Source organism: Magnolia sinica, chromosome 9 (genome assembly GCF_029962835.1).
Source record: "Magnolia sinica isolate HGM2019 chromosome 9, MsV1, whole genome shotgun sequence".
In the NCBI taxonomy this organism is placed as follows: domain Eukaryota; kingdom Viridiplantae; phylum Streptophyta; class Magnoliopsida; order Magnoliales; family Magnoliaceae; genus Magnolia; species Magnolia sinica.
Genome location: NC_080581.1, coordinates 86,704,388 through 86,776,476, shown reverse-complemented (window position 1 = coordinate 86,776,476; position 72,089 = coordinate 86,704,388). Strand labels below are relative to the sequence as shown.

The window sequence follows — 72,089 nt, the reverse complement described above, 5'->3', positions numbered from 1 at the left end:
TGAGATATAAGACTTGGGAGGACGTGGGATAGCCTTGAAGCTATGAGCTTGGAAAAGATTTTCATGATGCAATTGCATAAGTTGATCGGTCGAAAATCTGTGATATGTTCTGGATTCTTCTTCTTAGGAATGAGACAAATCTGGGTGCATTGAAAGGCTCTAGGGACTGAGCCTCCATTGAAGAAGTCTTTGGCTGCTTCAAACAGGTCCGTGCTTATCACATCTCAACATGAGGAGTAGAAGGCTCCATCAAAACCATCGGGGCCTGGGGCACTATCAATCGGAATTAAAGATACAGCTTGCTTTACCTCCTCCAGCGTTAGAGGTCTCATGAGGGCCGTGTTCATCTGATTGGTGACCAACCTTGGAATTGGGTTGAAGATCTGCTGATCAGATGATTTTCGCTCAGAAGAGAAAAGCTGCCTGAAATAATTTACTGCTTCCTCTCCTATGTCGCCCATATCCTCAATGATATCTCCTGAGGAATTCTTTAGTTTGGAGATAGCCAATTTTCTGTGCTTGGCTAGGACAGGAGTATGAAAAAATTTGGTGTTTCTATCCCCCTCCTTCAGCCATTGGATTCTTGATTTTTGTTTCCAAAATATCTCCTCTTTTAAGTGGGCTTTTTTCAGATTTGCATGGGTGATGTTGAGCTTGATCTGATTTGGTTCGGATTGTAAGGATTGGAAAGCATTCTCAGCTTTGACCACTTCATTCTCAGCCTCCTGGATTATTTCGTTAATATCTTCGAATTTCTCTTTATTCCATGTTTTCTGCTTAGACTTAAGAATCTTGAGCTTGATGAAGAAGCGGTACATTGGGGTTGCAGAAACTTCAGTTTGCCAACAATCTGAAACTACCTGATGAAAATCTTCATGGACAATCCACATACGCTAGAATTTGAAAGGTTGGGGAAACTTAGTTGTGTCTTCTTGGTAGGTTAGAAGCAAAGAGGAATGATCAGAGTACAATCTTGTGAGGTGGTCGACCTTTTAAGCAAGGAATGATCGCATCCAGTTGGCATTGAAGAAGATTCTATCTAGTCTTGCCCATCGACGGCTGTTTCCGGATCTGTTGTTGCACCAGGTGTATTGGGAACCTGAATGACCTGCATCTATCAGGCCTGTATCATTTACCATATCTAGGAAGTCGGACATAGCACCAGTCATCTGCGATGTTCCTCCTAATCTGTCGTCCGGTGATAGCATGGTGTTGAAGTCCCCACAAACGAGCCAAGGGCCCTGAGTAGATGCATGGATGTCTCTGAGATCTGCCCATAGATTCTTCCTCTGATCTCTAGAACAACTAGCGTAAACTGTGGTTATGATGATTGGCTGAGTCAAGTTGTTCGAGGAGAGCTTTAGAGAAACACTTTGAGAGGTTGCTCGCACAGTTTGAAATTGGATATTATCCTTGGCCAGAATCTAGATTTTGTTCCCCGCTGATTCGTCCATAATATGATTGGGGAATCCCAGTTTAGCAGCCACCCTTGCTTGTTTAGACTCCCTGATCATTGGTTCCTGTAACAAAAGAATTTCGACTTTGTGTTTTTTGATAAGCTTCTTCAGATAACAAGTAGTTGGGGTATTACTAACCCCTCTCACATTCCAGGAAAGGATGCTAAACATTCTTAAACTTTCCTTTGCTCCTGCCCTTGTTTTGCTTGCGCTTCAGTCTCAAGCTGTTCCTTTTTATCATACTTAATGTCAGGTTGTTTTTCCTACTGCTTCTATCAGTTGCCTTTGCTGGGACATCCTCCTCTGAGTCACTGCTGGACCCCGATTGAGCAGGATTTATAGGATTGGAGTCGCCTTGGATGTCCACCCAAAGAGTTAGCGCTTTCGAGGTTTTCTTCTTTGGCTAGTTGCTTTACTTCTGATTTTGCTAGGCAGCATCTGGTTTGGGTCCTGTGCCTTGAGAATCTTCCCCTGGTGTGGAATACCTGATCTGAACTTCTGCGGGGTCTTCTGTAGTTGTTCCCTGGGCAAGGCTTGTGGGAAGGATTTGGACATCCTCATAAAATTCTGACTGATTTTCCCTCCTTACTGGGGAAATCTTAGTAAGACGACTTGTTGAATTTTCATTGAATAGATCTTTTACCCCTGAGAGCCATTTTTCCCAAGCCATCATAATTTCAGGAGTTGGGTGAGACCATGCGGCAGGCATGACTGGCTGGATTGGCTCGACCATATATGATGCTGGGTCTAGAGGAATGGCAGATCCAGTCTCAAAATGATTGCATTGGGCAGGGCTAATTGCCAAGGGCTAGAGGGAGGGGGGGCTTTCTGATTGTTGATGCTGCATTGGACGATTGGTAGTTAGCTGGACTGGATGCTGCCAAGGAGGGTGAGCTTCTGTCTGACGTGCTGAGATGGATTGATGCGGGAGATGTTGCCCTGATGGCTGACACGCTTGTAGGGTTTGTATATGTGATGATTGGCCTGTTTCCTGAACATGTGGACGTACATAAGGCTGGATGTCCAAGGTTTGATAGTCGGGAAAAGGGGCAAAACAGAGGATGGACAGAGGAGGATGTTCAGGGAGTATGATTGTCGATGAGATGGTGGTGTCTGCTGCGAGCTGCTGATTTTGAAGAGCTGAGTTGCTCTTAGCTAGCTGACTTCTCTGTTTGCTATTGTCTTCCCTATTTGCATTAGGACCTTGAACTTCTCCTTCATTCAGATTTTGAAGAGCTGAATTGCTCATAGCTGGCGGACTTCTCTATTTGCTATTGTCTTCCCTGTTTGCATTAGGACCTTGAATTTCTCCTTCATTCAGATTTTGGTGTTGTTGGTTGGGGAAGGCCCTGACTACCCATTGTTTTGTTGTTTCATTAATTGAGGCAATCGTGTTCAGCTTGTCTGCCACTGAGTGATTACACGTTTCGACTGTGATGGAGATGGGATGAGGTTTTCCTTCTACCAATAGTTTTAATTGCATGAAAGGCGGAGTTCTAGGATGTGGGATAATCCTAGTCCTTGCGTACCAGCAGTTTGGGCTTTCCATCAAACATCTGTCCAGCTCGAGAACTGACCCCATTTTTTCAGCAATTTGGCCTATGGTGTGATCGCTCCAGGCATGGATGGGAATACCTTCTATTCGTATCCAAGTTCCCCGTCCTGAGATTGTCATCGCCAGACCCCAGGTCCTTGTGTTTTTCTGTGACATCTTGTTGTGGAGAATCTTATCCCTGGAAAAAGCAATAACGTGTTCCCTAGTTTCGAATTTGAAAAGATAACCTGTAGCTGAGATTCTGAAGATGTCCACATGAGTGCTGCCGAGAGGAGATGATCGAATACCTTCATATAGATTTTTGGTGACATCGTTTGGACCCGAAACTTCTCCAACGAGAGCATAGGAAAATAGAGCCTTCCCTTGATCTGTTATCCATTTTGGAACTATGATTGTATCAGTCAATGATGGAGGCTTGGGGGGTAGAAGAGTATCCGCATACGACCTTATGTTGGGATCTGGCAGCTCAACATACATTGCTTCATTTCGAATGTGCTGATGGGGTTGGTTTTTTTTTTTTCCTTCTTGAGTGCGGGGAGCCGCTTCTGGTCGTGGTTTCTGAGTGGAAGAGGATGAGTTGTGGTTTGCTGTTCTCTAATTGGCGTCCCTCACAATCATTCTCCTTCTAGCCAGAAAGCGGTCGTGCAACATTTCCTTTGCCGAAGATGCCTCCTCTTTCCTCTTGTAATGGACGAATCTATATCCTTTCTTCCTTCCTGATACTGTAAATGTAGGGATGTATACATCCGAGATTTCCCAAAACTGGCTAAATCATTTCCGAATGTCGTCCTCTGTAATATTGAATGCAAGGTTGCCAACGAACAAGTTCCATCCCGCATCCTTTAATCCCCTGTGCCGAACAGGTTGCCAGTCCTCATCCTAAATGCCCCTTTCGGCTCTATTGATGGGTGCGCCACTCATGGATTCTCAATCCTCATATCACCTAGACTTAATAGACAGTTTAGATCACCGATGTAATTAACTAGGAGAGAGCACTACCTAAATTTATATGCCATTCATCTCGTAACAATGCCCAAATTAAAAGTTATGGCCAATTTATGGTTCACACTTCGAACTGTAGTTCCTTACCATCCGGAATGAATTTCTTCAATCCGAAGGTGCTTGGGCTATAGTTTTGTTATGCCCTACGTTGGACTTGGTCTGTATTTGACAAACTAGGTCCACTTCCATTTAGTCTTCTTTTGATACATATGTGCCGATAATAGGTCCGTGGCTTGCGCTACATCATAACTCTAGGTAACCTTGGGTAATTTTACTCTTAGTACTAATCCTGAACATGTGAGAAGACATGAAGTGATATACTCATGAAGAGCGCAAAGTCACATTTAGAAAATGAAGCCGGTTGATAATGGATGAATTAGATTTATTTATTTATTTTATTTTTTTATTTTTTTTCTCCCTCATATGGCAGCTAGCCACTTCCCTCTTTTCTACATGGACTTTCTCTCTTCACGTCTGGCCCACAAAAGTATAGCACCTAAGAGACTATGCAATAAAGGCTTTGGGCTTAATACAATGGTTGTGTGATATTCATGCTATACATCATTTGTACTAGCTCACATTGAAATATCAACCCAAAATCAAGTTACATGTGAAATTCAAGTAGGCCAAAGCCTCTGGAAAAGTAGGAAAGGGTACCTACTGTTGAGAACTTTCATGAGCTCTGTCTCTCTCTTCCTTATTCGTGTGCACGTGTCATAACCTTAATTGAAAATAAAGAGTTGGGGGCAGACAAAATCTCCAAACCTTTTAAGATGAAGAGCTAAGATCATATTGGATTTCAAAATTCAGAAGAATATTTCATAAGATAATTTTGAAAAATGTGTGAATTTTTCTGAGTGAGAGCTCCATCCTTTTGACCAATCGAATTGAAAAAGGAATTTAAATAATAATAGAGATGAGGTGTTTTAGTGTAGCAATGGAACGAGTGTTAGAAATTAGGTGGACAACACACTTATAAACGGCAAACATGCCATGAACAAAAAATTTATGCTGGTAGACTGATCAAGTAAATCAAACTTAACATAAGAAAAATGAGCTATTAGAACATAACTGTAAACTTGGGGTCGGTTTTGCAAACTACGCGATCGAGTATCCTACAACCCTTGTTTCAGGACCCGGCATCACGAAGCTCTGGGGCCTAACATGAAACAGTGGGAATGGAAATACCCTTCATATTTATTTATTTATAAATTATTATTATTATTTTGGTCAAGGACATAAACACCCAGAATTTGTAGGCCCGCCAAAATAAGCTGTACAGTCAACTAAAGGAGGTCCCCATGCATGATGAGTTTACCACCTTTGGTTTTGGTCCGTCCATGTACATGGTGCGCGCGACCACATATGCACAGTTTGTATGTTTTCCGTACACCTAATTAAGCGAATCTAGGCCTGGCTCATGAGCGTAGGACCCGAGTGCAAGCCTAGCCTGCCACAGGCTATTAGCTTGATAGTAGGGCGACATGTCTGGGTTGCTCCACGGGCTTTTCGGCCTAGCCTATCTTACCATGCATGGGCTGAAATAAAAAGCCTAAGTACTATTTCTTTGTATATACGAACAGAGGGTGTAAGCCAAAGATTTCCAGTGGGCTCCACAAAAGCATAACGGGCCTCACCTATCATATAACAGAAAAGCAAACACAAGAGACCCCTCCAACTAACAAATGCAATGCGACCACGCAAACAAATCAGACTGACTCCTCATCGTGATATCCAACAGACTCAGTCTACAAAACCAAAAGACCCGAGGCCAAAATTTCCAATCCAGCAACCACACTATTAGATCAAATTACCCACCCGCAACAGCCATATCTCAGCCAATGCAATCACCAAGCAACGTAGACTTCTGTAGCCGCCTCTACGTAGGGCCAGCTGTAAAAATACGGCAGAGCAGGGACCATCTGAGACAGAACCAGCAACAGCATCCCCCAAACAATCCTAACTCTTTTGATTGGTGGCTAATAAATAGACAATTAATAGAAGAAATATATCAACGCAATCCATATTAAACTAAAAGAAAGCCAAAGAATGGTGGTCAGGATATCAACAGTTTGGATAACTGAACCACCGCCCTCACCAGAAATTTACATGAATCCCCATACAAAGTAGTAAGAAGAATGAAAAAAATGAGAAGAGTCATCATCATCATTCGAAGGCTAATGTTAGGATGTGAGCTGAGAAATGAGATAGTCCGAAACTCGATTGGCCACACCGCAAGAAACAGTCAAGATGAAAATGCTTACCCTGGGCCCACGGGGGTGTATGCATGGCATCTAGCCCCTTCAAAAAATGATTCCCACTAAGATGAAGGTAAACAACAAAATAAGCGTTATCCAAAACTTCGGTGGCCCAGAAATGTTCCAGTGGTAGGGCATTTAACGCCCACCGTTTCTTGTGGTGTGGCTTACTTGAGTATTGGATTTGCCTTTTTTTTTTTTTTTCGTTCACATCCCCAAAAGTCTTCGGGTTGCCGGAAACTCGTGTCCAAGTTTGATTATGCATGAAGACCTACATAAATTCATAGATGGTCTAGATCTGGGCCTGAATATTTAATTCATGGGCTGGTCATGAACTATGTCCCTATTTCCGGGCACCTGCACCCCTAATTCAGTGATCCAGAACATTAATCACTTGGCCCACACAATGGATGGGCCATACCTAAAAAATATCCTAGATGGGAGGAACCTATCCTCCAAAAAAAAAAAAGGCCTTTTACACAGATAAGACCACATCCACAATCACAAATAGACGTGGCAACTTTCGGGGGTTGGTGGTACATCTGATCCATGCATCAGCTGGGCCCAGCGTTGTATATGACCAACACAACAATGAGGACGGTCCATCTATGTGGTGAGCAATGAGTGTACTCTACCAATCATAGTTCACAAAATGTTGCAAATGGTCCACATTCAACAAGTAGAGGGGACAAATTATGGACGGATTTGATGTCATGAAAACATAATGGTGGGCCCTACTAAGGATGGATCATGCACTAAATCTCCACAATGCATCGATTTAAGAAATAAATTTGCAAATTTGCACATTCAACGAACCAATGATTACCTGATGCTTGGTTGTGGATGGATGGATGATTAGTAGAGTCGTTCCACAACCCAACCTTCTTCTGTCCATAGCTTTATGAAGGGGATGTGCCCCACCTTTCTGCGGTCCTCCTCACTTTCATCTTTTATTTGCAACCTCAATTCCATTGGCATGTCCTGTAAGTGGAGCTCTTGAAGTCCGGTGAGGTATTCAATCCCTTGTGGAAGCATCTTTAACTCTCCATAACTGAACAAATTTGTTTCTTGGATGCTTGGCAATGCTCCCTTCTCTATTACTACCTGATTTAGCTGTGGCAAACCCACTAAATATAGTATCCTGAGCTTAGGGAACCGTCCATTGAGAAAGCACAGCTGCTGCCATTCATAGGCCTTGTCAAGTGAAAGGAACACCAGATTGGGCAATGCATGGAGTGATGAAAGCAAATCTTATTCTCTCAGCTTAGACCAATTCAACTCCAAATAGGTGAGATTCATAAGAGAAATAATCCATTGAGGAACCTTCTTCAAATGCCCATTTAGGCAAAGCTTCTGAAGAAGCAGCGGAGGATTAGGAGAGAGAGCTTCCAATTGAAGGTGTTTCTTCCTCTCCAGGTGCCGTCACAAACAACTTGAGAAGGTGTTTCATCTTTCCAATTGAGGCGCACAACTCAGCTCCGTTGATTGCTCTAACCTCAGAAATGCTAAGCCTTCTTGTGGCAAGCAGAGGATCCGAATTCAGGCAATCTAGACTGACCAAACTACTTACCCTCGTATGGATGAAGCATAAATCAGAAAACTGCTGTACAAGACGATAGTGGTAACTGTTTAATATTTCCCTTCTTGTTTTGACCACTCATTGTTTGATTTTTAATATTAATTTGATATCCATCAATTGAGTGGTTAGGATTGCGTCATTAGCATGATTTTTGACACTTCCAATCAAGTGTGCATCCCATCCATCCCTAAAAATGAGACTTCCGAACCCACTTTGATAACCATTGGAACGAGATCATGTGAAATATTAATAACTTACTAATGATTGTAACATACTATTAATAATTCACTACAAGAAAGTGGGCCATTGCCGACACTTATTTTGCCGATGACCAGTACAAACTGCCAGCAAATGTAAGAATCATTAATTGCCGATGACGATCCGACGGTGTTACGGGAACTCTTTGCAGCGTTAATTAAAAGTAGCTGCTAGCAAAGGGTGCGGAAAAAGCTTTAAAAAAAACAGAACCCTAATTCTTATATTCTCTCTCCTCCTCCTCTCTCTCTCCCAGCGCCCTCCACCCCCATTCTCTCTGTTGAGGGTCAAATATTGCATATCAGACCCCGATTACTGCCTGATTTTACGTACACGATAATGCCTAATATTATAATTTAATCGTGTTTTTGTTGCAGGATGTAATAAGGAGCTTTGATTGAAAAAGAGTATTAAAAGCATGGATTTAATGCTCCGAAGTCACCAGAGCAAGGGACGGATTCCAGGGGACCAAGATCAACGGAATTACACGCCAGAGATTCGCGAAAATTGAGAAACTGAAGTAATGCCCCTGCCACCTTTCAGCGATGTATGCTTAGTATCTTTTCTGATATGGTAGGGCAATATCTAGAGGTCTTCATGGCTCGAGGACCAAAAACTAACCGTACACGTCAAATTTCAGCCATTGGATCCTCGTGAAAGTGGCTGAACTAATAGATCAGCTCATAAAACCCTGATTTGGGGCCCACCCGCTGTCCAGATACGCTTTAACTTCGGCCCCCACGGCTCAAATGAAATGGGGAACAAGATGGATGGTGTGGATTTCTCATAATCATCATACAGTGTACATAGTACACTTTTTGCACTAAACTTGCATGGCAAACCGTCCTCTGGACGGCTCCTCTTCAAAAACAGAAGTTATGTTTCTTTTATGAAACAGAGATTGCGGTCCGGTCTTGTGGGCCACCACGGTCGATGATCCAGATAATCGGGACCATCCATCAGGCCTAAAAGGGCCCCGTAAACATAGTCTAGGTGGCGAAATGGCGAGATACATCGGAGGTCAGTTTTTGATCGTCAAAACTGAAGGCAGACGGTGGAATGAGTTGATTTGATGGACCGCACTGAACCCGAGTAAAAGCACCCCTTCCTTGCTGAAATTCCGAGAGGAATTCAATGGGCGGGTCGGATTTATCAAGCGACAAGGTAAGTGGGCCCCACCAAGAGTCCAGCGCCGACAAGATCGGGCGCTGTTTACGCAGCCCGCGCACATCCGGAAAAGACGGCACTTGTGGGACGTAACGTGATCAAGATCACATTCTGATGCGTGATCCAGACCATCCACATGCTTCAACAGATGGCCATAGCCCTAGCCAAGGTGTCAGAATCAACAAATGTGTTGATTTCATGCTGCAAAATCAAATCAAATAGAGGGTGTTTTGCTGTGAAAAACAGATTGCGCGTCCGGTTTCTGCTGCGAAAAATTTTCGCATGGAGTGTGGAAACTCCAGCCACCGCCTCTAACACTCCAGCAGGGTCTTTGCTACCTATAAAGAGAGAGAAAAGCATTCGTTTAAAAGGGGAAAAGAAAAACGGAAGAAAGGAGAAGACAGGGAGCCTTGGCTTTCTGCTATCCACGGCTGGAGAGAGAGAGAGTACGGGAGCTCGTCTTCGGTTGCCGCTGCAGTTAAAGGAAGAGAAACGGAGAGGAAAAGGTGGGTTTCTGCTGGGAAAAGGAGGAGTTTTCTTGGGTAGGAAAACGTGGAGAAGAGAGGCTGTGCGGCTGCTTGGCTTTGAAGGAAGGAAGAAACGTGAAGCAGGGAGGGATTCGGCTGGACGTTCCAGGTTTTTCTTTGTTTCTTGTTTTCTTTTTCTTTTAATCCTTTGATTGTTTTTTCTGTGGTGCTAGCATGATCATGCTAGGCTAAACCTCTCAGCTAGGGCTAAGAGGTGAAGCCTGTAGCAAGATGGGAGATTCTACTTTGTGCCTTTAAATTTCATAAACTGAATTTGATTTAGTGATTATTATAAAGAATATTTTTCTTAGTCTTTAATGGTCTGTTGTGACTGAAATTACAATGGGTTTGCAATGGCTTTGAATATTTTCTTCCCCTTTTTATGTTTATGAAGTCAGGAAGCCCTGTTGTTCATCATTGCTCCATGGGCATGATAGGATGACAGTACCCTTCCTGATCCTCATGCATTGTTGATTGGTTGGTAATTAGTTTAATCCTGTTATTTGCTTTGTCTGCTGGGCATGGTTAGATGATGGAATCCATTCTAATTCATATACCCCTCACCTCTTGAAAACTATATCAAAGGAAGTCTAGTTAAATTCCATGATTTCTGAAGCAGGTATAATTTCTCCCTGATCTCTACAAGTGGATCCTCTGAATCCCTAGTTTCCTTCCTCTGAATTACTTAAAGTTTTAGATAATCATTCCACAATTATTCCTTAAACTCTATTTGGTTTAGATCACATCTTAGTCTAGTTCTAGTTCTACTTGGTTTCAGATAACGTACAGGTATCAGTCCCTGTGGATTCGACCTCGGTCTTACCGAGTTTATTACTACATCACAACCCTATACTTGGGGAGTGAACACCCTCTCTCTCTCACTCCCAGCGCCCTCGGCCCCCCTTCCCTCTCTCTCTCTCTCAGCGCCCTGTTCCCCTAATCCCTTTCCCTCTCCCTCTCTCTCTACAACTTGGAGCAGATCTAGTTTAGATTTCCTGCCTTTCCCACTTCACTAGTTTTTAGGGAGCTCTCTTCTTTTGCAATTTTCCTGTGCGTAAAAGAGGATTTCAAATCCCTAATCTCTCTTCTTCTGTGATTTTCCAGTGCATAAACGAGGATTTCAAATCCCTTTTATTGTCTTTTCCAAACCCTATATAGGAGTTTGACAATACTTGTTTGCAATCAAGGGCGGTTCGGGCTCTCGTTACCATCCATTTTTTCGCCGATTGGAATGACAGATCAGTATCGTCATTTGGCGAAAGGGGGGTTTTTGAAACCCTAGCATGGTAGGAAGCGTGGAAGCAGCGTATGCTCGATGGAGCAGGGGTGGAAGTTGAGACTGGGAGCAACCATAGAAGATGGTGGCCGAAGGTCTGGATCGAGGATTTGAGTGAGCCACGTCACAGGATGACGGATTTAGTGGCTGCCTGAGGCGCGTGGGTCGCTGATTTCTGAGGGTTGCCAAATTTAATGGAGGATCGAAGACGAAAGCTAACGAAGAAGAAGGCCCTGTGATTTTGCGATCTGCGACGGTGGTGGATTGACAGTCGGAGCAGAGCGCTGCTCTTTATTATTGTAGGTGCGAGTGAAGGCCCTGTTCTTGCACCAACTCAGGAAGACTTGTTGAGTTGACTTGATGCAGTCCATTTGCTACCTGTGACAACAGTAAGTCCTTTGATTGTGAAGCTTTCCTTTCCTATTATCTAAACATGCTTGTTCTTTTTATCTCGTTGCTGAAAATAAATCAATTCCTCCATTTGCACTGATCCATTCTTATGTGTGGGGAGGGTCTGCTGCCAGATTTTTCTCTATTCAGTTAGATGTTTCATTTCATTTATCAATGGTTTTACTAAGTTTATATGGAAATATCTGATGAGCAGCATAAATGAAGTCCCATAAAGAATGGAGATATGTAATTCTCAAAATTCTTGTTACTGATGGATGCAAAACTGAATATGTACTGCAACAGTGCCATTGGCACTCTCCTGAACTGAATATGTACTGCAACAGTGCCACTGGCACTCTCCTCAGAGGACACCATCAATGGGAAGAGGTATGGTGCTACTTATCTCTAGAAGGAAACATATAATATCTTCATTTCTGGATGTCCTGATTTCGTAGCATAGTTGGGACTTATTTTTTGAGATATGATCCATCCACATGATTGGCTATCAAGTCAACTGTCCTGGTGAGCTTAAACAAGTGTTGTGTATTGCTAGCTTATGTTCCTATAGAATATGAACTGAACCACGCTTGAGCTTTAGATGTTTATGCCCATCACAGGCTTGATTCTTGCTAGGGTAGCTAGGTATGGGCTGACCTAGAGGCCTGGCTTAGTTGCCTTCTCATTGACTCTTCCATCTTTCCCCCAACAGTTCTTTTACTGAACAATTTAGAAATATGATGGTCACCTTTTGGTAATTTACTATTTCTGATGCAGCAAGAATTGATCAGGACAGTCGATCTTGTCCTTTTAAGCACACTGTAGACGATGGCCTTGAGCTTTGGAAAGTTGCTTTTGAATGTGTTGACACGTTGCTGGATAGCGCTGCCTTGATCAAGTGAACTCCTCATCTTTCATTGTTCCGTACCTTAAATCCGGTTTGGGTGGTGAGTACTCAACTATGCTGCTGTAATTGTTCAAGGCGTTGAATTTTTTCTCTCTTTCAATGGTCATCATCATTGAAGCTCAGTCTCTTCCAATAGTTAATATAGAAAATTATGATGTAAAAAGCTCAGTCTCAGCCTTTGTAGTCTTCCTTTTTTCTTTTTTCTTTTTTTTTTTCCTAAAATGGACTTCATAGAAAAAGATTAGAAACTTAGGTGGTTACTAACTTCGCTGCGAGGTTTTGTCCATTAGGAATTTCAACTGTCTGTAACTCAGTGACACTGCCATTTCATATTTTCTTAGAAAGCATTGACCTTTTACATGGCATCCAAACACACCCTAAACCCACTTGTCAATTTGTAAGTGTTAAAATGGAGAAGCGAGTCACTGGAAATGGAGCAGTACGAAGTACTTGAATCATTCACTTATGCATGTTGGGAACATTGACAATTTCTGTAGGGTAGAAAAACTAGACAGCTAAATGTTTGGGTTTGGGTGTGGGTCTTTGAATCACTGAAGTACAAAATGACTTGAAACTCATTGCCTTTTGTGGTAAATGGTGATTGGTCTACAACTTGAATGGTTTTCCTTCAGAGAATATTTGAATTTTGCTTGCTTCGATTGTATGTTGGAAATATGAGGGCCGAATTTGATCTTACATGCCACATGCAGTGCTTTAAGATGCTAATGGTTCTTCTGACCGTGTAGATGGAGCTTATTTCCAAAGTGCGCAATCCATATATTGTGGAGTACAAAGATTCTTGGGTAGAGAAGGTCAGTAACTTATACCAACATAAAACCATTTTCATCAGGGATTCTCAATTACTTTGTTTGATAATTTTTGTACATTTTCATCCAATTGATTCTGTTATTTTCTTGTTTCTCTGAACCATGCTTTTTTTTTTTTTTTACTTTTACTTTTTTTTTTAAAAAAATGCTTGCCATTGTGTAAGTTTTGCAATTTCTTCTCGTTTGTTGCAGAAGTGTAAATCCTGTAATTATTGTTGTGTAAGTTAAAACTTACCCCATTGAGAGTGTTTCAATCCTCTAGTTTATTGTTTCTCATCCTGTCTTATATTCCTGAGGATACTGTTGTCACTTTGTTCTTCCTTTTTTTTTTTTTTTTTTTCTGTATACTGTTGAGGATTTCCCCTCTGGTTAATGGTAGTTGGCAAAAATTGAAAATTTCTGTTCCCACTTCTTCTTGTACTATTTTTCAATGTTTAAAGTGCTGGGTAATTCATGTGAGGAGAGATTGAAGAGGTGATTCATGGCATTTATTTGAGATATCTGGGTGATTCATTATTGCTGGAAATTTCCATTGTTACAAGGGTTATAAACTGCAAGACAGTCAATCCTTAGCGATAGTGTGACTTGGGGTGGATAGGAAGGACTTCTCGTCCATCCTATCACAGGATCGTGCAACAAGTCCACCATTGAATATTATAAAAAAAATTTCTGTTTAGGTGGACCCCTTACGGAACCACCAAGTGTATCATTTGCAAACAACAAGTCCACCAAGATGGTTGATATTGACATACGTGTGCTTACACAAAAGGCATGGAACTCTTCCTCTCCCCCCGCCCCTCTTTTTTTCCTTCTTTCTTTGCCTAGAGACGTTTTTAAAAGTGTTTCTTTTTGTACAGGAGTTTGTGCGATGTGCAGCAAACAAGTGATCGACACGAAGTTATACAAGCAAAGCAATGTATGATTGTCATGGGTACTTTATTATTCTAATTGCAAAGGTCTTCCTCATTGGGCTTGCATCTGTAAATTAGTACAATCTATGTTTTTCTTAATGGTCTTGAATGGTTGTATGAGCCGTAATTCTTTTATGGCCATTGCCCTGTGAGCATCAGTTGCAGTTTCTGCTAAGAGGTTTGGATGGGCATTGTTTTATCGGATATAAGAAGGTCATTGATACTGTGCTTGGATGCACAAGTGAATTGAATCAGGAAAGATCAGCTTAATCAAAATAGGAAATTACTAATGATGTTTCTCATTTGAGGAAGTAGCTCTCAAATGGTGGTTATGTTTCTTTCAGTTCTAACTTATGCAATTTGAAGCTCAGTCTCTGTATATGAAGTGGCTGAGGAACATAGTGATGGATAAAAGTTGGATTCGTATGTCAAGGTACCTCAATAACTTTTAGTTGTTATGGCCCATTGGTTAAGATGCATTTTTTTGACATGTCCTCCAATTTCATTGGATGGTTTATATCTGTAGGCTTTCTAGACTATAAAAACATGGTGAAGGTTGCTTGCATGTGTGGTTAATAGGTTGCAATCACTTGAGTGGTTTTGTTAACATCAGTTCAACTTTAGGTTGCTTGCATTTATGATGAGTAGGTTTTTCTTGATGTTTCATGTGTTGACTATTACAAAATGATTTAATCATGTTTTAAATTTCTTTGATTCCTCCAGGTACGTTTAAATTGGCACTTCGTTCACCTCTAACACCAACCATATTAACTATCCTTGCTGAACACAATCATTGGATGCTTACTCTGCAACATGACCCAGCAAGAAAAGCCAACTTCTTTGAAATAAGCCACTTTTGAAACACTTGGTTATGTCTGTGAGGAGATCTCTTCACAAGACCTCAAACAAGATCAGGTGAATTCTGTCCTCATCACCCTTTGATTTTTGTTGGTGAAAAGGAAATGGCCCTAGCCTTACGTCTTACTAATACTCTCAGATTCATACACGTACTGATATGCCTAGGATTTGATCTTGCTGCTTAATTTTGATCATTGCTTGTTGATCTCCCTCACCCACCCACTCACATCTTTATCTCTGTGCTTAAACACTGACTTTGTTTTGTTTCATAGATTGCAAGGTTAGTTGGTAATCGAATCAAGAACTTGGTGCTATTTGAGTCTAGAGGTTCTTTTATATTATTTTTTAATTGCATACATCTTTCTCTCTGGTAATAGAATCAAGAACTTGTTGATCTCTTCTGAGTTTGAATCCGAGAAAAACATGCATGTGTATGTTGTTTCAACAGAATCCCCATCATCTACTTTTCCCCCATCTTTCTTTCATGCTAGAAATGCCCATCAGCCCAGGATCCTTGTTTTGCAAAAAAGAGAAGAAAACAATGTCCCTTTCTTGATCAAAATCACATTTTTGCAGAAAATGGACTGAAAATTTACAGTCCCTTTTAGAGTCTTTCCTTGGTGCAATCCTTGTATACCATTGTGAATAAAGACCCTCATCTGCACCTTATCTTTAAGTGGACCTCAGTTTGTAATGATCCATAACTCTTATAGCAAACCCAGCATAGATTTCAGATAGACTCATTAATGAAATACACATTTTTTTTTCAGTATTTTTACATATAACTAATTGTAAATTAATCACAATTATTTATTTTGAAAATTTCTCATTATAAGATGTTTTCAGGTTATATAACATCCGTATCAAACTGGTTTGTGGGTATATTTGACTTCTTTGTGGATTTTATTACTAAAGAGAAGGTCTGAAGTCCAACTGGTTGGACCACAAGTAATCTGTACTTTAAATTATTGTTGGGTTGTTGCACTTGGTAAACTATCTGTTCCATCAGGGTGAGGTTCATGATGTGAGCAAGAAAATGGAGCTAGACCTTCTCAAGCAGTATAATCAGATTTTGTTACTTCTGCTTGTATCTTCCTTGAATTAGTAATTTCTGGTTAAAAGACAACCAGCTTGGCTTTTAAGACTCTGAAACTGATTTTCTGAACCCCACTCAGCAGGTTATGCATTTACTGTGGCTATGGTACCAATGGCTACGGTCGTATTGTGGGGCTACTGATATTTAGCTATGGATTTTATCCATAGCTTTTGACCATTTTTGCAACAAAAACTGACGATTTAGTGGCGTCCATCACAACTGTCAGTAAAGGTCATGGCTGCCGGTAAAGCCTTTACCGACTGAGGCTTTACTGGCTGTTAGCTAACTGCAGGCAAAGACTTTGCCGGCGGTTTTCTTCACCTTTGCCGGCGGTTTTGACCGCCGGTAAAGACCAGTTTTCTTCTAGTGATTTAATAGTGTAATCCAGCTGTGGCACTGCATCTGCCTGGATCCAAACATAGCCTTATTAATATTCAGGATAGAAAATCAAGCCTATGTTCAATGGGGAAGATAAACCCCCGGGGCCCTAAAACCAGTCCTATGCTATTTGGACCAGTCATCATAGTTTTATGTGAAACACAGTGCTGTAGTTTCTCATCAATGGACTGAACGGGTATTAAGTACTTGTCCTGCAATTCAAACATGTGGCTAGCTTTGGCATGAAGGTGAAATTGCTTTCGGAAAGATGTTGAAAGCCAAGCATTTTAGCAATTGCCTTGATAGAAAATATATTGCACTCCACTTAGGACATGTATATCATTTAGCCAATGTCCCTAAAATACTATTAGTATTTTCTCTCCACCATGAAAATTTATATATATATATATTTTTTTAATGCGCAAAATTTCATTGATTCTCAAGATTTACAGCCAATTCGGGTGGGACCCTACAAAAAGGCCAGGGACCCCACCTATTGTGTAACCACAAGCAAAACATTGAACATACCAAAAAACCTCATAAGGACTCTGCACAAAAGAACAAAAGGAAAGCCCTCTACGCGGAGGCAGGGGAGGGTGATCGATCAGGAGGGCCTAACCGTGCCCAAGCCTGTCATGTCGAGCACGAGCTCCCCTCTCACCCGCCGTGGGAGAGAGGCTCGTGATGAAAAGATACTGTCCGGGCACCCGTCACTAGCTAGCCTGGCTAGTGCATTTGCCATTGCGTTCCCCTCCCGGAAGATGTGGGAAAAAGACAGATTGAGGCTCAATTTTCTGGCACAAATTTCACCAATGGTATTCCAAAGTTTCTAAGGAATGGATGAAAGAAGGTCATCCACTACTTTCACAATAAGCTTTGAGTTGGACTCTACAATAATGTTGGCCAGGCCCAGATCTGAGCAAATGTTCAATCCATCAAGCATGGCTTGGGCTTCAGCGATCGTGTTGGAGGTGGTGTCGTAGTATCTATCAAATGCAAAAATGAGGTTGCCTGAGTGATCCCTGCAAACTCCTCCACCTCCACTCTCCCCTAGGTTACCTCTAAATGAGCCGTCAATGTTAAGCTTCGACCAACCCATTGGCAGTTTGGACCATCGAAAATTTATATTCATGTACAAAGGGCATAACCAAAAGAAACACATTTGACATACCCACAAACACCGCTTCTTGTCCCAAAACAATTTTCACATATAATCCATACAGTAAATATGTGTGAAAAGGAAAACCACATATAATTTAAAAGCAACCATGTCCAAATACACATGCATATGCAACATAGTACCTGTCTAAAGCCAACTTTTCAACTATGCTGGTTAAAATTATAAAAAATAAAAAATAAAAAAATAAAAACCATGTTTATCAATACCCGTAGCCATGCTGAATAACAACCATATTAAGCAATGCCCATAGCCATATATCAAACCCATTTCTGGCTACGTTTATGTATGGACAAACACACTTATCATAGAAACACTCTTGTCGAAGAAATTCCATGCTAAAAATACACCCAGTAGGCATCAATAGCCTCTGAAGCCTCTCACCCAAGACAATGGCTACCCTTTAGCTCCACATCCTTGGCGAGGTCACTACACACCCTTCAGCTCTACATCCTTGATAAAGTCATGACATTTGGTCACGCATTTTACTCTTTCCATGTTCAACACTTTGCTAATCTCCTCAAAACTCAGACTAGAGCCACACTGCAATAGATCTATAGCATGAACACATAAACAATAGATTTTTAGTAGATACAACAATAGATCCATAACACATAAAACAATAGATCGATAATTGATACATGACAGATGCACTAGCGGATTTATATGAGAACCTACACATCCACCTTTGATTTTAATTTGGCCCGTCCATCTAGATGGTGAGAGCACATAATGCACAGTTTGTACGTTTCCTGTTTGGTATGTAATTGCTTGTGTGCGGTGCCAGGCCCAAGCATCCCTGGGCCTGGTTCATGAGTGTAAGACCCAAGTGCAAGCCCAACCTGCCCACCTTATGAGCTTGATAGTAGGGCCAAAGGGGCCAGGCCGGCCAACGGGCCGTCCTTGACTATTTTGTCTACGGTTGCACTGAAATATTGTGCCTAAAAGCCCACGTCTTTGAAATATTCTTCCAAACAGAAAAGTTAAATTTTCTACATTTGTGATTTTTCGTACATAGTCCATCCATGATGAGGTCCACAACATGGACGGGCCCAATTGATGCATCACCCATCCAAGGTTGCAGTACAGAAATGGCTCTGCTAACTTGCGGTTCCACCAGCTCTGAGGTAACCTCTTCCATCCAACTAGTTCTTAAGATGACTGGCGGGGTGTGGTTTTTAAGGTAAAGCACCATCAACTGCAGACAAGGGTCCAAATCTAATATATGTGTCTCACGTCCGTCCGTCCGACGGTGTGGTGGCAAGGGATAGGGATTTAGGCCTCATTCAAATGATTCCTGCAAATGATCCAAGCTATTTATTTATACAAGATACATATTCAAAGGTTGCTGCCTCGATTCAAACGGGGCCCACTAAGGATGGATCAGGCACTACATCTCGAAATTGGATTGCGTACTGAGCAACTCAACAGACTTTTATCCCACTGAGTAAATTCTGTTGGGCCACCATGAGTGTATGTACTTCATCCACACCGTCTACTCGTTTTTCAGCTCATTATGGGGCATTGAGCCCAAAATTGAAGCATATCCAAAGCTCAAGTGACCATGTGTAAAAATGATTTCTACCGTTAAAACATTCATGAGGCCCACAGTGATGTTTATCTGTCATCCAACCTGTTCATAAGATCACACGGACATAGATGAAGGGAAAATACAAATATCAGTTTCATCTAAAACTAATGTCGCCCATGGGTAGACGTTCAAATCATATTATTTCCAGTGGTGTGGTTCACTTAAGCTTTGGATATATTTAATTTTTGGTCTCAAGCTTTATAATTATCTGTTTAAATGTCTGTACGGAATGGATAAAATATATAAATTACAATGGACCACACAGAGCTTAATCCGTACACGTAGCCTACCATGTTACTTATGACACGATATATTTTAGAAATAACTTTGTAAATTTGCACATTCATTGAAAACAGATACTTTGCACTGCTAGACTTACCTCATCAATGAATGAAGGATGGATGACTAGTTGAGTCGCTCCCTGACCCATCCCTCCGCTTCTGTCCACTGTCCACGCTGGATGATGCGGATGTGCCCCACCTTTCTACGGTCCTCCTCGCTTCCATCTATTAGTTTCAACTTATCTGTCAATTCCATTGGCATGCCCCATAAGCGGAGTTCTTGGAGTCCGGTGAGATGTTCAATTCCTTCAGGAAGAGTCTTCAACCCTCCACAGTTCATCAGAATTATCTCTTGGATGCTTGCCAATGTTCCATTTTCTATTACTATACGATTTAGTTGTTTCATATTCCGTAAATAAAGGTTCCTGAGTTTAGGAAACCGTCCATTGCGGAAACACAACTGTTGCCCTTCATAGGCCTTGTAAAGGTAAAGGTACATCAGATTGGGCAATGCTTGGATTGATGAAAGAGGATCTTCTTCTCCCAACTTTGACCAAGGCAACGACAAATTGGTGAGGTTCAAAAGGGAGTTAAGCCATCGAGGCACCTTCTCCAAACGCCCCTTCAGGTAAAGCTTTTGTAGAAGCGGTGGAGTGTTAGGAGAGAGTGCTTCCAATTGAAGTGTTTCTTCCTCTGTAGTTGCATTCACACTCAAATTCAGAAGGTGTTTCATCTTTCCGATTGAATTGCACAACTCAGCTCCATCGATTTCTCTGACCTTAGAAATGCCAAGACTTCTAAGTTGGGTTAAGTTCCCAACTTGTCTAACAATCTCCCCTTCTTTGTCTTCAATATCCTCTAGACTTTGTAAAGTTGTTAAATTACATATTCTTATAGGAACTTGGATGCTACCGAAGAAATCAAAACTATTTCGTGGCTTACCAGTAATTCGATAAGTAAACAGGTGTCGTAGTTTCCGTAGCTTCACAATCCCACTGGGTAGCCTCTCTAGATCCGTATTCCTGACGTCCAGTGTTTGAAGGTTCTGTAGCTTCCATAAAGATTCGGGAATCTCCCTAACTTTAGTTTTTCTTACGTTTAGATACCGTAAATTGAACATGTTAGTTACTTCATCTGGTATGCTTTCGATAGGAACTCCTTCTAGATTTAGGACCCTCAGCAATCTAAAGCTTGATGCCATCGTATTTAAAGAAGATGAAATCGACATGTTTCCATCAAACACCATGAGGGAACGAAGATGTGTCATACCTGCGCTCGAATGATTAATTTCGCCACTACTGTAGATTGACATGCGCCGGAATTTGCCATTTTGCCTTGCTTGCAGGTCATCGTATGTCATGTAGAACTTTTCTTCGTGACTTAGTAATAATGCCACTTCACGCACAATATCATGCATTCGACAAGATTTCGACCTTCCAAACTCGTTCGTCTCAACAACCTGAAGTATGTTTCGACGGACAAGTTCCTTCAGATAGTCTTCTGCCACCTCCTCCATTGTAATTTTACCTGTCTCCTCCACAAAACCCTCTGCCACCCATAACCTAATCAGCCACATGTGTTCAATTAAATAATCCTCCGGAAACATGCAACAGTACAAGAAACAGTGCTTAAGGCGGTACGGTAGATCATAGAAGCTAAGCAACAGGATGCGCTTTACTGGTTCCAGCATTTGATTATTTCTCAACTGCCAGCTCAGGTTTTTGTAGATTGGATTCCATTCCAATGCATTCTTGTCTCTCAATGATAGGAGGCCGCCCATGGCAACAATTGCGAGTGGCAAGCCTTCACATTTTTCTACTATAGATTGAGCCAATGGCTCAAGCTCTAAAGGACAGGGTTCACTCCGTAATGCCTTCTTACAGAAAAGCACCCAGGCCTCTTCATGATCTAGAAGCCGAACCTTGCAGACACGGCTTCCCTCTCCTGCTGCAGTAGCCACATCAGAGTCTCTCGTCGTAACTACTAACCTACTTCCACATCCACAATTTGAAAATATGACATTTAATTTATTCCAATCATTCATAGTCCAGACATCATCCAAGATAATGAGGTACTTTTTTGATTCGAGAAGCCCTCTAACCATCCGCCTCAACTCGCCAGCATCTTTGGTGGCTAAGTCATTTGGAACAACATCTTTCTTAGCCTCAAGTAATTGTTTTATGATGCTTCGTAGTAGCTCATCAATTCTAAGAGACTGTGAGACGGAAACACATGCGTAGCAGTCGAAGAGCTTCTTTACTTGTTGATTCTTATAGGCTTCAGCAACAAGAGTGGTCTTTCCCACCCCACCCATTCCTGTCACTGAAATTACCGTGGCCCGTTGTTCTTCTTCCACTAACCATCCCACTATCAAATCTATTTCTTTCTTCATCCCCACAATGTCATTGTCCGCTTTGAAAACAGAAGTTTCTACATCACGTCGCCACAGTTCGCTAACATCAGAGGATCTGGTGACTTCTTCTATTTGGCTGGGTCTTCGCTGAAAAATATTCTGAACATTAACCTTGGTTTCTTGAAGTCGCCTAGCGAGCTGATGCCTGTTGCAGATATTCTTGGGGATATGGATAGTGTCAATGAGAAAACCGTTGAATCCACCTCGTCGTGGCCTGTACATGCGATGCAAGAACTCGTCGATGATATCCTCCACATCATGCGCAGCGTCTCTTACTTCTCCCACCCATGTTTTCATTTCTTCATTGCTATCCTTTCTTCTATCAGCATCCCTCAACAAGGCTCGCATTCTATTAAGTTCCGTCTCGATTTCTTTAACTTCCTTGCGTACTCCTTTTAGTAGAGATGCTTCTTCTTTTAGAAGGGCACTTAAGTTTTCTAACAAGAATTTAACAACACTCTCTGCCATCGCAATTTCTGTAAAATAGAAAACGAAGATAATCAATGTCAGAAAGAAATATTAGGTTATTCTTTCGGCTATATATAACTGTGTGTTTGCATATATGTATGCATGTACGGGTATCTCTCCATTTGTAGAGATACGTGGAAGAAAACCGAGACAAACATGGTTGCCCCACCGTCATATGTATGTGAAATCTACTAGGACCATTATATACATTGGATCATGTTGGTTCAGGGCGAAACAAACCAGGGGAATCCGTAATTTAGGTGGGCTACACCAAGGGAACCAGTTGGGAGCGAATGACCACTCTTGATAACACCTGGGTCCACCTGAATTGCATAATAGCCTGGGATTTGGGCCCTGGCCATAAAATTGGGTAATACACATAATAGAAAGATTGGATTTCAAATACACAACATGGTGGACCCTATAAAAATCAAGCGTGGGTATCCCTCTCCAAACAGTTTCCACTGGTGTAGCTCACCTGAGTCACGGATCTGCCTGAATGTTTGGCATATACTAACATGGGGTGATGAACTTGATGGTCCGAATGGATTTCACATACACATGACTGTGGAGCCTGCCCTAGCCGGAGCTGCCAGGGATGCTCTCTCTCTACATACACAAACGTTTTTCATCAAAATGAGGTGCAAAGGTTGTTGTTGGGCCCATCTGTTCTGCTGATGACATCCACTTCGAATATCATGTATGTGTTATCTCATTTGAACTCTAAAAGTCTGGCCAATCCTTGTGGGCCAACAACGTGCCTGTAGGAAGAGTTGAAGTGGACGCCCCATCTAGTCTCAAAATAGCCTGATTTCTTAGAAATCGGATTGGGTACTGAGTTACTCCGTACCTCTTATCCTACTGAGTAAACTCAGTTGGGCCATCTTTTTTTTTTTTTTTTTTTTTTTTGTTTAATGAAAAAGAGAATGCATTAACTGGGAAGAGGCAAAATTACAGCCTAAAAACTTCGGGCAGGAGACAGAGAAAAAGGATCGGTCCCACCTATCCTTTGCTATACAAAACAAAAAACCCAACAAAATAAGCAAACAGAGAGCCAAAAAACCAACAAAGATCAACAGGGACCCGAAACCAGAAGGGAGGGAAAGCCTAGCGCTGAGGCCTAGGAGCTTGAGCTCTGATCGAGCCAAGGCCCGCCTTGTCAAGAAGAGAAAGGCCTCTAGTAATACGGGGCAAGGAAGACATGGAATCAAAGATGCTGTTGGATTGCGTGTTGCTGCCGAGCTTTGCCAAACTATCAACCGGACCATTTGCTTCCCGGAGAATGTGGGATAGATGAAAAGAACCTCTGGCGAAGAGGGAAAAAATTCTGGATAGCCAATATGTCCACTTCCAGGAGGGGGTGCTTTGCATTTGGAGACAGCGCACAACCCAGGCAGAGTCTGACTCAACGATGATATTAAGAAGGCCCCTGCTTAAATAAAGGAGGATGCCATCGTGGACAGCCCTCACTTCAGCCAAAAGGCAAACCATAAATATAAGCTTGATCCAAAACTTCTGTGGTCCCCAAGAATTTTTCAACGGTAGACTTTCAATTCAACACTTTCCTATGGTGTGGTCCATTTGAACATTATATATGCTTCATTTTTTGGCTTAGGCCTTGAAATTATCTAGTAAAATGGATAGACGGAACGGATCAGATACATAAATCACGGTGGACCTCACCTAGTTTACTCAGTACGCTAAGTGTAGTGAGTTACTACTAAAGGTGGGCAAGATGGACCCGATCCGGCAGATCCGACTTGATCCGCCCCGATTCGAACAGAACCGATGGCTTGGATCAGTCAAGTTCGGGTAGGACCGGGAAGATCCGAATGATAATCAAATCGGATTCGGGTAAACAACAAATCCGACCAAACCAAACTGAAATCCGATCCATTTGGATCCGATTCGATTCGATCGGGGCCGGACCGGGTGTAAATTACAAGTTTCCCCTCCTCTATATATACATAGTATAAGCCTAGGACACGGATTGCATACTACCCCCACCGGTCCTTAGCTCCGAACGGGCAGTTTTGTGGGTGGGCCCACCGTGATGTATCTGTACATCCAAACCGTCAATCCCTTTTCTCAGATTGAGCACAAAAATGAGGCATATCCAACGCTCAAGTGGACCACACCAAATAATAATCTTAATCTTGGTTGCATTAAAATGCACAAAGCATTAAATGTCAGTTGCATTAAATGCAAGAGTCATCTGTGGTGTGGTCCATTTGATCTTCGGATCTGCCTCATTTTTTATTTTGATGCCTTAAAATAATACGAGAAAAAGGATAGACGGTTTGGATGTACAGATTCATCATGGTGGGCCCGCCCACAGGATTGCCCGTTTGGAGCTAGGGACGGGTGGGGATAGTACGCAATCTACGTCCCTAAGCCTATAGTTGTAGGCACGTGTCGTGCGAAGACGAACACTAACGCTCCTCGAGCTCCGAGTTGTGCGAACGGTTCGAAGGAGATCAAAGTTATATGGGCGCCACAATGATGTATTTATTATATCTACACCGTTCATATAGTTTTAGAGATCATTATAGAGTATTATCTAAAAAATAAATCATATCCAAAGATCATCTAGACCACACCACAAATAGTAGCTGAGAATAATTTGTCAAGTGTGGTCCACTTGGTAGTCAGATCTATCTTATTTTTCGTCTCAAGCCTTAAAACGAGCTCGCCAAATGGATGGACAGTTTGGATATAACAAATATCCCACTAAACCTACAGAACTTGCTAACGTGAAAGCTTGCACAACATGTTACAACTGCTGTGATGTTCACAGCTGTAACGCCTCGAGCTCCGAGTTATACGAATGGCTCAAATGATATCAACATTACATGGGCCCCACAATGATGTATTTTTTATATCCATACCATTTATCCATTTTTCGAGATCATTTTAGATCATTTGGAAAAAAAAAATGAATCATATCTTAAGCTCAAATGGACCACACCGAAAATAATAACGAGGTTAATAATTTTCACCGTAAAAAACAGTTGATCTGAATTGCACCCAACCCGATCCGACTCGGTTTCCCTGGCCAAGTTGGACTCGGTTCGGGTCAGGCCAACCATGTGTCGGATCGAATCAAGTCATATGTCCCAGACTCGGTCTTGGATCGGATCGAGTTCGGGTCAGTCCAGCTAGATTTCGGATCGGATCGGGTTAGACCTAATCCGATCCAACTCGGTCTGATGCACACCTCTAGTTACTACGCAATCAGCTTCCGATTTTTTAAGTCTACCATCACCTGGGGTAAGTATTTCATATTGATAGATTGGATGGCATATAGGCAACATGGTTAGTCTTGTATGAGAATCCAGGACGCAGATTAGCTACTGATGCCTTTAGTAGCTATCATGCTGCTCAAGTGATGTCACCAAGTTATGTGGGCCCAACATGATCTATGTGTTGTATCCACACCGTCCATCAATTTTGGCAAGATTATTTTAAAGCATGAGCTTAAAAATGAAGCAGATGTAGTCCTTGTTACAAAAACTAAGCGGACAGTGATGCCCACCATTGAAACCTTCTCAAGGCCTACCATAATGTTTATTTTAGATCCAGTCAGTTCATAAATTTACAGGGATATGGATTAAGGTAAAACAACAATATCAGCTTGATCAAAAACTATCCAGTCAGTTCATAAATTTACATGGATATGGATTAAGGTAAAACAACAATATCAGCTTGATCAAAAACTTCTGTAGGCTCCAGGAAACTTTTAATGGTAGGCGTTCAATCCTGACTGTTTTCTGCGATGGGTCTACTTGAGCTTTAGATCTGCCTCATTCTTTAGCTCATGCCTTAAAAGGATCTTTCCAAATGGATGAACGGTTTGGATACAACACATATATTATGGTGGTTCCTACAGAACTTGGTGACGTCACTTCCGCAAGGAGATTCCAGTGATGCCCGTCAGTAGGGAATCCACGTCCGAGAATCTAGGTCGCCCTCTGTGAGAATCCAGGGTGTGGACGACATGCATGATGATTAGGGTGCATGTCAACGAACTTGGATCGTGTAGTGAGTTACTCTGTACGCTATTATCGTACTGAGTAAACTCAGTTGGGCCCACCGTGAATGTATGTGGTTTATCCACGCCGTCCATCCGTTTTTTCAGATCATTTAAGCGGTTGACCCAAGAATATATTTATATCCAAAGCTCAAGTGTATCATACCACAGGAAACAGTGGGAATACTAATTTTCACCGTTGAAGCATTTCTGGGCCCCATAATGATGTTTTCTTGCCATCCAACCTGTTCAAAAGATATTATAGACATGGATGAAGGGAAAACACAAATATAAGCTTGATACAAAACTTTGGTGGCCCACAAGATTTTTTCAACAGTAGACGCTCAATTCACACTGTTTCCTGTGGTGTGGTCAATTTAATCTTTAGATATGCTTCATTTTTTGACCAAGGAAATAAAATTATCATATAAAATAGATGGACGGAGGGGATAAAATACATAAATCATGGTGAACCTCACAAAGCGAGAGCTGGAAAGAAGGTGAACGATAGAGAGAGAAAGCGATTAGGTCTCCATGAGGGGCCGCGAGTAGAAGGAGAAGGGCTGACAATGAGATCCGGAAATCCCTTTTCGTTGGCAATCTACCGTTCAAATGTTCTACTGAAGATCTTTTCAAGATTTTCCAGAGGTATGGGTGAATCTCTGAAGTTTTTCTCCCCATTTCCCTGGCACTAGCAAATTCAGAGGTAATGCGTTCATCTGCTTCATGTACGAAGACGATGCACGAGCCGCCAAAGGAGTTTTAGACGGCCAAAAGATAGACAGAAGGAGAGTTGTGGTTCAAGACACCAAGCCCAAACCACAAATCCGTTCACCGCCTACTCTTCTCCATCTCAAGAAATCGATTGCACATGATACAGAGGCGCATCTGGGAAGGGTTCCCTCCCGAGATCCCAAAGTTCCACACCGTCGTTGGGAAAAAGCCCCGATTCCAGAAGCTCCTCATCAATCCGAACCAGGATGTATTACGGCTGACCAGGGAACGGTCAGGCAGAAACTCTGGGAGCTAGAGCTGGGGTTGGTGGGAGATTCAAGTAACAATCAGATCTCTATTCATCAACTGGTTGATGGGCTAAGGGATTCCAGATTCCAGGCATTGGCCATTGATGTAGTCAGAATCTCGGACTTCCGATTCCTCATATCCTTCAAATCCAAATCAGAGCTCACTGATTTTGTGGGCGATTCCCCCTTCTGGAGGAGTCTTGGCCTAGCTGATGTGTTCCCGTGGTCTCCGGAGATCTACCATAACAAAGAAGCGGCCTGGATCCGTTTGTTCGGTATTCCAGCTCACGCCTGGTCTGAAACCGTGATAAGGAATCTGTGTAAAGCCTATGGTGAAATGGTCCACATTGACACTATTTCGAAGTTCGGCATTTTCCAGAAATTCGCAAGGGTGAAGGTGAAGCTGCTGGCGGGTTCTTCCTTCCTGGCGCCTCAAACTCTAATGGTGGGAGGAGTTCCTTTCAGGATTCTAGCTCAGCAAGTGGATTCCTCCGTAGATGGAATTTCCAATCCAGGAAATCTCTCTTGTCAGACCTAATCTGGGAGTACTAGGGACTGGGTGGAAGATACTTTTGCAGGGGAAATCGATGCTAAGGAGGTCTGTAGCTCAGGTGCTTGTGAAAAGGCCAACCCCAGCGGATCAGCGGTAGCCCTTCTCTCCTCAGTCCAGGCAACAAGGGGCCCGCCTTTACTCCTCCCCAGGGGCGATCCCACACAACGACTCCCCTTTTCACCTCATCTCTCCCCTGGAGACCTGGTCCAGGAGGCATCTTTGGTCATTCGGAAGCCTTCCCAAATAGCAGATTGTCAGGATATGTTACATCGGGAGCTCGCCTCTTTGGAGAATCCTCAGTTTTCAGAAGGCCCGAGAGAGGGACGCCACACTCCTCATTCTCCTATTCAAGTGCGCACCCTTCCCGTTGAGCAATCTCATGCTGCTCCTGGCCCTGTATCAAATGCTATAGTCCCCTACTCTGTTGAGAAGCAGAGGACTGCCCCTGGAATTTCTAGATCAGCTGGTCATTCCCCTCTGTCCACTTCATCGAGTGGGGGAACCGTGGAGGAAGGGGATGAGGGATTTTCCCCTCGTCCCACCCCCTCATTTCCCACAGTTGGAGGTAGATCGTCTCCAACCTACGAAGGGCTCACTGATGGTTGTATAACAGTATATAGGCAACTAGACCTATTAGTCGACTTATCTCCCTATCATCTCCATCGAAGAGAATCAGGGATTCCCAATCCCGGAAGGCAGGAAGGTTATCCAACATCGACTTTTGGGGTTTGTCCCTCTCAGGGTTTGGTCCCTCCAGGAGCATATATCTCCCCTGTGCTCCGTCGGGTTCCCCTTGATCGGTGCAATGTTAAGACTGACCCCTCTGTAACTATACCGGGTGTGGTCTCTCCTCCTTCTCGTTCTAAGGGAGGAATCCATCATCAGGACAACAACGTTGACCTCTGTTTCGAGTTAGAGGAGTGGAAAAGCAAGCTAAGGAAGTTACGAAAGAGGGCCATCTTCTCAGGGAATTTATCTGATGAATAACCTTCTCACATGGAACGCTCGGGGTGTGGCCAATGCGGCCACGATTCGGACTGCCCTCAGGATTATTTATAGGCATGATCCATTAATTGTTGCTATTCTGGAGCCCATGGCTTCAGACAGGAAGCGGGTGGGGATCGGCCTAAAACTCGGTTTCCATTCGTCCATCTCCAATGCAGAATTTAGGGGTAAATTTTGGTTATTTCACCAAGGATCCTTTCTGTTTCAGTGATAGGGATGACTAACCAAATTATAATAATTCATGTTTCTTTGCCAAACTCCTCCACTCCCTGCCGTCTTTCCTTTGTGTATGCAAAATGTTCCAGGTACAGCAGAAGATTTCTTTAGGAATCTTTGGAGTCCCTCACTTCTTCTTCTAGTGGGCCGTGGGTAGTCAACGGGGATTTTAATGTTGTTCTTTAGTCTAACGAGAAGCTTGGGAACAGAAGTCCAGATCAGGTCAACTCGGTGGAATTCAAAGAGGTTGTCGATAAGGCGGGCCTGCTGGACGCAGGTTTTCACGAGAACAGGTTTACTTGGTGTAATAACCACGCTGTGGGGACAAGGGTTTGGGCCAGGCTAGACAAGGTCCTTTGTAATGCAGAATGGGCCAACATCGTCAGCAGTTTCCAAGTCAACCATCTCCCAAGGCTGAACTTCGACCATGCACCTATTCTTCTGTCCTTTCCTCTTCCAGCTACCCCCGTGCCCAGGCCCTTCCATTTTCAACGTATGTGGCTACTGGATGGTTCTTTGCTCAACTTGTGGAAGAGGTCTGGAGCCCCCGCCAGTCAGATCAGCCCTACTTAAACTTGATTTTGAAGTCGAAGAAGCTGAAGATGCGGTTGAAAGCTTGGAACAGAGATGTTTTCGGCAACATTTTCCAGGAGCTCAAAAAAGCAGAACAAGAACTGGCCCAAGCTGAATCCCAAGCTCATTTTGGCCAGATGGAGCTTTTGAAAATCAGGCTGAAGCTAGCCAATCTGGAGTTAGCTGAGGAAATGTTTTGGAAGCAAAAAGCCCGTAACCATTGGCTTTCGGAGGGCGATCGGAACACAAAGTATTTTCATCTTGCTGCGTCCGAGAGAGTTAGAAGGACCTCCATCCAAGAGATTCAGCTCGCTTCCAGTAATACCATGACCAATCAAGAAACAATAAAGGCCGAAGGTGTCCAATACATGCAGGGCCTTCTTTCCTCGATCCCCTCTTCTCCTTCCTTGACGGCTGCCACTACCTTACTGGACTGCATCCCCTTCCTGGTTTTTGAAGATGACAACACTTATCTCATGGGACCCCCATCCTTTGAGGAAGTGAGGAAATCGGTGTTCGCTCTCCTAAGCGATGGGGCCCCTGGGCCTGATGGATTCTCTGCTGCGTTCTACAAAGGTTGCTGGGAAACCGTCGGGATGGATATCTTCTCAGTTGTTAAAGAGTTTTTTCTAGGGTCTCGTCTCCCCAAAGCCTTCACCACAACCCTTATTTGCTTCATCCCGAAATCTCCAGGGCCGAAAACCTTTGCAGATTTCAGACCATTCAGCCTCTGCAATGTCATCTACAAGATCTTCGCCAAAATCATTTTGTCTAGGCTGAGCACTATTCTTCCCAAGCTGATCTCGCTTGAACAAGTAACCTTTGTGCAAGGGCGCTTCATAGCTGAAAACATTGCTATTTGCCAAGAGATTTTTAGGGACATTGGTAGGAAGGCTAGGGGAGGGAATATTGTTTTGAAGCTTGACATGGAGAGGGCTTACAACCGGGTAGATTAGAGTTTCCTGAAGCAGGTCCTCATTAAGTTTGGCTTCAGCCCCGCCTAGGTGAAGCTGGTTGAATCTTGCTGGGATAGCAATTGGTTCTCTATCCTTATCAATGGGGAAAGCTGTGGTTTCTTCCAAGCTTCTCGTGGGCTTTGACAAGGTGACCCAATCTCTCCCAGTTTATTCATTCTTGCAACAGATGTTCTTAGCCGTGGCTTTGCCAGGCTGGTGGAAAGAGGCCATTGTCTTCCTTATAAGCTAAAGCAGGGCTGCACACAGGTTACGCACCTACTCTATGCAGATGACACTCTTCTATTCCTTAATGGCTCCCGTAGATCCCTAGGAGCTGTTTGCTCTTTTCTCTCTCGTTTTCAAGAGGTGTCAGGGCAGAAAATTAATCTGAGGGAAAGCGCTTTCTATTGTTCCCCAAAGTTGTCTATCTCAAGGGTCCGCTGCATTGAGAGATCCCTTGGCCTAGCAAAGTCCCCCTCAACCCTCATCTACCTGGGTGTGCCTATCGCTCAAGGGAGGATCAGATGCAACCTCTTCGAGCCGCTCTTAGATAAGGTGACCTCCAGAATTCAGGGGTGGAACGCCAAAATCCTCTCGCAAGGTAGCAAATTAATGCTGATCTCTTTCGTCCTGAGTAGTATCCTTACTCACTCCTTGGCGGCAACAATTATTCTGAAGAAATTGCTTTCCAGTTTGGCTTCTAGTTTTGCTAATTTCTTTTGGGGATGGAGGGATGGTAGGAAGAAGCTTCACTGGAGGAGATAGGACGCCCTCTCTCTCCCCAAGGAGGAGGGTGGCCTAGGGATCAGAAGCTGAAGGAGGTTATGACTGCGTTCCAATTGAAGATGGCCTGGGCCATTAGGTTTGGCAATGGTGGAAATGTCTAGGCAAATTTTATGATTTCGAAATACAAGCACCACAGGTCCTCTGTGGCCCCTATCCTAGTTCCTGTTGGTGCCTTGCCCATCTGGAAACATATGGTGCGGGTCTTCCCGGTGCTGGATAATATCACTCAGTGGGTAGTGGGCCGCGGCAATATCAACATGTGAAGTTTTAATTGGACAGGATTAGGGTGCTTAGAATCGTTTCCTCCTATCTACATTCCTCCGGTGCATACTACATTGAAAGTTTCAGACTTCATTGGCCCTGACGGGCTGCTGTCGTCTATCCCAATGGCCCTGCTAGTTGGGGTTTTGGATCACATTAGACGAGGGGGCTTCCGCACCTCCGACTTGGGCGATGTCCCAATTTGGCCACTCGACGCTGCTGGTATTTTCACGGTCAAATCAGCCTGGGAGGTTAACAGACATCATGGCTTGAAGAAAGACTGGGCGAGAAGGGTCTGGCACCCCAAAATTCCCTCCAGGGTCTCCATTTTTGTGTGGAAAGTCCTGCAAGGGGCTCTTCCTGAGGATGAAAGTATTTAGAAGAAAGGGATTCCCCTCGCTTCAAAGTGTGCCTGTTGTGTTGGTGATCTTTGTTCCCCCCCTCTTCGGAATCGCTGGCCCATCTCTTCCTGCTCGGCAACTTGGTGTTAATAGTTTGGTCCTGGCTCTCTGGATTCTTTCGGATTTCCATTCCGCAACACCTCTCCATCTTGGGCAGGCTCCACTGTGGTGGTTCGGGGCCCTCCCTATCAGGAAAATCCCGATTCATCTCCGCTTTCCCTGCTCTGGCCCTTTGGGAAATCTGGAAAACCACGAACAATGCTCGTTTTGAAGGCATCCCCATATCCGTGGCTCGAGTGAAGGAAAAGACTTTATGGTGGTTGGCATCGTTATTCCCTCAAGCCTCCAACTCTTGGGTTCTCCCTTCTAGTATCCCAACTGCCTCCCGCCCCCTCAGCCCCTCCCATTACTCCACCCCTCCTTTGCCTGCAGTTGTCGTTAAATGGCTCCGTCCCCCCGGGGGTTGGTCCAAGCTTAACGTCGATGGCTCCACCTTATCTAATCCCGGGTTAGCTGGCGGAGGGGGCATTTGCAGAGACTCCCAAGCCAATGTGCAGTTTGCCTTTTGTAGGGGTTATGGGACTGGTTCTAACAACTTGGCAGAACTGCGAGCTATATATGACTCCCTCAATCTGTGTATTGCATCAGGGATTGTTAGGGTCATTATCGAGTTTGATTCTAAATGGGTTGTCGACTGCATGACTGGAACATCTGTAGTCTCTTGGAAGTGGACCTATTGGTTGGCTAGAATTAGAAGGCTTTGCAGCAGGGGCACCTTCAGTTTCTCCCTCATCATAAGAGAAGCAAATGGGCCAACAGATGGTCTCACTAAAGAGGGTAGCTCGTCCCAATCTTTTATGTGTTTTCGGGATGTTCCCCGCCTCCCTCGGAAGATCAAAGGCCGATTTTTGTTGGACAAAGCAGGCCTTGGCTCAATTAGAAAGAAAAAACATTCTTCCTTTATATAGGATATGATAGGCAGGTAGCTAAACTGTGGCTATTGGCCTAAATTACCTTAGGCTATAATCTTTCTCCATATATGAAGTTGGTGGGCCCTTGGCCCAACCATTTCCTTTTTAAAAAAAAAAAAAACCTCACAAAGTGTACTCAGTACGCAAATGGCTTCCCATGTCAACACATCACGGTGGGCCCACAGCTAACCGATTGCACCACAATTAGTTGCAAGGGTCATCATGATGGGCTTGGGACATCCACTCTAACCTACATCGGACAACCATGCATGTTTGATAATGGACACAAAAATCAAGTCAATCCATGACTTAGGTGGGCCGCAGAATAAGGAACACTTGAGAGGGCACGTACGCCCTCCCCACCCAACTTTTCCTGTTCATGTGCCTCAACTAAGTAATGATTGGAATGATTTTTAGGCACAGGGCCAAACAAGGACCACGTGTTTGATGGTTGGAATGGATGTCATGAATGCATTACGATGGGTCCACATGTAACTTATTTGGAATATGATTATAGTGAAAAAGTTATATGTATATATATATATATATATGGGAAATGGTTCTACGCAGTCGAGCTTATGGAAACTTCCCATGAGGTCGAGCTGTGTGGCCCCACCGTGATGCATGTCGAACATCTACCCCATCAATCAGAGGCATCATTCCACGTGGGCCTCGGGCTTAAAAATCAAGTCAATCGATGACTTTTGTGGGCCACACCATGTACAAAAATTGAGAGGGGTTATCCTCCCATTAAAATATTCATAATAATTTGTTGGGCCCGCCGAGGTGTGGTTCACAAATCCAGCCCATCCATTATGTGTGTACCACTTTCATGAGGGGTCAAACTAAGTTTCAGATGCATCCAAATTTTAGGTGGGCCCTGCCAAGTGCTTTTATATATTTTAGGCATGTCTTCACATGGTTTTAGATGGTATGGCCCACTTGAGTTTTGTATAGGGCTGAATTTTGGGATATTCCATTATTTAAAGGGGACCCAGCAAATGCACTCACCGTGATGCGTGTCGAACATCAACACTGTGCATTTGATGGGTCCCCTTTAGGTTATGGGACATCCTAAAAATCAGTCGTTTCATAAATTGTAGGTAGGCCATACCATCTAAAACCATGTGAAGACATGCCTAAAACATATATATATATATTTATCTCTCTCTCTCTCTCTCTCTCTCTCTATATATATATATATATATATATATATATATATATATATATATATATATATATAAACCTCATGGGAACTTCCCATGAGGTCGAGCTATGTGGGACCCACCGTGATGTGTGTTTAAATTTACCCCATCAGTCAGATGTACCATTCCATAGGGGGCCATGGGCTTAAAAGTCTAGTTAATCCATGACTTGGGTGGGCCACACCACATACAACAGTTGAGAGGGGTTACCCTCTCATTAAAACATTCATAATCATTTATTGGGCCCCATCCCATCCATTGTGCGTGTCCCACTTGGATGAGGGGCGAACTAGGTTTCATCCACATCCAAAACTCAAGTGGGCCCCACCAAGTGATTTTATATGTTTTAGGCATGTCTTCACATGATTTTAGATGGCATGGCCCACCTGAGTTCTGTATATGGCTGATTTTTGGGGTATCCCATAACCTGATGAGGACCCATCAAATGTACGGTGTTGGTGTTCGACATACATCATGGTGGGGCCAACATAACTTGACCTCATAGTACCATTTCCCATATATATATATATATATATATATATATATATATATATATATATATATATATATAGAGAGAGAGAGAGAGAGAGAGAGAGAGAGAGAGAGAGATGTTGGCCCCCACCATGATGTATGTGTCATATCCAAATTGTTCATCCATTCATAGAGTTCATTTTAGGGCATTAGGTAAAAAATAGGCTAAGCCAAAGCTTAAGTTGACCACATTAGAGAAGATAGTGTGGATTGAACGCCCACTATTGAAATCTTCTTGCGCCACTAAAGTCTTGGATCAAACTGATTTTTTTTTCCCCTTAATTAAAGTATGTGTGACCTTTTTAATGGGTTGGATTGCAAATGAACATCATGGTGGGCCTTAGGAAGGTTTCAACAATGATCATCCTTATCATATGTTTTATGTTGTATGGTCCACTTGAGCTTTGGATTTGCCAAATTTTTGGGTTCATGCCCTAAAATAATCTAGCCAAATGGATAAAAGTTTTGGATATCACACACATCAAGGTGGGCCTACAGAACTTGATGACGTTATTTGAAGTCGGGCGTGGATTGGGTACTACCCTATCGAGACCTGGCTAGAGGCGGACAGCCCCATCAAGATTGTTGGCCCACTGTGATGTATGTCTTTTATTCACACCAGCCATCCATTGTGAAAAATCATTTTATGACATGAACTAAAAAATGAATTGCAAATTGAATGATCCAGTGGACCACATGTAACGTTCCAAATTTTTGTATTTTGAATTTTTAAAATTCTCAAATAATTTTGTTAAAATTAGCTTATTTTTCATTTACTGATCTTTAACACTTGATATTAACCAATATGCGGGTGTTAACTGTCAAGAACGACACAAATTTGATTGATTAACCGTAGGAAGCTAACGAATATGCCCGATCACCAAACTCTTGTGTCTAACCTTACGACCTATTCATATATGTCATAAATCTAGCCAACCTATCACTGACTAATCAAGACAACCATAACTAAATAAAGAACTACCTAAAGCCAATACAACTAGGGGCAAATGTTAATTAATAAACCGTTTGAACTGACCCAGTTACTCTATTATCCCAAGAACCAATAGTTTAAGGTTCTTAGGATCAAATCGTCATTCCTGCTAATTGTGAATAAGCAATATTATAAAATTAGATAATCCAAATCATAATCATTGTGGACAAGAAATATCGCTACCCAATTTATTTTAGAAATACCCTGATTATCTGAACAATCTCTACACCGCTCATTAGTGAGCCACTAAGCCCGAAACTATATAAATGTGTTCGTCTTAGAGGGCTTGACGGCTAACGCAGGACCTTGAGCCGAGAAAATGCATTGAATCACTCAACTTGGGCTAGCAAGGTGAGCGCATTAGATGTACAAATCCCCTTAGGACTTGTTTGGAACTTAAGTTAATTTTCTCCATCCGAATCTTGACAAAATTGTGGCTTTCGGACCGTTAGATTATGATAAAACTAAAGACACTAACATAAGATATTATGCTGGCCATATTCATATAGTCACAACTCTGATCTTTCATCAGTGACAGTTGAACTGAAATATGACTTTAACCGTTAATCAACGCATCCAGATGTAAGAACGGTCGTGCCCTTACATAAATCACCACTAAAGTCAGATATTCAATAACTTAGATCGATGCATGCACTTTCCTATGGGCCCCGATAGTGAAAATTAACCTTGCGTAAAGTTAATACCCTTAACCCTTGGTCATGGGGGCCATTTGTACCATTTTTGGTGCTATAAAGGGGTTATTTTTTAACAACCTTTCACCCCACACGAATTTGTGCCCTAGAGTGGAAAGATATAGAGTGGGTCGCAAACACTTTCATGGAAAAGATAGACTAGAGAAGGCCTGATTGGAGGTGAAAATGATCCGGACCATCAAAACCTTAATTAAGTAATCATATCTCGCAAACTAGGATGAGTTTTTCGACATATTATATATGATTTTAGGGTAGCAGAACCTACTTAAGCCAACCAACACTACTATGTTGGGTTGCTATGCCGAATTTGCGAGATTCCATTAGATTGACGGTCAAAAGTCCCTTTTATTTTCGTTTTATTATAAATAGTAAGTCTTAGTTTAAGTATAATATTTGATCCTTTAAGTTGTAGAAGTCATGCCCAACATGAAAATGGCTTAGAAAAGTTAGGAGAATAACGTGGTTGGGTCAAATTGGACACTTACTACTATTGGCTGAAAACCATGATCGTCTAGTAAGAATAAAGACCGTCTATAAATAGTAAGTTTGCTATTTGTAGTAAGTCCATCCTAGGTTTGAGCTTATGATTTAAAGGATTGTAATTATATATATATATATATATATATATATATATATATATATATATATATATATATATATTATCAATCAATTTATTTCTAATTTATTATAAATTATTTTTACTTCTATCCCTCGTGGATTCGAGGAAGCTCTGTGAGGAGTCTAGAGAGCTCTGTGGATTTAGAGTAGATATCTCCTAAGGAAGATGGTGATCTACGTCATCATGTCGTTCCCAGCGTCAGAAGAGAAAAATAAGAGAGAGAGAAAGAGGAGAGAGAGAGAGAGAGAGAGAGAGAGAGAGAGAGTGTGTGTGTGTGTGTGTGTGTGTGTGAAGGTATGTCGGTAAGTGCTTGTCAAGTTAAGCATCTTCTTACCATTTTTCCCTTTAATAAAACCCTAGCGGCTTCCGAATCCTCCGCCACATCCCTTCCATCAACAATAAGAGGTAAGGATTGAGTCATTCTTCCTAATCAAAGTCCTTTTAGGTTAAATCATATGTATCTCACAATAGCTTTGGTAATTGATTAGGTACTGGTGGTTTTCTCGTAAACCATAACCCTAAAAGTGCCACAAATTGGGAAAAATCCTCCTAAGGTGTAGACTATTCTCATATGTTTTCGTTTATCAATCCTTTATAGTGATAAACTATGATCCCTTTTGATTTAGCAGGACCCTTAAATTAGTTATGCCCTAAATGCTTTGCCTTAGAAATATTTGATTTTGTTAGTATTAGTAGTTAATATATATGATGAAATGGTTGTTCATTTTAATGTTTGCCTTGGTGCTGATTGATTAGATCTTGTGATGATAATGGTAGATTTCAAGGGTATTTAATGTGTTTATAGCCTTGGGAATGTTCCTTGCATATTTTATTGTAACTTGAATATGGATACTTGTAAATTCCGATTGATGTTTGCCTTAAGATACATCGCTTTGATAGAGTTAAGCTTGAGATCCATGTTAATATCAAATAAATGTTATATCATAAAATAGTCATACTCTATAAATTAGGCTATGATAGAAAGAGGTCGAGGCCTGCCTAACCTTAAAACAAGGGATGATTGATGAATTCGGCCATCTCGACTCATGTGGTTGACTGAGGCAGAACTCGGGCGATCGAGAATAGTTGAAATTACATGGGATGCTTACACCCAATGACGGTCTGTCCAGGGTTCCCCGTTAATAATCAGATCAGTTCATTGCGTGGCTTGATCACATATATCACCAATCTTTGCAACACAATATGAAATCCATGATACCATATTACCAACGAATGAGGTTCATTCATAACTATTAACACGATATGATCTGACAAGACTCGAGGGCCAGACATGGTGGTATGGGACACTGTGTCAAAGCTGTCAGCTTACATTGAGGCGACAAGCCTGCCACATTCATAAAACATTGAGTGACAAGCCCACCATGTTGGTAAAACATTGGGTGACGAGCCTCCTCGTAGTGATTCTTGAGCATATAGGAATGACGCAACCTATCATGATGATGATGATATAGGTGGTGTGCCTTCTCCACAATGGATCAGGTGACAACTTTTGCCTTAGTCATGGTTGTTCCTAGGTGATTAGCCCTATTACAAATCCGATTAAGTTATAGGGACTTAGGGGATATTGAAACTCAATGTGGGTTAAGGGATACTAGTGAGGAACTATGTGGTGTCGCAACGAACCACGTGATCCAGATAGAGACCCAAGATTCGATGACGGTATTCCTACTTCGCCAACCTACTATTTAACCTGAACATTAATAAATAGTCGACTAATCATGCATTCTTATTGGGTTGTGTTGCAAGCCATCCATTGCGTATATGTTGATGTGGTACTATATTGGTATCGTTAACCCTGGGACATGCATATACATTTCATATCATTCATGCATTTAAAGAACCGGAGGTAGCATTTTTGTATTTTGATATGCAATCATTACCTATGCTTATATCTATTTGATAACAAGTGAAACTTAGTATAATAGTAGCACTGACTTAATCACTCACTCCCACCTGGGATGGTGTTTTAAAACACAAAACAGACGATATTACGGATGTAGGTACCCTGATATCTCAAATGGCTAGGTTTAAATTCGCTTGCACCACCTTCGTTATGTTTTTAAGAGTTGAGAAAAAATAGAATAAATTGCACTTTATTCGTCTTGGGTATATATATTGTGTCTTGTGTAGTTCCCTTCCGGGCGAACATCACTACTGGAATTATACAATTAGAATGTTAGCCATACATTCCTAAGTTTAGTTATCTTTGCTTAACTTTTGGTGTCATCGATTTAAAGCTACTTTAATTATTAATGATGGGAAAATGTTAACCGGATTGCGCAGGCATGTGGGAACTCACCCACGTGCATTTTTACTAGTTTCACACCTGAAAACTCGAGACTAGTGTCTACATACTTGGGTGTCGATTTTCGGGATGTGATAGAATAGTATCAGAGTGGAGTATTATGATAACTAGAACCTTGGAAAAAATAACTAGATATTAAGATGCTTATATTAGATGTTTAGACCCTAATGGGAATTTTCCTAGTTTAGGAGTATTCGGTAATGTAGGAAATTCAATAAATTAGGGACAATGAATTCTATTACCAAATTTCTCAAGTTGCGTTATTTAGAAAGAAGAACCCTAAGACAAAAATTTCTCAATTTTTTAATTTTCGAACTTGAGAATTAGAAATGGAAACCTTAAGATCAAATTCCTAAGTTTGCTTGACTTTAGACGTAGTAATTTGTATCTTAGGATCGCCTTGGTTGACGAAATTGAGTCAATAAAAACTTCGGTTTAAAGCCTAAATCCATATAAAGACCACTTAGGTCAGTGGACTAAGGTAAGGATGAATGGAAAATCTAAGTTTGGAATTCCAAGAATCCCAAATGTAAAGGGATTTGGAGATACCAGCCCGAGGTTAACCCCCAACATAAATAAAGGGTTGATCCTCAATTAAATAGAAATCGAGGGGTGACCCTCAATTAAACAGAAGGTGAGGGTTAATGCCTAATTAAAATGAAGTCGAAGGTGGATCCCTAATTAAACAAAAATCAAGAGTCGACCCCAAAATCGAGGGTCGATCCCTGTTTTGATAGCTTAAATATACTGATTTTAAAAATACATATCATTTTCAATATAACTCCGATTGAGGTGATTCAAAAATCAGATTGAAGCTTGATAAGTATATTTTTATAGAAAAATAATTAATTAAAATAAATCTTAAATGATTTAAAATTTAAGTTTTTTTAGAACTAGGTAGAAAAATCATCAATTTTATGTAGCTGGTACTTCTGAAATTTTTATAAATTTTTTTTTTTTTGAAACTCGAAATGAAATGAAATTTGATGGGACAAAAATATAATTGAGGATGAATTAACATAAAAATTCTAAAAATAATTCAATAACTAAATATACCAAAATATTACCAGCAACTTACCAATTGAAACTGAAAATTTCTACAATTGCAAGTAACCGATGGAACAAACGTAACTTTTTCATCTTAAGGTTTTAACCTTCGGTGTCTTCTTGGAACTTTTTTCTTATCAAGTCAGAAATCATCATGCGTGATTAAATTAAAATATTTTATTTTTAGTATATTTTACTATTTTGTTCTATTCGAGTTTAGCCGAATTAGGACTCTCGATTAAGGTTTGTGTACTATTATTTAAAGTGTTATAATTTTGTTTTAGGGTTGGATTTGAATAAAATATTATGATTTTTCTTATTCCCTTATAGATTCAAGAGCCTTATACCTAGTGAATTCAAGGTTCATATCACGTTAAGGAGATAATGTTCTTTCTATTCTCTTTTTCACACCCTTTCTTTCACCGCAATCCCTCCAAACGTTATAACTTTTTATTCTTCCTTCCTTTTTGAAATCAACATAACTAAAGCCTGGTGGGTCCATAACCCATAGGTTACAGGATCAAAATGGAAATTTAGAGATGAAATCGTAGGCCATTGAGAATATTTTGGGGATAGTCATTTAAACTTAAGCACTGTGAAAAATACATTATCCACCAAGTTGAATATAAATTAAACAAGAACCATCTTTAAACTAGACCTGAAGGAAAGCTTATAGATCTGAAACTTGAACTTTTCAATAATTTGAGATATTCCCCAAGCATCTAGAATGATCAGACTATGGAATTATGGAACTATACACCTATGAGGCATTCATAACTTGAGCTGATTCGCTATCTTAGGTAATTACTAATGGACTCACTACTTTAACCGATCAGAAGATCATGATCCACAAGGACTAGAAAGGGATATAACAACGACCATTGAACCTTGGTTAGGCAGATGATCAACGTATCAAATTCAAGCCTAGTACAATCATTTCTTCGTGTTAACCGAACACTAATAAATAGAAATTTTTACTCTGGATAGTACAGAATATCATCATGAATACTAATTCTTTAAAAAAATTTATGTGAATCTCAAAGGTGAAAGTTTTTAAGGGGGGTAGACTGTAATAAGCCAAGATAGTGTAGTTACTATACACTATAACCAATATATGAACGTTAAATTAATGAAAACTTAGGCGTACGAAATGAGAATATATGTACTTATTGATATTACACAATTTCGAGGATGAAATTGTTTTTAAGGGGGTAGATTGTAATGTCCCGAATTTTCACTATTTTAAAATTTAAAAATTCTTTTAAAAAAATAGAATTAGCTTATTTTGTCATTCACTAACCTTTAGCACTTAATGTTAACCTATACACAGGTGCTATCAGTAAAAGACTGCACAAATTCGATCCATTAACCATAGAAAGCAAACAAATACACCCGATCACCAAACTCTTGAACCCAACCTTGTGATCTATTCATCTAAGGCATTGATCTATCTAACCTATCACTGACTAATCAAGACAATCGTAACTAGATAAAGATCTACCTAAAGTCAAGACAACTAGGGGTGCATCTAGCGGTGTACACGAATCGAGCTAGCTCGGTTAGCTCGCTCGGCTCGACTCGACTCGAAAAAGCTTGATTCGACTCTATTCGAAGCTAAGTTCGAGTCGAGTCGAGCTAATTTTTTGAGCTCAAAAATGAGTTCGAGTTGAGTTCAAGCAGGCCCCAGCTCGACTTGACTCAGATCGAATCCAGCTCGAATCGAACCAGTTCAGTGACTCGGTTACTTTGCCATTGATGTTTCTCACAATTGTTTGATAAAATGACTCCACTGCAAAAATTAATATACAGGGAATTCCCAGCATCTAGGTAAATATAGATACAAATGAATCATGTAGAATAGTAAAGAAAGAAATCACAGAACTATGCCTTGTGATGGTAGATTTAATGTGATCGTTGAGTTTTAACTGTCAATAGAGGATAGAGAAATTTCTTAAGAAACAACAAAGAGAAGCCCTCCTTCTTGATAGCTTTATGACCGCAGATGGGCTTTCCTCAGGATGATCCCTTCGTGATAGAAAGCCTATCACCTATACTTTCGATAAGTGCACTGAATTCAGAACTATTTGCTGGATACCATTTGTCTGTTGGTTGCATTCAACCTACCACAACTATACATACAGTCACTCATGTCAATCATGTGGGATATCCAAAATTATTGCCTCTGTTTGTAAAATAGTGGGATTTTGAAGTTGCAGTTTAGGTGTTTGTGGAAATGCCTCAATGGCGAACTCGGCCCGAGCTGCTGACTAAACCGAGCCAAGCTGGCCAAGCTGGCCAATCAGGCTTGAGGACCGAACCAAGCCGAGTTCAAGCTGAGGTCGACAGGTGTTCAAGTCGAGTCAAGCTGAGGCCAGCTCGACTCTGTTCAACTCAATGTACACCCCTAGGCGCATCTTGATTAACAAACCGAACTGACCCAGTTACTCGATTAACCTAAGAACCAATAGTGTAAGGTGCTTAGGATCGAATCGCAATTTTTGCTAATTGCGAATAGACCACACTATGAACTTATATAATCTAAACTCTAATCATCGTACACAAGAAATCTCGTTACCAAATTCATTCTATAAATGCCCTAATTATCCAAACAAGCTTTAGACCGCTCGTCAGTGGGCTACTAAACCTGAAATTATAAAAAGATTTTCATCTTAGTGGGCTTGACATCCATCGTGAGACCTCGAACTAAGACAACACGCCAAATCGCTTAACTTAGGCTAGCAAGGCGAGTGCATGAGATGTATGAATACCCTTATGATTTGTCAAGAACTTAAGTTAATTTTCTCCATCCAAATCTTGACAAATTTGTGGCTTTTGAACCGTTAAAATATGATCAAACTTAAGAAAATTATGTAGGATAATACACTCGCCGTATTCGTATAGTTGCTGCCCTAATCGACCATCAATGATTGTTGAACTGAAATAGGACCTTAACCATTGATTGACACATCTAGATGTCGGAACGACTGCACTCTTACATATATATCCCTACTAAAGTCATATATTCCATGACTTAGATCGATGCATGCACTTTCCTATGGGCCCCAATAGTGAAAAGTAACCTCCCATAGGGTTAATAACCTTAACCCTTGGCCATGGGGGCTATTTGCACCATTTCTGGTGCTATGAAGTCATTCACCCGACACGAATTTGTGCCCTAGAGTGGAGAGAAAGAGAAAGAGAGAGTGTGTGTGAAGGTGGGTGAGTGCTTGTGAGGTTTAACATCTTCTTGTCATTAACTCCTTTAATAAAATCACTAGCAGCTTTCGGATCCTCTGTCGCACCCCTTTCGTCAACAATAAGATGTGAGGATTGAGCCATTCTTCATAATCAAATTCATTTTAGGTTAAATCATGTGTATCTCACATTGGCTTTGGCATTTGATTAGGTTCCGATGATTTTGCTATAAACCCTAACCCTAGAAGTGACACAAATTAGGGAAAATCCTCCTAAGATGCAGATTATTCTCCTATGTTTTCATTTATTAACCATTGAGGGTGATAGACTATGATCCCTTTTGATTTAGTAGGAACCCTTAAGTCAATTATTCCCTAAATGCTCTGCCTTAGAAATATTTGATTTTGTTAGTATTGGTAGCTAACATGTATTACGAAAAGCTTACTCATTTTAATGCTTGGCTTATTGGTGAATGATTAGGGTTTTATGATGATAATAGTAGATTTCAAGGGTGGTTAATATGTTTATAGCCTTGGTCATGTTCCTTGCATATTTTGTTGTGACTTGAATACGGATACTTGTAAATTCTGATTGATGTTTAGCTTGAGATACATTGCTTTATTAGAGTTAAGCTGGAGATCCAAGTTAATATTAAAATTATATCACTGACTAGTCATATTTTATAAAGTAGGCTATAATAGAAAGAGGTCAAGCCCTGACTAACCTTGAAACAAGGGATGGTCGATCTCGACTCATGTGGTTGACCAAGGTGGAACTCGGGTGATCGACAGTAGTTGAAACTACATGGGATGTTTGCACGTAATGTCAGTCTATCTAGCATTTTCCTTGGACAATCAGATTCCTCCATTGCTCAGATAGATCGTATATATGACTAATGTTTACAAAACAATATGGAATCTGGGATAACTTATTTATAATAAATGAGGTTCATTCATAACTATTAGTTCGATACGATGCGATAAGACTCGAGGGTCGGATATGATGGTATGAGACATTGTGTACTAGCTGTTGGCCTACATTAGGGTGACGGGCCTGACACATTGGTAAAATATTAGGTGAGGAGCCTGCCATGTTGGTAAAATATTAGGTGACCAGCTTCCCCGTAGTGACCATCGAGCATGTAGGATGTTGTGACCCTATGATGATGATGATGATATGGGTGGTATGCTTTCTCAACACTTGGCCGTCCTTGGGTGGTTAGCCCTATTACAAATCCAGTTAAGTTATAGGGACTTAGGGACAATGAAATCCAGAGTGGATCAAGGGTAACTGGTAAGGAGCCGCCTAGTGCCACAATGAACTACGTGATCTGGATAGAGATCGAGATTTGACGGTGGTATCTTTGCTTCGTCAACCGACTGTTTAACCTGAACATTTATAAATTCTCAACTAATCATGCATTTCATAACATTTGTTGGGTTGTGTGCGGGCTAACCATTGTGCATATGTTGACGTCCTCGCTAGCAATAGCGTTGATGTGGTTCTATATAGGTATCATTGATCCCGGGCCATGCATACGTATTTAAAGCCATTCATACATTTAAAGAACTAAAGATATGGTTTTTGTGTTTTGATATGTCATCATCGCCTATGCATGTATCTGTTTGATAACATGTGAAACTTAGGATAATAGTAACTCTTAGTTGATCACTCACTCCCACCTAAGACTATGTTTTAAAACACTAAACAAGTGATATTATTGATGCAGGTACCATCGAGACCTCAGATGGGTAGGCTTAGATCCGCTTGCACCACTGTTGTTATGTTTCGAAGCATTGGGCAAAAATAAAATACTTTATATTTTATTCATTTTGGATATGCATATTGTGGCTTGTGTAGTCCCTATCACCACTATTGAAATTATATAATTTGAATGTTAGCCATACATTCACGAGTTTATTTATCTTTGCTTAACTTTTGATGACGCCAATTTAAAGATACTCTGATTATTGATAATAGACGAATGTTAAGCAAATTGCACAGACATGTGGGAACTCGCCCACGTGCATTTTTACTAGATTCACGGCTGAAAACTTGAGATCGGAGTCTCTGTACTTGGGTGCTAATTTTTGGGGCGTGACACTACATGTTCAGATCACTGGGGATTGAATGCATACCATTGAAAACCTCCTAAAGGCCAAAGAAGTTTTCAATCAAGCTGATATTTATGTTCTCCTTTCATCCAGGTCTATGTGACCTTATAAACAGGTTGAATGTCAAAAAAACATCACGGTGGGCCCTAAGAAAGTTTTAATAGTGGGGTCATTGTCACCACTACCTTTTATGTTATGTGGTCCACTTGAACATTCAATCTACCTCTTTTCTAGGCTCATGCCTAAAATGGTCTTTCAAAATGGATGGACGAATTAGATAAAACACTTATATCATGCTAGCCCCAAGGAGCCCCTAATGGGATCGTCCATCTCTAGCTAGTTTTGGGGTAGTACCACTCCCGTCCGACGCAATCTGCTTCTAGCTGAACACAAATTTCCTGCCCCAAGGCTTTCATGGGCAGGAAGCTAGGTGGGGCCCACCGTGCTATTTGTGATAAATTGACTCTGTCCACCTATTTTGAGAGTTCATTTTAGAACATGTGACCAAATATGAGGAGGATTTAAAACTCAAGAGGGCCACATGAGAGGAAACAGCGGGGAATGAATGACTACTGCTGAAACATTCATATGGCTATAAAAGTTTTGTATTAGACTAAGTTTTTCATGTTTCCAATTCATCCCAGTTGGAATGAACTTATAAATAGTTAAGATGACATATAAACATTAAGGTAGAGCCCAAGAATATTCCAACGGCATGCATTTCTTTCCCCACTCTTTCCTCACGTGTGGCCCATTTGAGTTTTGGATCCTCATCATTTATGGTTGCATGTCCTAAAATGAGCTTAAAAATGGATGGAAGAAATAGATTTTGCACAAACATCAAGATGGGCCCCACTTACGTTCCCTTCACACTAAAAGCCTTTGGCAGGAAATCAACTAGAGATGAAAGCAAATTGTGTAGGGTGCAAATTGGGTATAAATATTTTTTCATGAAGTGTGCATATAACTCCCCTACGCTATGGTTTGTAGGAGAGCATTAATATATATATATATATATATATATATATATGGTCTCATGTCCTAAAATAAGCTCGAAAATTGGATGAGAGGGATAGATTTCTCACAAACTTCATGGTGAGCCTCGTTTGGATTTCCTACTCACGTGAAAACCTTTGGCGGGAATTCAGGTTAAGATGGAAGCAGATTGCGTGGGGGAAAGTTAGGTGTTAAACACTTTTTCGTTTAGTGGACATATAGCTCCCATGCATTATGGTTTGCAGGGGAGCATTACTCATATAGGTACCTATTTAATTATTATTAAGGTGGCATTTGGATCTTAAGTTACTTAGCATAAGCTACTTATATCTTAATTGACGCAGGGATGAATGTGATGAGGTCGAGCACAGTCTTCCTCAAAAGGATAACTATTCCAAATCCACAGAATTTCTCTGGACTCCTCACAAAGGCTTCTCGAATCCACGAGAAAGAAAGCAAGAAAAATAGAAAATAAATTTTATAAAATTCAAAATTGATTAATGAATGAAATAAAGGAGTTTACAACCCTTTAAATAGGGGTACCAAGCAATGGTAGAGAAATCAGAAGAAAACTACAACTAAAACTCCTAGAAATCACAACTTACTATTTATAGACGGTTGTGATGTCTACTAGTGCGCAAGGTTTTTGGACAAAAATAGTAAGTGTCCTATTTGGCTTCACCAAGTTGTTTTCCTGATTATTCTAAGAACTTTTCATGTTGGACACAACTCCTAAAGCCCAACAGATCAAGAGTTATAATTAAACTAAAACTTACTATTTATAGTAAAAACAAAATTAAAATAGGGAAACGACCATCGTTTTAGGGGTATTTCCCAAATCTGGCATATGCAACCCGACATAGTGGGGTTGATTGGCTAAAGTTGCTCGTTCTACCTCAAAATCATATATTTTACGCTTGATAACTCATTCCGGATTGTGAGATACTCTCGATCTAAGGTCCAACAGTCTGGATCACTTCTATCATTGACCGGGCCTTTTCTAATCTATCTTGGCCATGAAACTGTCCGCGACCCGCTCTACATCAGTCCCCTCTACTTCAAAAGAACTCGTCCTCGAGTTCTTGTCCTGCTCTGGTTCATAATACTCGGTCAGGTCTGCGTCGTTGAAAGTTCATGAGACTGTCATGTCATCTGGAAGATCAACAACATAAGCATTGTCATTGATCTTTCGAATGATTGGTATGGATCAATTCTTCTGATTCTTTAGTTTGTTGTATGTCCTGGTCGGAAATCTCTCTTTGCGCAGATGGACCATAACGCGGTCACCCACCTCGAACACTATTTGTTGCCAATGCTTGTCCGCTTTTTCCTTGTATTTCTCGTTCGAGGCATATAACTTGGTTTGTAACTCCGCATGGATGCCCATGATCCTATCTGCCATATGTTCTACTGCAATGCTCGTGCTTGAGAGCTTGGGCAGTGGGACCAAGTCAAGTGTGTGGCGAGGTACTCGTCCATAGATAATCTGGAACGGTGATTTCTCTGTCGAGCGGTTCACCTTGTTGTTGAATGTGAACTCTGCTTGAGACAAGGCAAAATCACACTACTTCGATTTTTCTCCTGAAATGCAGCGAAGGAGGTTTCCTAATGTGTGATTCACAACCTCAGTCTGCCCATTAGTTTGTGGATGATAAGCACTACTAAATTGAAGTCATGTATCGAATCAAGTCTACAAAGTCCGTAAAAAGTAGCTAATGAACTTCGTGTCACGATCAAAAGCAATAGTCTTGGGGACCCCGTGTATCCGTACAACCTCCCTAAAGAATAGATTCACCACGTGTGTTACATCAAGGGTCTTTTTGCATGAGATAAAATGCTCCATCTTGGAGAAACGATCTACTTCCACGAACACCAAATCCATGCGACGTTGTGTTCATGGGAGACCAAGCACGAAGTCCATAGATAAATCCTCCCAAGGACAGTTAGGCACAGGTAACGGGGTGTAGAGGCCCGTATTATGAGATTGCCCATTGGAGGTCTGAAAAATATGACAACGTTGTATGGCTTTTCCCACATCATGTACTAATTGCAGCCAGTAATACCACTCTTCCACAAGAGCTCGCATCTTATCTCGCCCAAGGTGTCCACCGAGGCCACCTCCATATAGTTCCTGAATAATCTACTCTCTCAGAGAACTTTAGGGGATGCACAATCGATTCCCTTTGAAGAAGAAACTGTCTTGTATACGAAGGTCACTGAGGTGACCTTCTTGACACTTCATCTAAGAATCTTTGAAGTCCTTATCCTCGGCATACAGCTCCTTGAGACAGTCGAATCTGACCACCTCATTGCTCATCGTAACAAGCAGTGATACACGATGGCTAAGTACATCACCCACCTTGTTCTGCTGCCCTGACTTGTGCTTTAAAACGAACGTGAATTCCTGTAAAAACTCAACCCATCTAGCATGCACACAATTCACGTTAGTCTGATTATTAATAAACTTTAATGCTTGATGGTTAGTGTATAGAACAAACTCTCTTTGAATCAGATAATGTTGCCAATGTCGCAGTGCCTGAACAACTGCGTATAACTCAAGCTCATAAGTCGACCACTTCTTTCGGGCTTCGCTGAGCTTCTCGTTGTAGAAGGCTACCGGCTTACCTTCTTGTGATAATACTCCTCAAATTCTGACATATGAAGCGTCACACTCAATCTCAAACAGCTTGTCGAAATTAGAAAGCACCAAGACTGGTGTTGTGGACAAATGATGCTTGATCTCATGAAAGCTCTTATTAGCTTCATCGGTCTATTGGAACGGTCCTTTTTTCATGCAATCTGTTATAGGCACGACTATTGTGTTAAAATTTCATACGAATCGATGATAGAAAGTCGTCAACCCGTGAAAACTCTTCACCTTATGAATGTTTGTCGGGATTAGCCATTCCCTAATGGCTTACACCATTTCATCGTCCACACGGATGTCTGTGGACGTTACAACAAATCTTAGAAATAACATGTTACTGTTAAAAAACTACACGTCTCATCCTAGCTATGTATCAATATGTCATCAAAATATATTACTGCAAATCGGTCAGTGAAATGGTTTTAGAACTTGATTCATCAAACACATAAAAGTACTTGGTGTGTTCGATAGGCCAAAGGATATGACCAGCCACTCATATAAACCTTCCTTAGTCTTGAATGTCATTTTTCACTCATCACCAGGTCGGATACGAATCTAATGATACCCACTTCTTAGGTCTAGTTTAAATAACACCTTAGCCCCTTCTAGCATATCGAATATTTCATCCAACCATGGTATTGAGAACCGATATTTGATGGTAATTTTGTTGATTGCTCGGCTGTCGACACACATGCGCCAGCTTCCATCTTTTTTTTATGTTAATAATGCCGGTACGACATATAGACTCATGCTCTTTCTCAAGAGACCCTTACGGATCAATTCCTCCACTTGCCCCTAAAGTATCTCACACTCCTTCGGACTCATCTGATAATGAGGGCGGTTGGGCAGGTTAGCTCCAGGGATGAGGTTTATATGATGTTGGATGTCCCTCATGGGGGCAATCAATCAGGTAAATCTTTAAGACAAAGTTATTTGAATTCGTTTAGCAATAGTCTTAAACTTAGAGGAATGTTTGAGGATTTCACTTTCTCGCCCTTCACCACTACAACGTATACCTCGCCGGTTTCCTTGGATTCCTCCATGAAATTCCGAATGGTCAAGAGGGAACTCCCCTCCACTCTAGAGGCTTCAGAGTGATTCTCTGGTGCCATAGGGGTAAGGATTATTTTTCAACTATCCTTGAGGAATATGTAGATATTATCTCATCCTCGATGGGTCGCATCATGGTCCGACTGCCAGGGTCGACCAAGTAACATATGGCATGCTTCCATGTCGACCACGTCACAAAGTATTTAATCTTTATAATTTTTGCCAATTGAAAATGAGAGAGTACATTGTTCAGTTACCTTGGTCTCGTTCACCTTTTTTATCCAGCCAGTTGAGTACGAGGAAGGATATTTTGTCGTTTGTAACTGCAAGTTGTCCACCAACACTCTTGAGACGATGTTCTCGCTACTACCGTTGTCTATAATCACATCACAGACCTTTTTGTAAACAGTGCACCGCGTCTTGAATATATTGTGTCGCTATGGATGTAATTCCTTCCATGGAGTATACAGTAATCGTCTCATAACTAGAGATTCGCCACGATCCTCGCCCATCAATTCATCACCATCTGCTACTTCCTTAGTGGCTTGATCATGTTCATCAAAGCCAGTGTCTTCTTCTGCGACCTCACATTCAGTGCCCCCTTCATTTATGGTCAAGTGTGTTGCGAGACGTTAAGGAAATGTGTTTGATAAGTGTCCTAGTTGGCCACAGCGGTAACAATTATTTGACCTTGGCCGAGTATCAGGATTTGGAAACCTACTCGGGACCGCTGTTGTGGGTACTGCACATGGAGGCCTGAATGAGCTGCTCCTTGCATCATGGCTTGCAGTTGCAAGAGGTTAAGGGTTCTCCTACTGGTTCTTTTCCTCGTGCTAGCACTGGATCCTGTGTGGGACCCGTCATAGGGGGTCGAGTTGAAGGATAGGGCCGAGCAGGAACCCTCGCAAGTTACATTTCTGCCTTACCTACCAATTGAACTGCATCATCCACGGTTCCGACTGGGTACATCTGAACTCGATCCTGAATTGTCGGTCGCAACCTACCTATAAATCGTGGCACCTTCTGTGACTCAGATTCTGACAGATCGTTTCATGTTGCTAACCGCTGGAATTCTTCAGTGTAATCTATGACAGTTCGATTTTCTTGTCGGTAATTCTGGTATTGTTAAAATATCTCCTCATAACACTAGGGAGAAATCGTGATCGAAGAAGACATCTCATCCGTGACCATGATGAGATGGACACCTTGTTCTGGCGGGCTCGTGAGAGTTGTAATTGCTCCCACCATGCAGAAGTATTAGATTTTAATTTAAACGCTACCAATTTTACATTCTTATGATTTGGCATATCTATATAATCAAAATATCTCTCTACTTCAACTAGTCAATTGAGGAAATCTTCTATGCATAATAAACCATTAAAACTAGGAAGTTCAGCCTTACCTCGATTGCCTCTTTCAGCACGATCTAGATCATCACTTTCATGGATTGGTCGTCGGGTAAAACCTTCATTATTGTCCTTGTCGTAGAACTTGAATCATCTGGTGTAACCCTATGGTTTGCCACTGGTAGTACTTTATGAAAATCGGAGTTATGTCGTACAGTAACCATGGGTGGTGGAACAACCACAGGTGATGGAGCACCACTTAGGACTCGTGGCGGAAGTAGCGCATTTGCAAAATGGTCGAGGGTTGCCTGCAGCTCTTGCATGATCAACTGACTATCCCAGTGGAAAACTTCCATTCTTTTCGTAAGATCAAGAATCCCTGAATCACCGTCTATAGGATTTTAATTCATATCTCGTTGTTTGTCATCGGCCCGAGGGGAAACTTGACTCTGATACCAATTGACGCAGGGATGAATATGATGAGGTTGAGCACCGTCTTCCTTAAGAGGATAACTATTCCGAATCCATGGAATTTATCTGGACTCCTCACAGAGGATTCTGGAATCCACGAGAAAGAAAGCAAGCAAAAAAGAAAATAAATTCTATAAATTTTGAAATTGATTAATGAATGAAATAAACAAGTTCGCAACCCTTTAAATAGGGGTACCAAGTAATGAGAGAGAAATCAGAAGCAAACTACAACTAAAACTCCTAAAATTCGCAACTTACTATAAATAGTAAACTTACTTGGTAAAGTATAAAAGTGGCAATCTACTTTTCTTTCAGTCTTTGTCGTTCCTTTTGGTGTTAGGGGCTCTTTTAGACTAGATAAAATGGGGTTGGGCTCAATTAGAGAGTCCTAAGGTTCGGTTTTCTCTGGGTTTCTAGCCCTCCCGGCTAATTTTTTGTCCTAGGAAGGCCCTTTTACTGTAAATCTTTTACTTAATATAAATATATACACCCTGTTTATTAAAAAAAAAAAAACTTACTATTTATATATGGATGCGATGTCTACTAGTGCACAAGGTTTTCAGCCAAAAATAGTAAGTGTCCTATTTGGCTTCACCAAGATGTTCTCCTAATTATTCTAAGCACTTTTCATGTTGGACACAACTCCTAAAGCCCAACAGATGAAGAGTTATAATCAAACTAAAACTTACTATTTATAGTAAAAACAAAATTAAAATAGGAAAACGACCGTCGATCCAGGGGTATTTTGCAAATCCGGCTAGCGCAACCCGGCATAGCAGGGTTGGTTGGCTAAAGTAGCTCTTTCTATCCCAAAATCATATATTTTACTCCTAATAACTCATTTCGGATTGTGAGATACGCCTGATCTAAGGTCCGACGGTCAAGATCACTTCTGTCGACCGGGCCTTTTCTGATCCATCTTGGCTATGAAACTGTCCGCGAACCGCTCTACATCATCAATTAGCTTATCTTAGTTTCTACCTATTAAGTGGATAAGTACGTTTGACAAAGACATACTTATCAACTTCTCCTCTCTTTGGTCTATCTTGATGTCTCTCTTTAGCAGCTCATGAAAAGTATAAAAGATTTTTTAAAAATAATAATAATAACTAAAGTAATTAAGTAATTTTAAGTAAAAAATTTACTTATAATTAATCATAAATCAAATATACTTATCTGAAATAAGTTACTTATCTACAGTGTAAGTAGAAAAAACTAACTTATTTAGTGGTATCCAAAGGGATCCTAATCAACCTCATTAATTGATGGACATTTTTGTCATTTTAGGAAAATTCATTCCTTAGACAAAGCTATGTTAAAGAAAACAAGTCGTTGACAATAATTTGATTGTTGAGATAGCTTAATGAAGACCTAATTTAGAAAAAAGGTTTTGGAATGTAAATATCATATTAATAAGGTAATATTTTCTGAAATTCCCTTTTTATAATACTGTATTTGTACAAGTAGAATATATTCCAGGAGATCTATATAGCTGTATGTGCAGAGCACCCGCCTCCAGGGATATCCCTGAGGCATGACCCTATTGGGTCCACCGTGATGTATGTTTTTTTGTTCATTCATCCATCCAATTTTCCAGCTAATTTTAGAATGAGCCTAAAAAAGAAGTGTTATTATCCCCACTGTTTCCTGAAGTGTGGTCTATTTGAACTTGGGATTTGCTTTATTTTTCAGTTCACGCCTTAAATTGAGCTACCAAAATGGATGGACGGTGTGGATTAAACATGGACATCATGGTGGGCCAAGCAATCCACTTCCCTGGTGTGCTGAATGCATGACGAAAACGAACTCAATGGGTGGGAAGAAGAGAGAGATCCATACCGGAAATTAAAATTATAGGATGCTTCTCTACGGTGTCGGAGAACTCTCAGCCTTGATCTTTTGGAACCGGAATTCCGCACCACTCACTCAAATCTGAGAAGGAGAAAGGAAAGGAACGACAAAAATGTCCGATAGACGAGGATTTTTTAAAGATAGAATAGAAATGCTTTACTTTTACTTTTCATAGACTCTGTTATCAAAACTTGCATGCTTTACCTTTCCTCTTCGTAGATTCCATTAGCGTCTGTGGTTTGCTGTAATTAATTTGTATAATGATTTTTGTGGTTGTGCTAAATGATAGACGAGGCCCCTCTTTTCTCGTATCACCCGCCCAAATTCTTTTCCAGTTCTTTTGCCAATCATCAAAGTCTAGGTGTTGTGCTGCCACATTTTCCAAAAAAAAAAAGTATTGATAGATTTATTCAGATTTTATTTTTATTTTTTTAATGGATATGTGGCCTAAGTACAACGACAAAAAGAAATGGACATTGCTGATCATCTGACCATGTGGGCCGCGATGGGAGGACAAATGCTCATGATTCCAAGTGCATGTTCAAAACATACTCAATGGGTGTTAGAGAGAACCATACCGGAAATTACTAATAGAGATTATAGGATGCTTGTGTTTTGCAGTAGAACTCCCAGCTTTCAGCTTTTCAATGAGAACTTCAGGCATTCAAAATCTCACAAGAATAAAGGAAAGGAATGACAAAACAATCCATAGAAAATATGATTTTAAAGAAGGAAATGATGTTCTTTTCTTCTTCATAGACTTTACTTGAAACGTGGCGAAGCAACTCTTACCTCTTTGGGGCCATAGTGATGTTTGTGCTTTTTCTTTTTCTTTTCCTTTTTTCTTTTCTTTTGGTTTTTGACTCATTTTAGGACATGAGTGCAAACATGAGGCAGATCGAAATTCAAGTGCGCCATGCCACAAGAATTGGAGATCGACATGGCCAGTGTTAGGTTCTTAAGGGCAGCAGCAGTTTTAGATCAGGCTGACATTTGTGTTTTTCCTTCTTGGCGCAGAGGGAATCACCTCAAGAAAGGGTTGGATGACATATATATGTCACGGTGGGCCCCAAGAATGTTTCGACAGTGGGCTTTTCCTTCCCCACTGTTTCCTATACTGTGACCCACTTTGAGTTTTGGATTTTCCCTATGTTTGGGTTCCTGACCTAAAATGAATTAGCGAAATGGATGGCCGGAGTGGATGAAACACGTACATCACAATGGCCTCCACAGACCATAGTGTGGAGGGGATTTCTTTATTTCGGTCCTCCAAGGTGTGTGTCCTGCATCATGCATTCACAGCCGTACTTGCTAACTCGATCATCTTCAAAGATCAACCATGACACGGAGCTTAAAAAGATAAGGTTGTTTCATTTTCATGCAACGTTACCAATGCATCCACTCAACACGTGGCCTACATACATGTTAATCTAGGCCGTCCCATTGGAAAGGCCCATTGTGGACAGATCACAGCCTGAAAATCACGCTGACTTGATGACCCTCTAACCATTGGATGGGTTGCTTTCAACTCAGGGAGTGATGTTTGGGACATGTGTAAGAATCCCATAAGGTGGGTCTTATTGATCAATGGTATGGATTGTCCTAAGGGTTGGATAATGTGATCGGGTGTACCAATGGGCCCCACCTAGTTGTGATATATTCAAAAATTCGTATAACGGGTGGATTGCTATAACTGTGTACACAGTGTTTTACGGGAACTAGGATTACCAATTCATGTGGAGCCTTGGAAGAGTTTTGATGGGTTTCAAACTCCTCACTCATCGTATTAACAAAGCTCGGTCCCCAATCCAACACCAACAAAAGAAACTTGAACCCCATCATATCTTTTCTAAAGGGTGTAAGGAGAGGAAGACTTTAGCATCAGACCTACAACAATGACATCCCAATAAGGTAAGCCATCTATCTCTTTCGATATCTATATCTAATGCATAGCACAGTTCCTGCAATTCGGCATATAGTATTATAACATGCTCATTAGGCAATGGTATACATGATTTTGATGTGATAGACTCGGACATGCATCAATCTCCCATTTAATGGTGAACAATTCCATGGCAATGAGTATAGTCCAAAGACCTCATTGATCAGGTAATCCTAGCCGTCTCATTGATTGAATAGTTGGGATCTTTTGACCGATGTGAATTTCAGGCTGTCCAATTGAAAGGGAGACCCATGAATTGGTCCGTCCGTATTAAGCATGTCCAGGGCACATGGACACTAGCTCTTAACTCTTCTCGAGGTTCAGACGCCCGAAGGGTCAAGATCATCCATCCTTGGCTTTGCTAACCGTATGAAATGAGAGGTGCAAGTTAGCATTTTTTAGTCAATATCCTTTACGGTGGCCTGTGAAAAGCAGGAAAAACCTAATAGATGGTCAGGATTGACAAATATTTGACCAGACTAATATATACCCTTGGGGGCGCACATCAGTGTGACCTTTAATAATTAAAGAACTTTCCCTTATCCCAGTAATCGATTTCCTCAGCTGTCATGTGCTTGAAAGATCTGTCCTTTCGTTAGTGCAGTTGCAACTGAGTTGGTAAGACCACACACGCCATTACGCTAACACAGGTTGCATGCAATTGCGACGTTTGGGCCATGCTCCTTAGACAGTGGGGTTCACCATTTGGATGAATGTTGAAAAATTCCCATATTGCTCAAGTAATCTGAGTATGGTCCAAAGACCTCATTGGTGAGGCAAGCCTAACGGTCCCATTGAGGGGGCGATTGGCTTATAAGTTGTTGGAATCTTTGTTTGAATCAAATAGAGGATTTAGACTTGAAAATAAAAAAAGAAAAGAAAATTTGAGATTAAAAATTTATAGAATCGAGTCGAGGTATGATGCAAGTCACTCGGCTTGAAATCAAATTTGCTTCGCTTAGACAACATCACAAGTGTAACAGGTTTTTAGAGCAATCAACTTCGAAGATACAACAACTGTAACCCGATCTCACTAGTGCATTCACTGTACATGGGCTCGATCCACTTGCAGTTTAACCCGAAAGTGCTGAGTTAACTCGGCAATGAACTCAGCAACCAAAACTCGTAAACTATAGAACAAGGAAAGTTTTCACAAGAGAACAAATGATTTTCGTCGTGCACACGAACTCGGACTCGACTTGGCACACACTTGCGTATGTGGTCAATGTCATAAATTAGAGTTATTAACATAGCCTCCCATAGGACAAAATTCACATGTACCCTGAATAGGGCTTAAGTTCGAAAGCAAAAAAGTTATCTTATATACAAGAAAATTTTCTTGGACAAATCCGAAGTGGGACTAAATGTACAACTCAAAAGTAATATAAACTTCAAATTCAGAAGAAAACTGAAATATTTGAAATTTTATTTTTTTAATATAAATTTTGAAACAAAATAGAACTTAAGTTACTTTAAATAAGTTACTTATGCTATAGATATCTTGTCTTAGTTTTTATTTAAAGTATGTTTGGTAAACAATATACTTATTAATCAAAAAGTAGAAAATCATATTTAGTTTCTAACATGATAAATAATTAATAGAAAGGCTTATTTAGCCCCATCACATCCACCATCCATCACATGGGCCAACCTTTGAATGTGAATTATTCATTGTGTAGGCCCCACCTTTGATGTGGGTCATCCATCATGTAGGGCTTACTTTGGTTGTGAGTCTTTCATCATTAGGGGTCAACCTTTAATGTTCACAATTCATTAAGTAGGCCCCACTTTTGATGTTAGTCATCCATCATGCAGGGCTCACCATCAATGTTATTATCCATTATGTGGGCCCCATCTTCAATATACACTACACATCATGCAGAGCCCAACTTTAATGTGGACCATCCATCATGTGGAGCCCACATTTGATGTGAACTGTCCATCATGTGGGCCCACCTTGATGTGGGTCATCCATCATGCTGGACCTACCTTAGATGTGGGCCACTCATCATTAGCATAACCTTTGATATACATTGTCCATCATGTGGGGCCCACTTTGATATGGATCATCCATCATGTGGGATCTACAATTTTTAATTGCCCTTCATGTGGAGCCCACCTTTAGTATGGGTTGCCCATCATGTGGGCCCCACCTACAATGTGGGTTACCCATCATGCGGGGCTCGCCTTCGATGTGGGTCTTTCATCATTAGGGGTGGACATTTGATGTGGTTCCACCATTATGTAGGGCCCAATTGATCACCTACCCAACTTAGAGTTCATGCCACTAAGAGCATATTCTTTTAAATAATTTTCTAAGTTGACGTGTACCAATGAAAATGAAATAAATTAGTTACTTTTGAAAGTTGAAAAGAAAAAAAAAAAAAAAAAAAACTTATAAAAATAAGTTAGTTTTTTTAAAAAGATATTATTTAAGTTTAATGACCATACCAACTTATTTAGAAAAGTAACTTATTAACTTATGTAAGTTAAAAAAGTAACTCACAGGTGATGTTACATCGAAAATATCCAAACTAACCTTGAGGGAAATTTGTTCACGATACTCCTTTTGGCTGGTAATTAAAAGGCCATTGATTGAATGGTTATGAACTTTTGACTGAATTGCATCCCAGGGGATGTAACATCGAAAATATAGAGTGGTGATTGAACGGCCACCAAAAAATAAAAATAAAAATTCATAAGGCCCATAAAGATGTTTATTTGTCATCCAACTAGTTAATCCAACTAGTTAATAAGGTCACACAGACATGGGGTGAGTGAAAACACAAATATGAGAAACTTTTGTGGCCCTCAAAAAGATTTTACCGTAGACATTCCTTCACCACATCTTCGTGTGATGTGGTCCACCTCAGATTTGGATCTGCATCATTTTTGGGCTCATGCCCCAAAATGAGCTGAAAAAAGTGGATGGTAATTTCATGGTAGACGTTCCATCACCACGGTTTCATGTGAAATGGTCCACCTCAGATTTCGATCTGCTTCAGTTTCGAGCTCATGCCCTAAAATGGGCTGAAAAAATGGATGGACGGCAAGAATAAAATACAATATGGTGCAGGCCACAGAGCACCATCCAGTCACTACTGGCAGTGTTTGTATGCAATCAGCGACCGTAGTTAGTGTATGCCATCGGGTCCATGGGTCCTTGGCATGCTAACAGCTTTAATGAGCGTCCTTACTCTTACTCCGGCGGTAGACTCAAGGAGGTTCAACACCTGGCTGAGGGTTCGAGTACTCATAGGCGGTGAAATTCCACTATGGCGTGAGCGTGTGGTGGTGTGTGCGTGTGTAAAAAATAAAAAAAATAAAAAAAAAAATAAATAAAATAAATAAAAGAAAAGAGAAAAAAGGAAGCCTTATCTTTAATAATTGAAGGCCTTGTCCTTTTAAAAAAAATAAAAAAAAAATAAAATAAAAGAAAAGAAAAGAGAAAAAAGGAAGCCTTATCTTTAATAATTGAAGGCCTTGACCTTTTCCTTGTAATTGATTTCCACCAGCTGTCTTGTACTCGAAAGTTTTAACCTTTCGGTAGTGCAGCTGCGCATTCATTGGGTCGGTGAGACCACACGTACAAAAGTACAGGTTACAACTGTTAGAGGGAGGTGTTACTTCTGATCCATGCATCAACTGGGCTCATGGAGATGATCCCCACAATTATCAGGATTGAACATTATATGCGGTGAGCCATGCATGTACTGCACACGGATTGCCTACTGATGCTGCCAGTAGCAAGGTGGCTACTAAACAGTGCTCTATGGGCCCTACCATGATATATGTGTTTTGTCCATGCCATCTATCTATTTTAAAGATTATTTCAGGCCATGATCCCAAAAAATAAGACAGATCTAAATATCAAGCCAACTACACAACAAACGGTGGTGATTGAACCCCAGGATTAAAAGCTTCCTAAGGCCCACTGTAATGTGTATTTTTCATCCAATCTGTTAATTAGGTCACAAAGACTTGGATGACAGAAAAATATATAAATAGCAGCTTTATTCAAAAAATTTATGCACCCAGAAATTTTTAACAGTGGGTGTTCAATCGCCACTGTTACTCATGGTGTGGTTCATAGGAGATTCAGATCTTCCTGATTTTTGGTTTCCTGCCATTAGTTGATCAGTAAAAGATGCTGCCAGTAGCGATGTGGCTACTAGACGGTTCTCCATGGGGTCCCAGCATGATATATGTGGTGTCCATGTATATTAGAAGATAATTTTTGCGCATGATTCCAAAAATGAGACAGATCCATATTCAAGTGGACCACACCACAAGAAAACAAGGAAGATTGAACACTCACTGTAAAAACTTCCTAGGGCCCACTAGAATGTTTATTTTCCATCCAACTTGTTGATCAGGTCACAAAGACCTGGATGAAAGAAAAATACAAATATCAACTTCATCCAAAACCTTGGTGGTCCACAAAAAGTTTTTACTAGTGGGTGTTTAATCACCACTGTTTCTTGTGGTGTGGTCTAAACAAGATTTGGATTTGGCTAATTTTTGGGCTCATGCCATTGAATGATCTATAAAAATAGATGTACGGCATGGATAAATCACATACATCATACTAAGGCCCACATAGCCTCAATTTCCATCTTATAAAGAAATTGGAGAGCTTTAGATTGGGTGCACTCTATTTGCACCGGTACCACTCGAGCATACCGCCTAAGAGATGAGGCCTCCAAAGTTATTTTGAAGCCTCAAGTAGTCATATGAATTGAGTCCTTGGTCCATCCTAACTTAGCTGTGAAGTAATATTAATAGTATACTAATGATTGTAACATAATATTAATAATTTAATATAGGGTAATAGAGGCCAAGGCATTGCATTCGTTCCTAGCATTAGGCTCAAACATGGCCACGATTAACTCTCAGGATTGAAAATCTAGGCTAGTTTCAGTCGGTGGAGATAAGACTTTCCCTAAAACCAGTTCAATGCTAGTTGGACCAGCTACCCTAGTTTTCCATGAAACACGATGCCGTAACAATGGACTGAACGGGTCAAGTACTTGTCCTTGCATCAGACAGGGGTGTCAGCGGCCGGGTTGGCCCATGACTGGTAAAAAAGTCCAGCCTGGACCGGAAAGAAAATTTGATAAAGACTCACACCCTTGATCTTTTTAGGAGCTCACTATGATGTGTATGTGATATCTAATCCGATCATTAGAAGTGTAATCCAATGTTAGGTCAAGGGTGAAAAAATCAGGCTTAGCCTTGATTCGGGTGGTCCACAACAAAAGAAACAGTTGTAAGAGAGATACATGCTTGATTATTATTGGTCTCACCGTTATGATTATATAAAATATACTCCAACCGTTAGATTCCAAATTAATATTTAGTAATGGGGCTAAAAAATCAGGCTCATCCGTGATTTAGGTGGGTCAGACTAAGGGAAATAATTCGGAGGGTAAGCCTTGCCCTGTGCATTTTTTCCAATCATGTGATCCACTTGAATTATGAATGAGGTTGATTTTGAGGCCATGGATTTAACACGGTGTGACATACCCAATGGATAGAGTAGAGTTTACATCAAACCCCAAGGTGGAGCTCACCAAGCTACCAGCCCCTTTCTCAACAAGATGTGTGAAATAATCCCTTTCCTGTTATGCCTGAGATGTTCACTATCAAATAACTCTCTTAGAATGATGCCCTTTATTCTTTAGAAGGCCCACCTTAATGTGTAGGTGAAATCCTCTCCAACTATTAGATCGATGTGTAATCCTACATTAGGTAGATGAACAAAAAACCAGGCAGACTTATGATTTGGATTGGCCATACTAAGGGAAAAAGTTGCGTGAGAACATCAGCTCCATCTATTATTTAGATGGGACATACCAAGGAAAATAGTTTGAACGGTGAGCATTCCCCTGTACACTATTTATAATCGTGTGGTCCACTTGAAATACGGATAGGACTGATTTTTTATTCCTGGGCTTAACATGGATTGAAAATTTTGATGGTCGGCATGCATTTTAAATAAACACCGTGGCGAGACCCACCTAAGTTGGCAACCCCTTCTCTCCTTCCCATTTATTAACATTTTTTTTTACACACTCCAACCCACACACTACTTATCCATGAGTAGGGGCACCCATTTATAATCATTAAGCCTTGGACGGATGAAGGAGACCCGGATCGTGTAACAACTAAGTACGTGAGGCCTTGACTGTGGGGCCCATCTTGATGTATGTGTTGTATATCCAGTCATCCATCCATTTTATCATTTCATTTTAAGGCATTTTAAGGTGTAGTCCAAAAAATAAGCTAGATCTAAATCTCAAGTTGACCATACAATAGGGATTAACTCCCACCATTAAAAACTTCCGGGGGGCTACAAAAGTTTTGGATCAAGCTGCTATTTGTGTTTTCCATTTATCCAGGTCTGTGTGACCTTCTTCATTTATTATTTATTATTATTATTATTATTATTATTTTAAGGAACAGGCTGTCTATAAATATGCACAAAGGCAGAGGATTTACAGAGCTTACAGGCGGGCATCACAAAATGGTTAATGCCTCACCTATCATATAGAGAGATGTGAACTTATCAATAGGTAGATGTCAAATAAACATCGCAGTGGACCTTAGGAATTTTTAATCATGGACGTTCAATCACCAATATTTTCGTCTTGTGTGGTCCACCTGAGATTTGGATCTGTCACATTTTTTGGACCATGCCTTAAAATGAGCTGGAAAAATGGATGGATGGTGTTGATATACAACAAATAAATTGACGTGGGCTCCATGGTCAGGGCCTCACCCACTATGATCTTCCCCCTGCCCCACCTGATCTGCACTCTCCGAGGGACGTTTGTAAACCCTATCAGGCCGGGCTGGACCAGTGAGCTTTTGGACTTCTTAATCCAAACCTGGCCCGTTTATAAACAGGCTTCAAATTTAAGCTTGAGCCCGACCCTCAGGCCTCATACTCCACAGCCCATACCCAGCCCGATGTTGGCCAAGCCCAAACCTAGCCATTTAATACAGCTAGCGTCCAAACATGTTGGCCAGGCTTAGGTCCCCAAGGTGAAATTGCTAGGGAAAGGAAGTTAAAATCCAAGCGTTGCAGCAATTGTCGTGACAGATCCAAGGGTCAATAATACAGAGGTTGTGGTGCAGTTGTACCTGTTCACCTCGATATTGCACTCCACCGAGGACATGTATATCCCTAGCCAATGTTTCAAAAAAAAATAAATAAAATAAAAATAAAAATAATAAAAATGTTTCAAATGCCATTAGCATTTTCTCTTCTCCATGAAAGTATATATTCGTGTACCAATGGTAAAACCATTTACATTGAAAGAAACACATTTGATATACCAACAGACACTACTACCAAAATAATTTTCCAAATTAATTCATACAGTAATTAAACGTGAAAAAAGCCACATATAAAATAAAAGTGATCATGTCCAAATTATACACCTACCCAACATATAGTCCACATCCAAAGCCAACTTCCCCGTGCTGCTGAAAAACCCAGGTTTAAAAATACCTATAGCCATTGCCACATACAAAACCCATTTCAAGCAAGAAGCATGGCCACATTTTTGCATGGTCAAGCACACTAGTAATAAAAACAGACTCATGTCCAGGAAAGTCCATTCTCGAATATCATGCTTGCATGAACGAACATAAATTTCACCTGATAGACATCAATAGCCTCTGTAGCCTCTCACTCCAGCTAATGGCTAAGAACACGCCCTTTAGCTCCTTTTTCTTGATAAGGTAACTACTTGCCTTCGGCTCTACATCCTTAATGAGGTCATGACATGCCCTCACACATAAACAATAGATTTATAGCAGTTAGAACAATAGATACAATACACTGCAGACACAATAATCGATCCACAGTAAACACAACAATAGATTGATAATAGAAACGATAACACATTCATGGGAGATGAACCAACATATCTATATGAGAACCATAATAGATCAATATCAAATACAATGCCAGATTCGTAACAGACACAATATCAGATGTGTTCCTTTGTAAGTCTGGGTCCACAAGAAACCCGGATCAGGCTTAGATATTAGAAAATTTGTATCTAAAATCACTTGTCAAAAGAAATATATTAATGGAACGCAGGAGAGACTGGGCTCCTTCTAGGGGAGGATCTCCTAGGGTTAGCCCTGTTCAGAGAGGCCGCTCTCCTCGTCTATTCAGAAAACAAGAAAATCAGATTGGATAATGAAATCGGATTTGGGCTTTTTGTGGGCAACATCCCATTTGATTGCTCCCCAGAGGATTTGCTCAAGATTTTCAGCAAATACGGTAAGATTGTTGACATCTATATACCCTGTTTTCCAGAATCTAGGAAACCTAGGGGTTTTGCTTTCGTCAGGTTTCTATATGAACAAGATGTGCTCGCAGCCATGGGAGTGCTTGATGGTAGAAGGATAGATGGAAGAGAAGTGTCGGTCAAACTAGCTTATCCCAGGATCCCCTCTCCCCATGTAGCCAAAAAGGCGGAGCCCTACATCCATCACAAATCCCAACAGGGGACCTATGCAGCAGCGGTCTCTTCTGGCATACAAGGTATTCACGCTCAGGACCCGCCTTCAGACGAATACACTTCGACAACAGATCCGGTCGAGGTGGCTCGGAAACTAGAAGAACTGAAACTAGGTCTGGTTGGTGTTACATCCGGCCCTGAAGTTTCTATACTTCGATTGACCGGAGCTCTGCAATCTTCGATTTATAAGGCGTCCGCCGTTGATATAGCCAGGATAACTCTTACCTCCTTCTTAATCACATTCAAAACCAAGGCAGAACTAGCTTCATTTTTGGAAGAGGATGAGCTGCTTCGCCAGATGGGCCTGGATTCAGTTCACCCTTGGTCTCCTGATCAGGTCCTAGGGGCGGAAGGAAGCTGGATCAGGCTCTATGTGTCGGGAAGCGCAGAAGGTGAGTCCTCAAGATCTGACGGTCTACACGAGTTTTGGAACCCTCACAAAGCAGAAGATTGACGCTCCAACGGACCGCCTATCTCTCTCTGTATACTCTCGATATTTCTTATGATTCCTTTACGAGAGAAGTTCATACCTTTTTATAGGAAAGGAAGGAGATAGGATGAGACCGGATGATCTGATCTTCTCTCTATCTCCTATCCAATATCAAATTCAAATTTGAAATCTCAACTGAATGGAAAAGGCCGGAAGAAGCCACCCACTAGTGATTGCTCACCAGTGGGTCCCACCGGCCTACGTCGAACATCTCCCACTCAATTACAATGTGGGATAGGCACAAAAATTTATCCATCTAATTCGCCTAATAACAATCAAAGACCAAACATCGCGATCAAAAGAATCAGAGACGTGGGATCAGCTGGATCACCATAATCTTCTCACAGGTGCTTAAGTACTAAGTGACCACCTAACTAGTACTCAATAACCCAAGCTTTGCAATGCCTGTCCTAGTCCGCATGACCACACTGGATGGAGTTAACTCCCGATCTGGAGTACTCGGCCAACATACGCACTTATCCAACTTATCGAGTTATTCTGAAAACTTGATTTTTCACAAACTTCGACTAAAATCGATTTAAAGCAATACTTATATATTTACTTTTAAGAAAAAATATTGTTTGAAAAAGTCTATTAAAAAAACAACTCGATTCTGCCGGCGAATAAGTCTTGAAGTGTGTATTTAAAGTTCTAGAAACTTGGTGTAGCTGTCACGGGATCTTCCCCATGCAGATGTGTAATTTGAAATTAATCAAGCCGCTTTCCTAGCGTAACTAAGTTTGGCCAATCAAGGACCTTTCGTCATAGTATACTAAAGTAGCGACACTCAATCTCATTCTCATATACACAAGAGAAAAGTAGCTAAGGATACAAAGAGTCACCTACAGGACTAGCTACTCGCATGTTGCAATGATTAGATTGAATCAAAGCAGTCTGTAAGTAAAAGGTCTCTGCACGTGGTTACTATCCTCATAACCTGACTATAAATTCAGGCTATAACATTGATCGCATGTAACGGAATGATGAGATTATGTTATTTGACTTTATCCTTCTCATCTTCAATCTTTATAAGATTGTAGGCGGATATGACTCACTCATATCCTCATTCTTTATTATTTAAAATAAAGAGAAGTTTATACCTCAATGTATAAATATAGCCCCAAATGTACCTCTCTTGTACATTTAAGGTTGGTCAACCCGTGCGAGTGGGTGACTGGCCTGCCGACAAAAAATAGAAATCCTACATGATCTCAAGGTAAATGCTGATGATTTACTTACCTAGTTTATATTAGTGTTCAATACTGAATAAATGGTATATATTATTCATGAAAGATCGAATGTATTACAAAACAAGTACATCAGTCAAACTTTCCTCAATCCCATTTGCTTGACGTGAACCTGAAATAGATCTCTAGCTATAAGTTTCGTCATGGGATCAGCCATCATCTCCTTAGTAGGAATGTAGCTAAGGGCGACCTTTTTATCTCTCACTTGATCGCGGACGTAATGATACTTGATCTCAATGTGCTTAGATTTCTGGTGGTGTTTAGGGTCCTTTGCCAAGTCAATGGTGAAAGTATTGTCTATCTTCAACGATATAGGCTGACGAACACTTGGTACAACACTCAGACTCAATAGAAATCTGCGAACCCATACATACTCCTGAACTGCAGCATAACATGCAATGTACTCGGCCTTGATAGATGAAAGAGCTGTGGATGTCTGTTTCTTACTGGACCATAAGATAGCTCCTCCTCCGAGTAAGAATACATACCCTAAAGTAGACTTTCTCTTGTCGGCATCATTACCCCAAGCAATATTAAAATATCCTTTCAGCTCGAGGCTTGTGCTTTCATAACACAACATTAGGTCTTTTGTTCCTCTGAGATAGCGGAATATATGTTTGACGGCTTACCAATGAGATTGTCCAGGGTTACTCTGATAACGGTTGACTATGCCAACTACATAGCTAATATCCGGTCTGGTGCAAAGCATAACATACATTAAGCTCCCTAATGCGCTAGCATAAGGTATTGAGAACATAGCCAATTTCTCGACTTTAGTTTGAGGATACGATTTCCTGTTTAGCTTGGTAGTTTTATCCATAGGGGTTTCAACAGCTTCTGAATTTTTCATCCTGAACCGCTCTAAGATCTTTTATATATAGGTTGCTTGAGATAAGTCTAAAAATTTCTTAGGACGATCCCTAATGATTTTTACCCCAAGAATAAAGTTGGCTTCACCGAGGTCTTTCATCTCAAAGTTCGAGAATAGCCAATCTTTAGTCGATATCAACAATTGCATGTCATTACCAGTTAACAGGATATTGTCTACATATAGAGATAATATCAGAAAAGATCTTCCAGACCGTTTTATGTATACACAATGATCTTCTTCACTCATCGTGAATCTAAAAGTGGTGATGGCCAAGTGCAACCTCATGTACCACTGTCTTGAAGATTGCTTCAGCCTATAGATAGATTTTAACAACTTACAGACTTTCTTTGGATGTTTTTTATTCATATAACTCATGGGCTGTTGCATATATATTTTTTCATCTAAGTCACCATTTAAGAATGCGGTCTTTACATCTATCTGATATAACTCTAAGTTTAAACTTGCGACAATGGACAAGATCATGTGGATTGAGGAGAACTTTGCAACGGGTGAAAAGGTCTCCTCATAATCAATGCCTTCTTTTTGTGTAAAATGTTTATTAACTAATCATGCTTTATACTTGTCCACTGTACCATTTGCTTTTCTTTTGATCTTTGGTACCCATTTATTACCTATCGCTTTGTGATTGGAAGACAGATCAACAAGTTTCCAGATTTTATTCTTCTCCATAGAAGCGATCTCTTCGTCCATAGCATTCACCCAATCGGCCGAGTTAGAAGATAATAATACATCATGAAATGAATAAGGTTCATCATCATCAACTGCAACGCAAGAGAATGTTTGCCCCTCAATATCGAAGTATATTTGGGGAATAAATCCTCTTTCGCTTCGATGTAACTTAGGAGCCTGCTGAGATGTCCTCCCACCGTCCTGACGAATGATAGGAGCATCATCATCATAAGAAGCAGAACTCCCACTCTCCTAAGATACATCGAGTATTTCACAAAATTCTAAGGAAACCTTTTGCTTTATTCGGCTTGGGTATCTATCTTCAATGAAGGTCATGTCTTGGGATTCTATCTCAATCCATCGTTCATGGTCCTTATAAACTAGAACGTATCCCTTTGAATGCATAGAGTATCTTATGAACACGCATTCAATGGTTTTACTATCAAGTTTACCTCTATGCAGAGTAGGTAACAAAATATATCCTAAAGATCCCGAATGACATAGGTTAGCTAGAGAAGGAATCCTCCCAGACCACATCTCATATGAAGTCTTAGGAATGGATTTGGTTGGGACTTTATTAAAGACGTAGACGGTTGTTAACAGTGCGTCGCCCCAGAATGTGGTAGAGAGATTGGCTTGTGCCATCATCGATCTAACCATGTCTAAAGTGTCCTATTCCTTCTCTTTGTAACACCGTAAGAAGGAGGTTCTACACTACTTGTTTTGGGTCTGCAATACCCAAGACAAATCAGCCGTCACTACCAAAAAAACGGGTAAAGGATACGGACTTAATCCGTAGCCATAGACCTAAGGCTATGGATTAAGTCCGTAGCTAGTCCGTAACACGACCATCGCCGTAGGTGCCATAACGATAGGTCTGGAACCTATGGCTATGGATTAAAACCGTAGCTATAGGTCTATGGCTACGGATTAAATCCGTAGCCTTTTCCCCGTAGCAAAAAAATAAATAAATTATAGATTGGTTTGTGGCTGAAAGTCCGTAGCAATAGGCCAAAATTTAAAAGGCTATACCTATCGATTATTAGCTATGGATTTAATCCATAGCTATATGTTAAATAGCTACGAGATATAATCCATAGCAATTATATCAGTAGCGAAAACTTCAAACAATTATGGATTTATTTGTAGCTGAAAGTCCGTAGCAATATGCCAAAATTAAAAAGGCTACACCTGTCTGACTAGTGGCTACGGTCAGTATCCGTAGCTATTTTGTACATTGAAAAATTAAATCACCTGTTCATTCAATTACCACCTGTTCATTCAAATACCACCTGTACAATCATTCATTCATTCAATTACAATCATTCATTCATTCAATTACAATTACAATCCTTCATTCATTCAATTACAATTACAATCCTTCATTCAATTAATTACAATTACAATCAATTACAGTTACAAATACAATAATGCTGAAAATACAAATCTTTGGCTTCATTAGAGAAATGTGCTCGACTTCACCGAATTTCAGCAGCTTCGTATATTCCATCATCCTACAAACAGTCATGTCATTCATAAATTAGAATGCCCATTAGAGAAAAGAAAGACAGTGAAAGAAGTGCATCACGTATAACCACTTTTTTTTTCTTAATGAATTAAAAAAAAAAACTCAAAGAGGAATGAAATTGACACAAAAGAAATGGTCTCACCATACGATTATAGGTTTAGGTTTGGTTTAGGTTTAGGTTATAGGTTTAGGTTAAGGTTAGGCTATAGGTTATAATTAAGTTTAGGTTATAAGTTAAGGTTTAGGTTATAGATTTTGGTTTAGGTTTAGGTTAAGGTTTAGGTTATAGGTTATAACTTTTGGGAACTTGATTACAGGTTAAGGTTTAGGTTTAGGAAATCGGGTTCGGGTTCGGGATCGGGTTTAGGTTTGGGTTTACAAGTTTAGGTTTAAGTTAGGGAGTTGAGATTAGGATTAGGTGTAGGTTTAGGTTTAAGAATTTGAGAATACATTTAGGTTTTAAGTTTAGGTTTAAGTTAAAGGTTTTAGGAAAGGTTACAAGTTTAGGTTAGGTTTATGTTTAGGTTTAGGTTTAGGTTATAGGTTATAGCTTTAGGGAATTGAGAATGGGTTATGGTTTAGGGAAAGGTTAGGTTTAGGTAATAGGTTTTGGGATTTGGGAATAGTTTTAGGTTATAAGTATAGGTTTAGGTTAGGTTATAGGTTAAGGTTTAGGGATTTGTGTTTAGGCTATAGGTTTAGGTTTAGGTTTAGGTGTAGGTTGAGGTTTACAGAATTGAGTTTAGGTTATAGGTTTAGGTAATAGGTTTTGGGATTTGGGAATAGTTTTAGGTTATAAGTATAGGTTTATGTTAGGTTATAGGTTAAGGATTAGGGATTTCAGTTTAGGTTATAGGATTAGGTTTAGGTTTAGGTTTAGGTTTAGGGATTTGAGTTTAGGTTATAGGTTTAGGTTTAGGTTTTATGTTTAGGTTTAGGTTTATGTTTGGGTTTTGGGATTTGAGAATGGGTTCGGGTTTAGGTTATAGGTTTTGGAATTTGAGAATGGGTTCGGGTTTAGGTTATAAGTTTTGGTTTTGGTTTAGGTTTATGTTATAGGTTTTTGGATTTGAGAATGGGTTATGGTTTAGGTTTAGGAAATCGGGTTCAGGTTCGGGATTGGGTTTAAGTTTGGGTTTTCAAGTTTAGGTTTAGGTTTAGGTTAGGGAGTTGAGATTAGGATTAGGTGTAGGTTTAGGTTTAGGGAATTGAGTTTAGGTTATAGGTTTAGGGAGAGGTTAGGTTTAGGTAATAGGTTTTGGGATTTGGGAATAGTTTTAGGTTATAAGTATAGGTTTAGGTTAGGTTATAAGTTAAGGTTTAGGGATTTGAGTTTAGGTTATAGGATTAGGTTACAGTTTTGGTTTAGGTTATAGGTTTTGGGATTTGAGAATGGGTTCGAGTTTAGGTTATAGGTTTTGGTTTTGGTTTTGATTTTGATTTTAGTTATAGGTTTGGGTTTAGGTTATAGGTTTTTGAATTTGAGAATGGGTTCGAGTTTAGGTTATAGGTTATGGTTTTGGTTTAGGTTATAGGTTTTGATTTAGGTTATAGGTTATAGGTTTATGTTAAGGTTTAGGTTTAGGTTAAAGGTTTTGGGATTTGAGAATGAGTTCACGTCTAGGTTATAGGTTTTGGTTTTGGTTTGGGTTTAGGTTATAGGTTTTGGTTTAGGTTATAGGTTTTGGGATTTAAAAATGGGTTCGGGCTTATAGGTTTTGGTTTAGGTTATATGTTTATGTTTAGGCTATAGGTTTTCGTTTTGGTTTAGGTTTAGGTTATAGGTTTTAGTTTAAGTTATAGGTTATATGTTTTGATTTAGGTTATAGGTTATAGGTTTAGGTTTTAGGTTTTGGTTGTGGTTTTGATTTAGGTTATAGGTTATAGGTTTAGGTTAAGGTTTTAGGGAAAGGTAATAGATTTTTATTTAGATTATAGGTTATAGGTTTAGGTTTTAGGTTTAGGTTTAGGTTTTGATTTATATTATAGGTTATAGGTTTAGGTTTAGGTTATAAGTTTTGAGATTTGAGAATGGGTTCGGGCTTAGGTTATAGGTTTTGGTTATAGGTTTTGGGATTTGAGAATGGGTTCGGGTTTAGGTTATAAGTTTTGGTTTTGGTTTAGGTTTACGTTATATGTTTTTGGATTTGAGGATGGGTTATGGTTTAGGTTTAGGAAATCGGGTTCAGGTTCGGGATTGGGTTTAAGTTTGGGTTTTCAAGTTTAGGTTTAGGTTTAGGTTAGGGAGTTGAGATTAGGATTAGGTGTAGGTTTTGCTTTAGGGAATTGAGTTTAGGTTTAGGTTTAGGTTATAGGTTTTGGGATTTGATAATGGGTTCAGGTTTAGGTTATAGGTTTTGGATTTGAGAATGGGTTTAGGTAATAGGTTTTGGGATTTGGGAATAGTTTTAGGTTATAAGTATAGGTTTAGGTTAGGTTATAGGTTAAGGTTTAGGGATTTGAGTTTAGGCTATAGGTTTAGGATTAGGTCTAGGTTGAAGTTTAGGGAATTGAGGTTAGGTTATAGGTTTAGGT

At 40.6% G+C, this 72,089-nt stretch overlaps 2 protein-coding genes across 2 annotated transcripts; one reads left to right on the top strand and one right to left on the bottom strand.

The window, feature by feature from the left end:
- Window positions 1–17,787: 17,787 nt before the first annotated feature.
- On the bottom strand, window positions 17,788–54,365 carry LOC131255954 (disease resistance protein RPM1-like). The gene is made up of 3 exons (XM_058256921.1): window positions 54,235–54,365; window positions 20,759–22,378; window positions 17,788–18,171 (listed from the first exon to the last, which is right to left on the bottom strand). The coding sequence occupies exons 2-3, from the start codon at window positions 22,368–22,370 to the stop codon at window positions 18,047–18,049; spliced, it is 1,737 nt and encodes a 578-aa protein (XP_058112904.1). The 5' UTR covers window positions 22,371–22,378; window positions 54,235–54,365; the 3' UTR covers window positions 17,788–18,046.
- On the top strand, window positions 30,826–31,490 carry LOC131255319 (uncharacterized). The gene is made up of 2 exons (XM_058256017.1): window positions 30,826–30,941; window positions 31,160–31,490. The coding sequence occupies exons 1-2, from the start codon at window positions 30,826–30,828 to the stop codon at window positions 31,488–31,490; spliced, it is 447 nt and encodes a 148-aa protein (XP_058112000.1).
- Window positions 54,366–72,089: the final 17,724 nt, after the last annotated feature.

What these genes read in the sequence shown, in the direction of transcription:
- LOC131255319 (XM_058256017.1), top strand. Translation starts at nt 30,826, where the DNA reads ATGGGGAAAGCTGTGGTTTCTTCCAAGCTTCTCGTGGGCTTTGACAAG. An exon ending in GCCGTGGCTTTGCCAGGCTG is followed by an intron (nt 30,942 to 31,159) that starts GTGGAAAGAGGC and finishes GTCTATCTCAAG; the next exon opens with GGTCCGCTGCATTGAGAGAT.
- LOC131255954 (XM_058256921.1), bottom strand. Translation starts at nt 22,370, where the DNA reads ATGGCAGAGAGTGTTGTTAAATTCTTGTTAGAAAACTTAAGTGCCCTT. An exon ending in AATTAATCATTCGAGCGCAG is followed by an intron (nt 18,172 to 20,758) that starts GTATGACACATC and finishes TTCATGCTATAG; the next exon opens with ATCTATTGCAGTGTGGCTCT.